The 60,702-nt window shown below is 31.0% G+C and overlaps 7 protein-coding genes across 11 annotated transcripts; 5 read left to right on the forward strand and 2 right to left on the reverse strand.

Annotated features, from left to right (window-relative positions):
* Positions 1 to 9,931: 9,931 nt before the first annotated feature.
* On the forward strand, positions 9,932 to 13,597 carry LOC114191708 (protein phosphatase inhibitor 2-like). 3 transcript variants are annotated; one of them, XM_028081063.2, is made up of 5 exons: positions 9,932 to 9,997; positions 11,543 to 11,617; positions 11,714 to 11,826; positions 12,323 to 12,505; positions 13,067 to 13,597. In XM_028081063.2, exons 2-5 carry the CDS (start codon positions 11,613 to 11,615, stop codon positions 13,240 to 13,242), a joined length of 477 nt encoding a protein of 158 aa, XP_027936864.1. In that variant the 5' UTR covers positions 9,932 to 9,997; positions 11,543 to 11,612; the 3' UTR covers positions 13,243 to 13,597. The 3 variants fall into 3 exon arrangements, with proteins under 3 accessions (XP_027936864.1, XP_027936862.1, XP_027936863.1); XM_028081061.2 differs by having other exon boundaries at positions 9,946 to 10,005; XM_028081062.2 differs by having other exon boundaries at positions 9,997 to 10,228.
* A 141-nt stretch (positions 13,598 to 13,738) lies between these two features.
* LOC114191707 (Sugar isomerase (SIS) family protein) lies at positions 13,739 to 14,544 on the forward strand. The gene has a single exon (XM_028081060.2). It carries the CDS (start codon positions 13,769 to 13,771, stop codon positions 14,387 to 14,389), a length of 621 nt encoding a protein of 206 aa, XP_027936861.1. The 5' UTR covers positions 13,739 to 13,768; the 3' UTR covers positions 14,390 to 14,544.
* Positions 14,545 to 16,727: 2,183 nt separating this feature from the next.
* Positions 16,728 to 18,410, forward strand: LOC114190487 (uncharacterized). The gene is made up of 3 exons (XM_028079393.2): positions 16,728 to 17,099; positions 17,362 to 17,450; positions 18,135 to 18,410. The coding sequence occupies exons 1-3, from the start codon at positions 16,874 to 16,876 to the stop codon at positions 18,219 to 18,221; spliced, it is 402 nt and encodes a 133-aa protein (XP_027935194.1). The 5' UTR covers positions 16,728 to 16,873; the 3' UTR covers positions 18,222 to 18,410.
* A 3,271-nt stretch (positions 18,411 to 21,681) lies between these two features.
* LOC114192399 (transmembrane protein 161AB protein) lies at positions 21,682 to 23,630 on the forward strand. Its single transcript, XM_028082111.2, has one exon. It carries the CDS (start codon positions 21,777 to 21,779, stop codon positions 23,148 to 23,150), a length of 1,374 nt encoding a protein of 457 aa, XP_027937912.1. The 5' UTR covers positions 21,682 to 21,776; the 3' UTR covers positions 23,151 to 23,630.
* A 5,201-nt stretch (positions 23,631 to 28,831) lies between these two features.
* Positions 28,832 to 30,214, forward strand: LOC114189733 (heat stress transcription factor B-2b-like). 2 transcript variants are annotated; one of them, XM_028078399.2, is made up of 2 exons: positions 28,832 to 29,300; positions 29,393 to 30,214. In XM_028078399.2, exons 1-2 carry the CDS (start codon positions 29,167 to 29,169, stop codon positions 30,051 to 30,053), a joined length of 795 nt encoding a protein of 264 aa, XP_027934200.1. In that variant the 5' UTR covers positions 28,832 to 29,166; the 3' UTR covers positions 30,054 to 30,214. The 2 variants fall into 2 exon arrangements, with proteins under 2 accessions (XP_027934200.1, XP_027934199.1); XM_028078398.2 differs by having other exon boundaries at positions 28,840 to 29,300; positions 29,385 to 30,214.
* Positions 30,215 to 36,940: 6,726 nt separating this feature from the next.
* Positions 36,941 to 41,143, reverse strand: EMS1 (Leucine-rich repeat transmembrane protein kinase). Its single transcript, XM_028082535.2, has one exon. The coding sequence runs from the start codon at positions 40,972 to 40,974 to the stop codon at positions 37,099 to 37,101; it is 3,876 nt and encodes a 1,291-aa protein (XP_027938336.1). The 5' UTR covers positions 40,975 to 41,143; the 3' UTR covers positions 36,941 to 37,098.
* Positions 41,144 to 51,568: 10,425 nt separating this feature from the next.
* Positions 51,569 to 57,141, reverse strand: LOC114192250 (E3 ubiquitin-protein ligase XBAT33). Of its 2 annotated transcripts, none has more exons than XM_028081909.2 (11): positions 57,004 to 57,141; positions 56,639 to 56,926; positions 56,447 to 56,506; positions 55,991 to 56,062; positions 55,606 to 55,790; positions 55,044 to 55,204; positions 54,905 to 54,963; positions 54,779 to 54,825; positions 54,549 to 54,692; positions 53,011 to 53,102; positions 51,569 to 52,692 (listed from the first exon to the last, which is right to left on the reverse strand). In XM_028081909.2, exons 2-11 carry the CDS (start codon positions 56,813 to 56,815, stop codon positions 52,151 to 52,153), a joined length of 1,539 nt encoding a protein of 512 aa, XP_027937710.1. In that variant the 5' UTR covers positions 56,816 to 56,926; positions 57,004 to 57,141; the 3' UTR covers positions 51,569 to 52,150. The 2 variants fall into 2 exon arrangements, with proteins under 2 accessions (XP_027937710.1, XP_027937711.1); XM_028081910.2 differs by having other exon boundaries at positions 56,639 to 56,917; positions 57,004 to 57,020.
* Between the last annotated feature and the right edge of the window lie 3,561 nt (positions 57,142 to 60,702).

Raw genomic sequence — 60,702 nt, forward strand, 5'->3', positions numbered from 1 at the left:
TTTGAACTTCTAGATGAGTCATTTCTCATCAATTAAATTTTGTTTATTTTTTTTTCCTCTTTTATATTTGTGTGGGTGGAAGAGGAAGGAATCTCAAACTTCAAAATACATAATGTCAGGTTAACCAAAAAAACTAATAACGATTAACATTCTTTCGATAAAAAGAAACTGCTGATATGAACAAACATCAAACTGATTTTTCACTTCAAATCTTTTCGTGTTCTCTCTCTTTTTAAAATTAAATGTTTTTTAAATTTTTGTGGTTGGTGTGATTTTTTTCACAACATTTAAACATAAAGCGTGGTCCAAAATAAGCGTATTTAGTACGGGTTGCTCTGTACCACGAAGAAATGAAGGATCAGCTTTGATCGAAAGTTTTGATCCCACATCTGTTTTAAGGGATTTAAGGCAAGTAATTGAAAGTGGAATGTTGTTGTTTTTAGAGGTGACGGAATGGATCGGACTAATCCAATTTGGTCCATTTTGCATTGGTATCTTAAAAGGAAAATGATATTTTAACCCACTTTTTTTGACCCACTTTTAACCCATTAGTTCAATCACAATTAGATTATCTTTTTTTATTTTTTTAGTGATGTGATGTGATGATCTAATGATGATTGAAGTAGTAGGTTAAAAGTGGGTTAAAGTATTATTGTCCATCTTAAAAATGATACGGACCTGATTGACCATCCGTAATAAAATTAGGGGTGACAAAACGAGTCAGTCCGGTCCATTTTGGTCTGGTTCGCCTATGGCCTCCCAAAAATGGGTTGGGTTGGGCTGACGCGCCACCAATAAACAAGCTGGATAATGTAACTGTCCCGTCTTAAGGCGGGTTGGCGGGCTGGTTCGTCTCTTTTTTATTATACTTTTTCTAACTTTTTTTTAATTTTTTTATAAATCTATTATATATATATATATATATATATATTTATATAATACAAAAGGATTATTACTTTTTAATTATTTTTAATTTTAAACATAAAAAAAAATGGGTTGACGGGCCAGGGCGGGCTGGCCCGTTTTGACCCGCTAAACCGGCAGGTTAGGCAGCCGAGTTATAGCGGATTGGCAGGCTGAAAATTCCAACCTGGCCCATCCTTTTCTCGGCGGACTGGCGGGCCGGCCCGACAGGCCTGACCTATTTTGACATCTCTAAATAAAACAAGCTAAAATTTGTGAGTTGTCCTCCTTTCATTTTTTTTTCAAATTTTGTAATTATTTTTATTTTTTATAAATATATAAAATTAAAATTATATTTAATTGTATAAATATTTTTAAAATTTTTAATATCTCTAATAAATAAATTAAAATAAAAGAAAAATGAAAATTAAGGACATTAAGTGTGTTTACGTAAATTGTTTTACATTTTAAATTATTTATGCTAAATAAATATTTTTGAACAAATAAGTTATATTTTAACTAAGGGTACAAGTTATATTTAGTTTTATATTAAATAATTTACATCATGATGCAAGTTTATAACTATTTGGTTAGTTTAAAAAAAATATTGAAATAAAGTTAGAAACAAAACAGATAAGAGATAAACTAGTGACCATTGTTTGAACTTGTACTCATTTTGAGGGGAAATTTTTCGTATTGATAGTATATGATATGAATATGGATAATATTCAATTTTTTTATGGAATATGGAAATGGGAATAAATCTATACAATTATAATTATTTTATAAATATTTAATATTAAAAAATCAAGATTACATTTATTGTGATATTGAATATTTCATTTGTTATAATTGTTTTATAAAAATAATTAATTAATATTAAAATCGTAGAAAGTGAATACAAGTAATAGCGATATCTATTCCGTTTCGACTACTTGTCATCCCAATAAAATAAAAAAGATAATTGACTTATAAAAGTATAAAAATAAAGATAAAATGAGTTTTATTTGATGAGGTAAAAAATAAATATTGAGTTATATTTTGATACGGAGCATATTTCAATAAAATTAAAGTTAAATATTCAATATTCAACATATCAGGTAATATTTATAAATGCTAAATTTTATGGACTTCATCACTGTTTTAATTATTTGATATAATTAATAATCATGTGTATTAATTTTAAATGATTTAGATAGTTATTTGTTTCTGCTATTTCTATTTAAAAAGTTATATAAATATATTTTTATTAAATGACCACCTATATTATTTTATATTATAAGTACTTATCCATCGAATATATTTATATTATAGGAATTATTTTCAATGTTGATTGCGTGAATTTGGAAACTCCTCTCTTATTTGTTTAGGTTATGGACATAAATTTCTTGAATAATATAGAATTAGATCTTCAACAGCTCTACACCTACTCTATCCAGTCCACGGATGTTGTCAGTTTCTTTAGTCTATATAAGATCACCTTTTTTCTTTTTTTTAAGGACAAATAAAATTTTATTAACATCATACACGATTAGGCCTCAAAATGTAAAATATTGCAGTTGTTACTAATTCAGACTAGCATGGGCAAAACAATATTGGAAAATAGATGAGTAGTTAAACCTTGTTTTGGCCTCATTAGAATAATAAATAGAGTAAATTTTTTAAATAAATTCAGGTTAAGCATCTTTGTCCTTACATGAATTTTATTAAAAAAACGGAATTCAGTGTAGTTTTAGTGAAACAGAGTAAGTTTTCATTCATTGTATAATTTTTTTCGCTTACTTTAGTAAAGTTATTATCAACAATCTCAGGGAATCAATTGAAAGCAATGATCTTCTCAACTTGTTTTATCATATATTGAGTTTCTATCTTATTTCAAGTAAAATAAGTTAGTAAAAAATACAAATACTACTAAATGGAATTTGTGATGATGATGATGATAATATTGTGATAAAGGGATGAAATACGGAACTCTCTTTGTGGATCAATATTTTTTTTTGGTTTGACTCTATGATATAAATGAGTATGATGTGTCAAATTGGTCATTTTTGTAATGTTCGAGAATATTTTGAACTAAATTAGACATATTTTAATAAAAAAAAGTAAAATGACTTAGACAGACCTAATGGATTAGTCTGATACACATCAAACTTGTCGAGCACGAGTGAGAATTTTCATTCTAAAGAGTTATTGACTTTCTTCTCGTTGGACGGGTCATTCTCTTGATGGGCGACCCAAGTGAATTTGGCTTTTAGAGGTTGGGCCGCTGAGTGTGAAGAAAGAACCATTAAGCAAAAGTATTTTATTTAAAATCCAAACAGAAAAGTGATCTTGGCTGTTGGGTGAAAGTGAGTGTGTTGGGCAAATTTTTGAGAAATTTGCTCCTAGTATTTGCTCGTAGTGACTCATACGGAGTGAGTATTAAATTGAGATGATGTTAGATGTTTTGAGAAGTGATTATATTTTGATAATATCCTGACTCTTCTCATATCAGACTCACGAAGAAAAGATAGATTTTAGTATATATTGTGTGATGTGAAAAATAATCCTATCTCACAAATATTAGAAATTAAACTTGGTCATTCTCGAGGTGGACTTTAGTTTTAATATAAATCTATAATTATAGATCTTGAGAGGCAAGAGTGGGTCATGATATGTGTAAGGTCTCTGAGTTTATTCAATACACGAGTCTTCCGAAAGTTCAGTTAAATGTCTATGATGTGAGTGAGCCGTGTGGGTTGAGTTAAAAGGGTTGACTATGTTGTGTGCTAAAAATTTGATTCTCGGTGAGAATTATTGATTTGAGATTTATGATAATGATATTATGCTTAGTATATTAAATTTTTCACTAGCCCTTTATTTTCAATTATAATGTGGTATTTACCTACTATCATCATATGTTTTGCCAGTTATAATCATGCAAATATTAGAGGTGAACAATAATGAGACAGCAAAGTTTTTTACTTTTTATATATATATATATATATATATATTTTATAAAAACCTTCTAGAAAGGTAACATTTATATCTTTTATTTGAAGAACTATAATTTATAAAATTCTAAAATAATAAAACTACATGTGTGACGACAATTATATAATGTGACATGACAATATAGTAATCATGTCAATCACGCTATATCACTAATTTAATAAAAAAGTTAATAACGGAAATTTAATTTAAAAATTTAAATTTATTAATACTCAACTGTTCATAAAAAATTATTATAATAACTTAATTAAAAAGTTTAAATTTTTAAATTTAACATGAACTTAAAATATAAATAAGTCAAGAATAAATAAATTAAATTCATTGTTCAAAATGGTTTTATTAGTATTCATGGGCAGTATAAGGGAATATAACAACAGGTAAGGTTATGATAAGGCATTCATGGGGTTTTATTGGTATTTACAAATAGAATAAAAACGGTTACAAAGATAATGAAGTCATGATTATACTCAGATAATATAAAGAAGGGGTTCAATTAGGGATATTAAAATGGGCAAGGCCCGCCGGATCGGCCCGCCAGCCCGTAAAAAAAAGCGCGGGCCGGGTTGAAATTTTCAACCTGGCTTGCCTAGCCCGTCAGTTCAGCGGGTCAAAACGGGCCAACCCACCTTGGTCCGTCAACTTGCTTTTTTATTTATTTTTTATTTTGTTATGTTTAAAATTAAAAATAATTAAAAAATAATACTTTTTTATATTGTATAAATAAATTTATATATATAAAATAGATTTATAAACAAAAATTTATAAAAAGTTAAAAAAATTAAAAAAAAAAAAGACAGGCCAGCCTGCGGGCCCGCCAGCCTGCCCTAAGACGAGACGGGTTACAATATCCAGTCCGTTTATTGGTGGCGTGCCAGCCCGACCCAGCCCATTTTTGGCAGGCCATAGACGAGCTGGGCCAAAACAGGTCGGGCTGACCCGTTTTGCCACCCCTAGGTTCAATGTCCAAGATAAGTGATTTATCTTTGGATTCATCTCTTACTCACACCTAAACTAGAAGTAGTACTTACTTGAGCGTTGAATGCCTACAAGTACCGACTCTCAAGAAACGTTGCTAAGTAGGCTAAGTAGCAATTCAAAGGAAGTCATGCAAATAAGAGACAAAGGATTGAAGACTCTTGAGGTAACTCAGTTCCATACAAGAATATTAATCAATTTTAAAACAAAACGATTTTTTTTCGTATTATGATAAATTTTATTGGACAAAATTGATTCTTATATGTTATTCGAACTCATTATTCTCTGGCTTTAGCAGCCCTATTGGAATCTCTTCGTATTTAAAGTCAAGGGGACAAGGTTCTTCTCCATTCCTTATCTCACACGAAACATATAACCTAGGGCAATACAAACAAATTAAGTTTTTATAAATGGAAAATAATAGTCAGGAAAAAGGTAATTTACTAACTTTTATCTAATAGATATTTATTCCAATAACACGGAAACAAAACAAAATAAAATAAAATAAAAATTATCCCTACTTCAATCAAGCGATTCTTGCCTCAAAATACTCTCAGTTTTCACCCAAAAAGAGAACCATTTTCAGCAACACATTTTATATGCTTCTCCTTTACTTCAAAGTACATACCCTTCTCAAGTAAATTACCTTTTAAAGTGTTGTACTGGATCAAGACATCGAACCTAGATTATAGTTTTGGTCAATGTAAAATTGGCAAATAGAATATTATGCAATAATTCGCAAAATTTGTCAAGAATTGTGCTTGTTTTTTCTTAAATTAACAACAATAATGTCAATATCGTGTTTATTTAACAAAGCAGCCTGCATGCCAGGTGATCCTCTTTAGTCGTGTTAGGTTTATTAAAATACAAAAAAATATCATTAAAACGATACTTATATGACGCATCATTGTTCCTTCCTTTCTTATCGTATTGGAATTTGTATACCATCCGCTACAAAATAAAACATCTACATACGACAATCAAATTTTAAACCTCTGCTTACATGAATCTAGTAGCACGACAAGCTAAGGTTTGAAAACATGTTAATGAAATCAGTGACGTCCATTTTCAAAACAATTTTCACACTCAAGAATTCACAACTTGGCAGCCACTCATCGCTTTCTGAAAAGTCAAGTTTTGACATTTGGCATTAGGGAGTCTCAGATTTTAGCTCCTCAAATATTGTCTAAGAATATTTATTATATATTAATTTTGCTTTGTTTTTCTCAATAAACCTTCTAATTTTCATATTGTCTACACGGTTAAGTCATATTCCACTCTTCCAACGTATTCATACAAACTATATTTCTTCTTTCAATTTCCAGCTCCAAATCTTTATCACAGTCATGAGAGTTTCAAAAATCTCAACCCCTTTTCTGATTCTCATTATCTTGCTCCTATCGGTGCAAGATTCATGTTCAATCTCTCGTTTAGACAACCATGTAAATTTGGAAAACAGATCATCAGAAAAGAAGATTTCATCCATGTTTATTCAGAGTTATTCTGCCATTCTTTCTTCTTTGAATTCAAGGAAGAGTAAGTTCAAGCAAATTCATGCAGTTTCTCATAGGCTAGTTCCTAGTGGACCAAACCCTCTTCATAATTGATCATGTATACATGGTTCTAGATGGCATGCATATATAAATAAAACAAGAGTTAGTGTTCATCAAGAGTTTCGTTGCTGCTAGGGCTTTTTTCAGAGTATGTGCAAGTTCTTGAGTGATTATAGTCTTGTAGATAGGTAACTATATAAAATTTGTGTTTTTTATCTGTCTGGTTGAATATGCATGTATTTACTATATCTTGTAATCATATTAAAGTTATGAATTCTTTCTTGGTCTTGTTATACTTAGAGCACAGTGCTTTATGTGATTTTATTTATATATGCTATGTTGGATGCTTCATTTCACATCTTAATTTTAATTCCAAATAGATTTTCTCTTGTGTTTCTCCACTACTTGAGAAGTCCAGAAATTAGTAATTGCTAAACACCTTTTCCTGTTGAAAATGTATTTAGAAATCTAAATGTGAATTAAAAATTTCATATTAAATAAAAATAATAAAATTAAGTAACATATAAGAAAAAATAAGTTTTACTATAAGATTTGAAGTTAAAAATATTTTCATAATCTTTTATATATTTAAATCATGTCCCATTTTTCGTAATTAATTCTCTAATAACTGGTTGTACTTTTTTAATTGTAATGCACATGGTTCTTAGAAAGTATCACCAATACTAACCTTTTATAAGCCATTGGCAGCCACTCCAATAATGACATTCGAAAGTAGTTTCATGTTTATTCATACTCACTGTAGAGCTTTTATATTCTTCAATAAAAAAAATTGCTACAAATAACCTTTTAAGTGATTATAAAATTCAATAAATTTATTATATAAATGCAATAAAATTCTTCGTAACGAATTATACTTTGTATATGTAGATAAAAAATAACTGTAAATAAATTTACTTTTCGTTTCTTTGAGAATGATACAACAGGTAAATTGTATTAGAATGATTCTAAAAACGATTAGTTTTTAAAGTTTCATAAAATTATCAAAAATTTATTGACTAAAGTTAACATGACATTATGAAAATATGTATAAAAAGTGGCAGAGGTATTTTGTTTTCTCGGTGAAAGACAAACTTCAGTTGTGAGTGATTCCGCAAATGAAAAAGCTCAATTGAAAGTGCAACGAGAATTGCTTCCTACACCCTATATTTTCTTCCTTCACTCTATATTATTTAAAAATCCAATTATACCCTGCTGTAATTATAGTTCCGAAATGATATAGGATGCACCAAGAAAACATGGGTGCAGAACGAAATTCCCAAGTGCAACGTCTCAAAGTGATTGTTGGGCAATAGCTAATGGGCTGAAAAAGGCCGGAATAAAGTATCGACGGCCTATTAATTTGATATTACTCTTTGCATCTCCCGTTAATTTTTTGTAGTTGTTTTTTAACAAGGATATACACAGAAACTGATTTTCGTAACTTTAAATTATATGGAAGTTAGTTTTCATAATGTATTAAAGTTAACTACTTTACAGGTTTTCGATAACATAATGTTGCAATATAATATGGAAGCTAGATTTCTAAGTATTTTGACAAAATTTCATTGTGGAAACTAGTTTTTACTTAATTTATTATCGTGTTTAAAATTTATTATGAATTGAATAACTTGTTAATAAAAAATTAAATTAATGTATTTAATTCAATTGAATTTGGCGTTTATTTTTTTATTTATTTTAAACAGCCTTAATAGTTTAATAACATGACAAATAAACTATTGATGCATTTATCCCACTCATTGCTATAATTAATTGTGTATGTAAGTCCAAATAGACTCAAATAGTTAAGGATCAAAATATGAGATATGTTAACATTTTAACCACCCTTAAATAAATAAAAAATAATATTTATGTGATAGATATACGATTATGATAAAAACATAAATAGTTGATAATATTTATATGTTAATATATATATATATATATATATATATATATATATATATATATATATAAAGTTATAAATATATTATTTTTATTCACAAATGTTTACTCAAAAGTTGTTTACTAACTTAAGTAACAAGAATGGTGGACTTTCCGCTCTTTGATTCAAGACTTAATCACAGGTGGACAATCAGATCAGTTCATTTTGAAGACTATTCGGTTAAACACGATTGTAACATAAAATTTTAGTAGTTTAAAATTAATAAAATAGAACACTTTATTATAGTATCCAAAATAGGCAATCTAATGTATAAAGTATATTAATGCATTTTTACAAAAAGGTAAAATTATAAAATATAACATTTATACACTTAAACTAAATCAATAAGCTCTATACAAAAACTAACCCAAATTAAAGCTTTTCGGACCTTTTACTACTCTCCTCATCTTCTAGAGTTGTCTTTAAACCTGTAATTTCATGTGCTCCCATCGAATATGTGATCATCGCAAAACAAAGAGACAAACAAACGATAGACAATACAAAACACACAAAAGGGTAAAGCTATTGTTAAAAGGGAAAACTCTAGAAATAATTAAATAACGTCAAATGCACACAACCACAAGTATAGTATATATAGGGATATATGCACACAAATCAGTTGACACGAAACTTAATTATCCGGATACATGCACTTGACATCAGAGGTGGTGTGCACCCCCAACTCTGCAAAACTTGGCCTTAAGGGATTATCGACCAATCACACATAAGATAAATCTCCTTCGTGCCTAGGACAAAACAAGTCTATTAACTAGGACCCTGCTACGACTTTAATCACACAACCTATTATATTCTACTTGAGTATGAATAATTATTTGAGTAGGATACCTCTAAATTGAATCCATATACCATATAGAAGTTTTCATTGTAATTCTTTCAATACCATTATACCCACGTTATATTCAATTCAATTTATAATAATGAAGCTGTAAAATATGCTTCACATCAATCACAAAAATAGTCAAACAAAAAAAAACATGCAAATCAGGGTAGCGCTCAGTGTCATTTATCTCACAAAAACTAACGTTCAACGTCATTTATCTCACAAAAACTAACGCTCAGCGTCATTTATCTCACAAAAACTAACGTTCAGCCATATCATGTGACCACTCAACACCAGAATATTATCGATTTTATTCAACCGTTTCTTTAAATTTAAACTTTTTCTCATTTGACCTTTTTTAACTTAACTATTTTTTAATTATAAACTACCTAATAAATAAAAAATATTTTATAATAAAACTTCGAAATTTATTTAATATAATTTATAATAATAAATTTTTTTATTATCGTAAAAAAGTGAAAAATGAAGAGACATACTAATATAAAAACTATGATAACTCTCATATATATATATATATATATATATATATATATATATATATATATATATATATCTCAAATGTCAAATTATATTTCTTTTCACTTATAAAAATAACCCACAGTGAATGTTTTTCACATTTTTTTATTATTTTTTCTAAACTGGTTTTTTATTGGGCGGATAAACACAAGAAAAAGGAGTCTATTTTTATTATTTTATTTTGTAAAACAGTCTTATTCTTTAATTAGCGTTTGTAACTTATCCCTGAGGCCAAACACCGCAATCCATTTCAAGGTACACAGGTCTCTCTCTCTCTCTCATGCTTTTTTCACTTCCATCTTAGATTTTCAATTCCGGTAGCGAGAAACACGGAACATTGTTTTTTCTTTGGCTCTCTCAATTTCACTGTCAAATTTATCAAAGGTTTTCTTATCGCCATGGATCTTCATTTTTTCATTTGATCTATGTATACCTCCCTTTCTCCTCAATGAGGACTCAGTCAACTATCAAATGCGCTCATTGCTGGTGAATAAAATACTCTCTACAATGAAATCTTATCTTTTCTGTTTGTTTATGAAGTTCTCTACAATCATGCCTTTGGATTTAGTAAATGGAAATTGCATTGTTTCATGCCTCAACGGCTATAGTTGTTCATTCTTCTCCCAGATTGGACCCTAATTCTAATGTTCGATTTAGTTTTTTTTTTATTTTTTTTTTCATTTCTAATCGTGTAAAGAAGTTGCCCTTTCTTTCTGATAGCCGTCCCTTTGTCTCTTTTCTTTTTCATAACCATGGAATATGATGCCTAATGTCTTCCATTTGTGCTGGTTGAATCTGTTACTTTTGAAAGATTATCGACTTTGTACCACAGATATGAAAAACTTTGTCCGAGATCAAAGTTTTGGATATTCTTTTTGTAGTTGCAATATACCACAAATTGATGGTAATTTAATTTGGAGTTTCAGAATCGTGTGGTGAGTTTTATGTTCATGCAAATGTGTATACCTAATGATGGATGAATGGAGTGAAAACCGATGATGAGATGGAAGGAAATAACATTACCCTCAACTGGTTAACATTGTGTACACATTACGGTTTCAAAGTCTAAAAGGCATCAGTTTGCACTTCCTTCTTAGGAACCAGATTGAGGGAAACAAGAGTGTTAGATTGAGTTTCCATTCAACTTTTTTAACAAGTGAACTCTAAATGTCTCCTTTTCATTAGGAGGGTATTAGGGAATAATAAGTTGGTTTCATCCTATTCCATCCTTTGTCCCAAAGTTTAGGGGCGGAGGGAGGTGATTGAATGGAATTGAAAACTTAAGTTGCTTTCATCCTTTTCAATCAATTCAAACTGATTACATTTTTTAATTAATATGGCTGCAAAGATAACCTTATTTGTTGAAGACATGGTTGCATTATTTACTAATTCTTCCTGTGAAATAATTTGTTAGTTTAATTTCCTTTGTTCTTTTTTCTTATTTATAATGTATTTGATGAACTTTGTCTGGTGTCTCTTCACAGGCATTTTTGCTGGCTTATATTGAAGTGATTGTCCATGTTTGTATATGTGCACCCAACAGAAATTCTATAATTATTAGTTGATATGGTTCTGTTATTTTTTATTGGAATGCTTGGTTTTTGTGTGTTGCATTTGCTTCTTTATCAAATACTCAATTGATGTGTATACTTATAACTGTAATGGCATTATTTTACTTGTTTTGAATGTTGTTTCGTCAAAGATGTGGCTCTCTTTCCTTAATCGTTCCTGATTGTTTCTTTCTTTTTTTTTTTTTGGAAAGCTCAAGGACTTACCACATAAACTTGTTTCTTTGACCAGTTAACCAAGCCACGCCTGAGGATAGTTTTTTCATACCTTTGATGTTCGAAGGGCTCTTCCATCTGCCAAAATGAAGTAATACTAGCAGTCTGGTTTGTTTTTTTGTGCTTATTTGATTTTGGAATAGAAAATTAATATTACGTGTCTTCCCTTTGTTGTCACATTTTGCAGGGGACATGTAAGATGGAATGAGGCTAATATTGGAGAAATTGAAGCAAATAAACCCGTGAGGCAAAAAATTACTGAACCTAAGACTCCGTATCATCCTACGCTTGATGATGAAAGTATGTAAAGAATATTTCATCTTGTAACTTTACTGCACATATCAAAATAAGTATGTATGGAGGGGCTTTCTATAGAAATAGAGTGCTAGCAACACACTCCTACTTACAGTTAAAATTTCTTACAAAGTTCGAAATCATAAATGAAGACCATTAAACAAGAAGTGTGACTCAAAATGTTGTGATTTACAACATTTTTCTACCAGTAACAAAGAATTGTTTCAGAAAATGTGTTGCTAGCATTTCTCATAGAAATAATATTAGCAGGAAATAAGAGATACTTTATTATTTTTAACTGAACTCTATTGCTTTTTGTCTTTCTGGTAAGTGAGTATTAAATTCTTATCTTTAGTTTGTCTTCCACTTGATTTGGTTTTTTAAATGTTAACACTAAGGGTTTAATGCAATTCTGCTATGGAGTTTGCTGAAGATCCTTGTTTGTACTCTATATTTTAAGTCACTTTATGTGGGGCTACCTTTCATATGAATAATCTTTTAGGTTCTCCATCCCCTGTTCGAGGAGTCTTTGACGAATGTATTGAAGATCAAAATCACTCTGCCAATTCTGAAGGAAATGCTTTCAATAATGCGCTCTCTTCTAGCAGAACAGGAACTACACAATCTGATGGCTGGACATCATCCGAGGATGAGGTACAAGAAACTGAAACTGAAGACGAGGAAGGTAATGATAGATAGTCATATGGTGTTTATAACATTGATCATTACTGCAGATCTCGCGCTTTTTCATGAGAAATTTGTGTCAGTGATCAAGTTTAAATACCCATAATTTATATTTTTTGAGAGAAATAAACAACATCCCTCGAACTTTGGTTCTTAACCAAGCTGGTGGTGTTGTATAATTCATGTAGCTGACCGACCTTACCTTGTGAAATAAGCTTTGTGATGACATGGAAAGAAAAGCTGGAGAGAAGTTAACCTTTTTAATTTTGACATGATATTTAATCTGAGATTCCAGTGTTAAAAGGGGTAATTCATTTAAATTTTTGTAACACAGCTACAGGAAAGGCCTGTGCAGTACAATGAGTTTAGTAAATACTAAACAAGTTGATTCTGTATGTGTAAGTCAGGACTTCGAACAGATCATGATATATCTTTGGTCCTCACCGAGAACTCTGGGCAGTTTTTTCATGCTGCACCCTGGGACCAAAAGGCGGGAGAATGTTTTTTTGTATTGGTAGATTAGCTAATCTAATCTGACCTAGTCTATTTTATTGTTAAACAGATAAAGGTTTGAGTTTTAAGGAACACAGAAAGGCCCACTATGATGAATTCCTCAAAGTCAAAGAGCTGCAACAGAATGCTTCTATCCTAGATGATGCAAGTGACGAGGATAACGGCGCTGAGCTTACCAAGGGGGAGGGGAAAAATAACTCAACTTCTTCAACGAATTGTACCTGAAGGAGGCCGACATCGAGGGAGACAATGTATCTTTCACCAATGCCTCCAGCAAATAAAAACCTTTCATTAGCCTTTGTGTATGATGGGGATTAGCTGTATTATTGTGTCTTTTGTGTGTAAAATATCTTTTCTTTTTTCACCCGGTATGTTCATCCGATCTTGCATGCTCCATTTAGGTTTTAGACTCTCTTGTAATATGCCAAATTAGATTCCCTTTTGGCTAGCACTAAACTTCCTGATTATAACACTCCAAATAACATGCGAGGGGTGATTGCATTGATGTAAGCAGCTAAGGTTGCATGCTTAGACGGATCAAATTGTATTGTTTTTATTAACGAATTTTAACTCTGCAATACCTCAGATGACTTTTTTTTTTAACTCAAAAAGGATAATGGTAGAATAAAGCATTTTCAATTTATTTCTGGCCCTCGGATTTGGATAGAGTGTGTGGATGATTATTCACACACTCAAACAAAATCACACCCATATAAAAAGGGCATAAGTCCAATGAGAGTGAAGAAGAGTGATGGCTTCTAATTCTGGTTCTATCTCCCAAGAGGCTTCAATGGCCACAGAAATCTGCACCCAAATAGCCTCCGTATTCTCAAAGCCCACGCATCCACACCCGCCCCCACTGGACCTTTTGGTCACGGAGCTCGCCTCCGTTGCCTCTCAAAATGGTCGCGTTTTCCTTTACGGGGTGGGCCGCGAGGGCCTCATGCTCAAGGCTCTCTGCATGCGCCTCTTCCACCTGGGCCTCTCGGCCCACTTCATCTTCGACATGACCACTCCCCCCATCGCCGCTGCCGACCTCCTCATCGCCTCCGCCGGGCCCGGAGGTTTCTCCACCGTCGACGCCCTCTGCGCGGTGGCGCGCTCCCACGGCGGAAGGGTGCTGCTCCTTACGGCCCAACCGGAGACCGGGTCGTGCGTGAAACACGCTGACGTTGTGGCTTACGTGGCAGCGCAGACCATGGCCGATGATGCGGACGTTGCAGTGGATACGAAATCTCGACCGTTGCTTCCAATGGGAAGTGTGTACGAAGGGGCGCTGTTTGTTCTGTTTGAAATGGTTGTTTACAAGTTGGGTGAGGCCTTGGGTGAGAGCCCTGAAGCCGTTCGATCACGCCACACTAATCTTGAATGACAGTTATATCAGCCGCTCGATCATGCCATGTGTGTTGCAATACGAAAAACTGTACGGAGATATTACTGTTTAAACACTGGACGATTCATCAAGGATAAATTGTGTTTATTTTAATTAATTATCTCATAGTGTGATTGTGTTTTGTTTGATTACAAGTCAGATACACGTCATATTGATGAATTCTTCAAGAAATAAACTATGAAAAATAAAGTGTTACTTTCTTAATGATTAAATCACCTATGCCTAAAAAGTCAGCCTTGTTTATTTTAGACATTTATTTCAATTATTTAACCTTGTACTGGGTTGAAAAACTTTTAAAAAACAATGATCTATTATTCCAAATTTATTTAAAATGAATAATTGATAATTAATTCTCATGAATTGTTTTACCAAATCACTAACTGTCGCGTGGTAAACAATATAAATTTTGTTGGGGGTGTTTAAAGTAGTGAAATATTGTTTTTGTGGCCTAATCATTGTCCTTTTATTAATCTTTTATCAATGAAAACTGGTTTGATTAACGAGGTTAGTCTGTCACAAAATAATAAATAATGATTACCCAGTCAAAAGATAAGAGCAGAGGACAATTTCATAAAAGTATAAGAAATTAAAATCTAACTCATCAAGAAATTTACACATGACTATTATGATCGATTCGTATTAACACGATGAATAGTGTGACTACCACGCTATTAATCTTAATTCATAGTGATAATAATTAAACATATTAAGAAAATATTATAATGTTAAATATTTAATTTAATAATAAAAATTTATTAGGGATAAAAAATATATTTTATTATTATATAATTAACGTAATTCATTTTTAAATAACTAATTATAAAAAGAAATTAGTAAGCATCTCAATCTAATAATTAATTTAAATAATAACTGCTATTTTGGAAATATTTTATATGATATTAACTAAACTGTTTAAAGAAATTGAAAATGTTTTATTTGGATAACAAATTTAAAAAAAATGCATAAGAAAACAAAAAAAGAAGTTGATTTCATATAAAAACACATGAAACCATGTTTTGTCTTATATTTTCTTTGCGTACAGAAGATTAATACAGGAAACCTGTAATTCAGTCACTTGTTTAGAGAAACTCTATTTGTGGTAGTTATGTATACGTACGGTCAAGGAAAAAGTAAAAAAGAAATAAAAGAGAAAAGAGAGGGAAAGCTAAGACTCTTTGAATTGAGAAAACGTGGATAAAAAAAATGAAATTTTATATTAAAATTGAAATTAATTTAATTTTTAAATAAGTTCATGTATCAAAAATTAATTTAATGATATATGAATATTTTTAGAAAATAATTCATTAAATAATATTTCGAAGATAATATAATGTAAAATAATTTTGTAATTAAAATAACAAATGTCATAAAACTTTATTTAAAGAAATTTCATATTTATAAGTATTTTAATTATTATATATCTATAACTATATATAAAGGGGATTCCCTCTTTTGTGTCCACATTTCATAATTCCAACTTTACCCTTTATAATTTAATTATTTATTAAATTTTTAAAAATTAACGGTTACTTTTACAAGTTTTTATAAAATTATTTACTTATCTCCTTTTTCTTTTTTTCTCTTACTATTCATCAACAGTTATTTTTCTCTTATTTTCTCCGTACATTTTATTTTATTTTTTATAAATATACTTTTATTTTGTTATTTTGTTTATTAAATTAATAACATTACAATATCATCAATTATTAATATAATTCAAAAAATGCGTACACACAGGCGCGATAGCGCCTGTGTTTACACTAGTATTTACATAATCATATTGATTATATGGAATCGTGTAATTGATTGTAACCTACCTTTTAAATATTTGTATGACAGTAAAGAAATTATCAACATAATTTTCTCATTATTTTATGTTCAAGGTATGAAATTCTTCATTTTTCTTTACCTTTAGATCCGCAAATAAAAAAATTCTATAAATTCAAATACACTATTAAAGATAGTTTTAGGCATTGCTAACCAGTTTAGCGACAACAAAAAATTGCTAAGAGGTATACCAGTTTATTAATATTAGTGTAAAACTAAGATGCTTATTATACATAAATACGTAGGGTGTTTAAATTTATAAATTTTTTGCTTTATCGATGAAAATGAGTTTAATTGGGAGTGGACTGGATAGAATTTTATTTAAAAATAGATCTGAATAAAATATAAAATTGATATATAATTGAATTTCTTCCATATTTTAGTGTTTAACTTTTGTAGAAGGGCATTGATGGGTAGAGTATTAGTTAGTAGTTTAAGAAAGTATGATAATGAAGATATTTTTTGGTAGTTAAATAAAGAAAAGAGGTGGCCAGCTATCAATATTCCCCATCCCATTCCTCTCTTCCTCTTTCTTTCTTTCTTTCTCTTCTCTTCACCCAACCCAACCCTCTCTTATTTTTCTCTTATTTTCTCTTCTGTTCAGTCTTCATCCACCACCCAGGGAAACGCAAGAGAATGGAATCGACGCAGACCCAAACGACGTCGGTTTGGACGGACGAGAAGCACCTTCACTTCCTGAACAGCATGGAAGCCTCCTTCGTCCGCACAATGCTCCACCACTACGCCGTCCTTTCCTCCCACCCTCCTCTCCGCCTCGACCGCTACCTCCCCGACACCTCCGAATCCACCTTGGATTCCAAGCCCAATCGCAGGCCCAAGAAACATGCTTCTGCACCCCCAGGTTTCCCCCATGCACTTCATTTCCTTTTGCTCTTTAACCCAACAAACAACACGTAACTCAATAAATTCAAATAAAGAGAAGGAAGATGGTGATATGGAATATACCCTAGATATTTGTACACAAAGTAGAATTTCATTTTTCTTTATTCCTCTCCCCTTTCTTGCGTGCCTTTCTTTCTTTCCCTTTTTATATTCCTCATCAACCCTATCTGGGTTTAATTAATAAATAAATAAATTATTGTCGATGATCTTTCTTGTGACAGATTCAATGGGTCCTACTCCCAGGGGCAGAAGATCCAAGAGGAGATCGTCCCATTCCCACTCTCACCTACACACTTCATTGGTGAAGCAGGTGAGTTTGTGAATAACCAACCCCTTGCATGTCTTTCTTCCCCTTTTCCTCCATTCTTATGATGTGGGGGCCTTAACTCACCTTTTCATTCTTCTCACCCTTCGTTCGTCGCTTCTTGTTGTTTTCATTTATACTATATTTGACCCCCACTAAACAAATTCAAGGAAAATTTTTATATTAAAAATTTGGATAAAATTATTTTAATCTTAAATATAATTTCAAAATATAACATTTAACCGATTCTTTTCTTTTCCATGTGTTTTCCATGTGAAGGGGGTCGTTTTGTCTTTTCAATTCCTTGCGTGTTTGGGAAAGAATATTTATTCCATGAATAAAAAACGTTTCTTTTTGCCCTATTTGACATGCTTTTCTGTATTTTGGTACGCCCAAAATTAATACAAACCCTGCAGTACTGAAATCGTGTCCTTCCATAATAACCAGACAGCTCATTTCTTCATTTTAACCAGACAGCTTTAAATTTAAAGTAGGAGCTCAAAGTGTACTGCTACATCATTTCATATCATTTTTTTTTACATTATAGATTAATGTCAACAAATTGCGTTGACATGTATTTTTTTGTGATATTCTTATTCAATGACTCCAAATTATAAAGGTGCATAAATTTGGTAATAAACCTACAGTGTTGTTTACGAGAAGGAGTGATTTTGTTTATGTCCCCCACAGGCCGTAGAAGAACTAGAAACTGGAAGAGAAAGTGGTGGTCCCGTCGTTGCAGGAGGGGACGATGAAAAACCAAGAAATAATGTTTAGGCTTGGTAATCTTCCAGAATACAAAGATTCTTGGATGTTTTTTTTTTCTTTATATTATAATTTTTTTCACTCACTCTGCTTTCTAATTTTTGTCTTGTTTTAACTTGTATTTTTGTTTCTACGGTTATCTTAAAAAGATATTATTGTGATAAGAAGATATTAAAAACATAAAAGTCCCTTATGCATCAACCTAGCTAGCTAAGTTATTTGGTTCATTATTTTATTTGACGTGAAAGAGTAACAGTGGCGCGTAGGTTTTGTGATGAGAGATTAAATAGAAGATAATTTGTGGAAGTTGATATCATAGAATGGTGACATAGATATTATAGAAGAATAGAATAAGATTATATAAAGTAAGATCTGCGATATTTTGATGGTTGCGGATGATGATATGACGTTGGTACCCAAAACAGAGGTAGGTTATAGGAGGAATAGGATTAAATAGAAAGAGAGGGTTTGAAAAATTGGCGTACGATAGGGGTGGTTGGTGGGGTAATCCTTTCAAATCCAAGTTTGGCAGAACACAGTGTGTACTGTTTTTCTTTATTTGGATATTCAATCACTCCACCCACACCAACCTCTTTCATCATTGCTTCTTCTAACTCACTTTTTTTCTACTTTAGGTGGATTTTTATTTTAGGATAAACCTAGTGTATTTGGATTTCAAAATTTATGTATATGCATGTATATTAAAAAAATAAATTATTGTTACTTATAAATGTTTAAATTTAACTAATATTTCCAAAAGTTTAGTGCTAGAAGTTCATCTTAAAAAAATAATTATTTGATGAAATCTAAAATATTTTATTTAAATCAAAACATTTAAAAAATAATTATAAATTTAAATATCAAACATATCAATTGTTTTAGAATTGGTAAATTTTCTGCTCCAAACATAAAATAAACTTATATCCTACGAAGAAGAGATTAGTTCCATCCATTTAGCCTCTCTCTGGTTGTTGCAAAATTCACAGATATTAAGTCGGTATAACACGGTAAAAAAAATTTCTTTTAATTGCATTACAATTATTAAGCACTTTTCACCCTTCAAAAATTTGTCTAATTTGAATTGATTAGAAAAGGCTTAAAATCACGTAGCAAAATCAACAACATAAATATTCGTCATTAATACTGTTTGAAAACATAAAACAACATCGATATAACGTTAATAGTGTTTGATTTCAGTTTATTTTTCCAAAAATTTACTGTTCAACCATGAATCTGGCTTATTTATAATATACAGCGTATATAAAGAATAATAAACAAAAAAATTAAATATTTTAATTTAAATTTTAAGACAAACTTTTTATGTAATTATCTTTGATATAGTCAAATCTACTTTAAATCAGTCTGTATGCGAATTACGTGGAATTTCTGAATTACAAAGTCGAAATTGAAAGTCAATGCGGGCTGAAAAAAAAGTCAAAGACGCAACAAGATTCAAAGGTGGACTCCTCTGAATTTTTATAATTTCAAAAAGTTAATTTATATCCGTATATAAAATATGTTAATATTTAGAAAATTTATGAATTGAGTTATGAAATTTGTAAAAAGATTATTTATAATATATATATATATATATATATATATATATATATATATATATATATATCCATTTAATTTTTCTAATAAAATATTTTACTCTTTTTTTTTCTTCTAAATAGCACCTCTTTCAATTTAAGAAGTATAAATAATTATATTTAAAACTTCATTAATTTGTTTTAGTATTATGTAATTTTATTATGAATGATTTGGAAATTAATACTGTTTATTAACCTATTCCATCTTGGTAAGTTTAATGTCATTGCATATTTTTGTTTTTAAATATTGAATTTCATCATGTATTTGTCAAAATTTCATATGTTTAATAACCACAGGTATTATTTTATATCCACTGTGAAACAGTTATTAGCGTTAGATCCAAAATTAACAAAATACTATCAGAAAATCTGTGCAAAATATACAAATTTTATTCCCTATGTTATAATAATAACAATAATTTAGAAATAAAAAATTAGGAAGAAAATAAAAAATTTAGTGATGAATAATAAATGTAAACACTTTTAGTGAAACATTTATTGATAACTCTTTTCCCTGTAAACAGAGTTTTGGTGGTAAAGAGCCGTGCCCATTGATGCTATACTTTTTTGTATCATGATTCTGAATTTGTCAATATGGACTTCAGAACTCATCAGGAGGCCTCTTTATCTTTGTGGCCCAAATGTAACCACTAGATGATAGTAAAATTTGCTTTCGGTCTAAGATAGAGAACAACAATAAATAAATAAATAATTATATTAAAAGTTTGAAAAACCTACCATTTCGTCTCCAAATTATCCATAGATTATGGTTTCATATAGAAAAGGAAAAAGAATCTCCACGGTTATGTATAAGACTTCTGTCAAAACAAATATGGCACAAGTTTAGACTTAACACCAAGAGTCAAACAAAGAATAACTATGGTAATGACTAAGGACTTGTGTGTGCATAGCATTATTTATCATTCTATTTTTCACCAACTATATTTTATTTTTCTATGCAATTCTAATCAATAATTTATTTATGATATATTACCACTATTATTAATAATAAAAATATTAAACTATTCAATTGGTTAGTTATTCCTATAATAATAATAATAATAACATATATAATAATAAAAAGTTTGTAATTGGACTGGATCATTATTTTTTTACACTTTCATATTGGCTGTTGACACCTTTATAAATAGAATTTTTTAATTTTTTTTTATTTTATATTTCATGATTAATTCATGTGGATTAAACTGATATAATAATTTTATTTTATAAACAAATTAAATAATATATGGCATTGTCACGTTAATATTCTAAAAAATAAAAGAAGTAAATGATATAAAAGTTTCGACTAACAATTTTACTTTACGTAAGAAAAACTTATCTTCTTTTTATAATAGAAATGCGGATCGATGCAAAAGTGGATGTGTTTTTGTTATAATTATTACTTTTTATTTATAATTTAGTTTATTTTCTTTTTTTAAAGAACATAGAAATGTTCAAAGTGCCCTTTTATTTCATTAATTTAACTTGTCTTAAACTATAAAAGAAAAACACTTGACACTTGCATATAAGTTTCAAATGTAGGTAAATTTTAACCAATGTTATTCTATTTAACGAAACATTTCTTAAACGACAGTAGCTGAATTGATATTTTATTTTCAATAACTCTTTTCTATCTTGACATTACGTTTAAGAAAATATAAAGGTTTCATAATTATTGTATAATAAGAAAAAAATAAATATTAAAATAAGTGTTATTTTAATTTTTCAATATATTTTTAACTTTGTTAATTAATTATTTATTTATTAATAACATAAAAGTGGTTAATAAGAAAATTATAAAATACTTCATTTATTTAGTTTAGTTTTTAATTATAAAAAAACACAAAAAGATAGAAACATTAAGGAAAGTATCTTAACTATGGCAGTGAAGTCCTTAATGTTTGATTCAATGAGTTTGTAGGAAGACACAGCATTTGAGAGTTGGAGAAGAAGAAAGAGGAAGCAAAGAACAAGGATGGTGGAGTTGGTGTTGTTCAAGAACCCATTGCTCCACGCATCACTCTCCCTGATCCTCGTCTTCACCTTCGCCTTCTTCAAAATCCCCCTCCTTTTCCTTCACGCTCTCCAGACCTACATCCACCCCGATTCCCAACCCCAATCCAATGGCCTCAGAGCCGCCATCCGTCGCCCCGGCGTCGACGGCTACCAGCCCCTCTCCTCCAAAACCGCCGCCGAACTCAAGAAGAGGAACAAGTCCAACAAGGACAAGCCCGATTTTGACGAAAACAATGCCCAGATCTTCAGACTCACGCTCGACCATGCCCACCTACAGTCCCGACTCTTCGTCGATCAGTACTGCGTCGCTTTCACTCTCTCCTTCGCTGCCCTTTTCTCCCTCTTGCTCCACAACTTTCTCCAATCGCCCCCGCATAATGGGTTCTTCGCCAACGGCGTTTTCGTTCCAATTCTGTTATCAATTTTGAGTCTTTACATGTGGGGGACGCTGCTCGTTAAGGTCACGTTCGAGAGATCCGCGTCCAGGAGGTCCGAGAAGCAATTGAGCTTTTTTTTTGGGGTTTTGGGGCTTTTCTTGGGGCTTTTGTTTGTTCCTGATGGCGTGTCTTCGGTTTTGGAGTTCCATTTTGAGTCTCCTATCGATGGGTTTTGGAGGGTTTTCGTTGCTGCATTGATGGGTTTCCTTGCGGGGTGTTTGTTCATTCCTGCTTCTAGAAGTGCTCGTTGTTTTTGGCTTGGGACTGATCAGATACGTTGCAATTTGTCGATGATAACTTGTGGGTGGTTTACTCGTGCGATCCTTTATGCAAATCAGGTGTTAGTTATATTTGTAGCTCTGTTGTGGATAACCCCCTTGGCTGAGATTTTTGTGAATAGTGGAGATGCTGCGGCAAAGAGTGGATTTGGTAATGCGGAGAAATTGGTGGGGAGTATGGGGTTCTTGGCTTCTGATTTTGGTAGGTTTAGGAAGTGGTGCTTGTTGGGGTCTAGTTTGTTGCAGATTGTGGCTTTGAGGCCTAACCTGCAGATGTATCTGAATGAAGCTTTGTTGTCTTGGTACCAAAGGCTTCATGCTAGCAAGGTTCCTGACTTGGATTATAGTAGGGCAAAGATGTTTCTGCATAATCACTATTTGTGCCTTGTGGTTTTGCAGTTCCTTGCCCCTCCTGTGCTGGTGCTTATCTTTCTTGGCTTGTCACAGATTGATGGTGGTTCCTTTGCAAATCTTACGATGATGAGTGATTTACTGCCCAGGTTTGTTTTCATCAGGGAAGTGACTTTGTTTTTGGCTTGGTGGGTAAGCTTCCTCTGGGCACTGTTCTCCTCGGCGATCCTTATGCTACATCGCCACTGTGTTTTATATGTTTCTTGATTGAGCTTTAGTTTTCCTGAGTGCGATTTATTGGGCCTTTCGGTGAGCCTTTTATCAATACTTTCATTTTGAGAAGAGTGCTGGACTTGTAACTGAAGTTTTGCAGGTTAGTTGACACGGTATCATTCTTTAGCAGATATGAGGTTTCAAGTTGTTTGTTGTATGTTGTTACTGTTGAAGTTATTGGACATTAGAATCATACACAATAAACTGACTATAGAAAGGCCAAAGTTTATATCAAAGTATACATTCCCTTCAAATATCATGCACACTTACATGTGTCGTAGTTTGTGATTTAGAGGTGTATGTGTATACAGGCTGAAACACTTGACATGATTTTATTTCGATAAGTACGAAAGTTTAGCACTGGATTAGCCATCCGTGTATTTTTCCTAGAAGTAAATGTTATCGTGCTTGTTCATCATCCGTGTATAAACACTTATTTCAGTTGTTTATTATGCTAATCATATCATTTTTATATATGCACCCTTTCTTTCTTTCTTTCCCTCTATAATAATAGTGTATGAACGTGAAACAAACTACAAACATTGTTTGCTATAACAATTTCATACACTCAGTCTTTCAAGATCTGTACCTACTGCAGTTCTGTGCTCTTACTGTGTGGTGTAATTGTGGTGCATTTATGCATAATTACATGTAAAGTGTATATGACACTGTATTTAGTTTTGGTCCTTATGTGATGTGTTAAATAAATGAAGAAATAAATCACCTTTATGCCTTGATTAAAACTTATCACCCACCATTCTCTGCTATTAGAATGTCCATTTGTAAACAGAGACTATAAATTTAAACATTTTGAGGTCTTTTCAATATGCTATCTGTTCATAAATGATTTTTTCTTTGAGTAGAAACACAACTTGGCTTGACATTGCTATTTTGACATACTTTTTGGGGAGTGTATATGTGCACACCATAAATTATTCTGTGTCTCGTGTATTGGATACAACGAAATTGCCTAATTATTTAAAATATGGTTGAGGTTGTCTCCACCTGTTATAGTATTGGTGTATCTACAAAATGGGGTGAGAAATGCAGCAATTTTCGGTGGGAACTTGAGAAATAAGAATCACTAATCTTTACTATCCATGAAGTGTTTGGCCAAAAAATTAGCTGACCATGTTTCAGATGTTTTAACTAGGTATAAAGAACTGTTAGATATATTTCTGTTTTCAAGAACAGGAAACACCTTTATGTTGAGAATGAAACTTTTGTAATGTGATTGTTTTCTTAAAAGAGTGGTGTCAAAATACTCTTTTTTTATCTGTTATTGTCCACTGATGTATATTTATTTTCCTTTATTAGATTTGTCTGTTTTAACTTTTAATTATATTAGCCTGTGCATCTGTACCATTTTTCGTAATGACGGATTTGGTACCTGCACATGCCTATAGAAGTATGAAATCTTATATTAGTTTAATATCAAACTCAGACTTTTACTGATTAGAAGGTAAATATTCCAATAAACTTAGAATTTCTTGATCGATGATTAACCATTGCATTATGCGCGTGAGAGCTTGCTTACAGTGCACAGAAAGAAGTTTTAAAGTTGTTTGGATTAACATTTGGAGATTTGATATTGCTCTTGTAAATTTGATCCTGGTTAAAAGTTCCTTTGAGGTTTGAGGTGTAGTTTTGTGGTCAATTTGTGTTGCAATTTGTATGAAATTCTAGGAATGTGAAAAATGTTGTTCAGTTGTTACTTGTTACTTTTAATAAAATATGAAGTCAGTAGAAAATTTGATTTTAATGAAAAAAAAAAAATACAACTCTTGTACATGGTCACGCAATGGTTTCTGAACTTATCTTTTGAGATAGAAAAATGTTTTATTTTTTAAACTTTTTTATGGTTTTCGTACAGGGTTAATTTATATTTACATGCGAAATTGGAATTCCTTTTTCTGTTTCAAAATTCATATAAAATTCGTCCATATATCTTAGTAATGCATAAAATATGTCTTCATAACTAAGAAAAAAAATATATAAAACTAAATAACAAAAGAATAATATATTTCTTTCAATCATACTTGATTGTCATGTATTTGACGTGTCAGTCCAGTTAACAACCAGTTAACAAGACGTTAATCATATTAACTAAAAGATAATGTTGTTTTGTTTTGAAAGACAGTTTTCATGTATTACTAAAATATAAGTTAAATAGTTGTTTAAACTAATTAATCGATTATTATATTATGTAAGTGTTAAATGATATTAAAATATTAATATATTTTAAAATTAATATAAGTTGGTTGAATCAAGTACTCTGTGAAATATTATGAATTTTTTAAATGTAAAAGAAAAAATATTATAAATTAATATCTTATTATATATAATTAATGTATTGCAACAAATCATGTGATAAATTTACTAATTTTTTATTAATGTAAATTAAATTAAAATAATATATATCAAAGTAAAGTCATGTCATTAAATTATTTAGATAATTTATGATAAAATTAAAGAACATATGAATTTACCACAAAGTCATGTCATTAAATTAATTAGATAATTTATGATAAAATTAAAGAACATAAGAATTTACCACGTTAATTTTATCCAATAATCCTACAATTTTTACGGTGAAGAAATAAGTCTACAGTTTTTTATTTTCTGATATAATGAGTTTTAAAAATGGATAAAACATAAGTTTTCGACTAGGTAACCTTCTCACATGGTATATCTCAATCTATTATGTTAGATTAAATGTTTTCTAAAGCAAGAATTATCCCCCAAAAAATAATCAGTTATGCTTTTATGTGGAAAGTTTGAGAATATTTTATACAATGGGCACTCACTATAGAATAGCCTTGACAAATTATTCTTTTGATGATTTCAATTAAAAACACCTGTTTAGTCAACTTAAATATAAGTAAATTATAACTACTATTACTTTATTTAATTTTATCATTTGAAAAATAATTTAAACTTAGACCTAAATGCAATCCCAAAAAATATAAAACGAAAATGATTTGAAAAGTTTTTTTTTATATATAGAATTAAACGTATATAATTGATTTAACTAATATTCTTAAACCGTAAAAATTAGTGTTGTTTATATTTAAGTAAAGGTAACAATAACCATAAAAAAAAAATAATAAGAGACAATTCAATTTTGATAAGAAAAAGTTGTAAAATACTTCTAAGACGATAATATTCCTTTATCTAATAAGTCACTATTGTTGAATTACATTGATAATACAATACCACTTCTAATAATTTAACATAACATGCCATCACATATCTTATATGTTTATCCTCCTATTGTTTTAAAGAACATGTTATTTATAATGATTTAATTTATGAATAAATATGTTTTTGCTCTTAATTTCTTTTTTAAAATTATGATTTATTTTTCAAACTAAAAGTATATTTCTTTCATTCCTGTATTTTATAAAAGTGATGTGAAACATCATTTTCAGCACGAGTAGAGAGTTTAATGGATAACAAAGAGAAATCTAACAGCTTTTTTTGAATAATTTGAAAACAAAAACACATATTTAACACTTTAAAAAAATGTATTTTATGAACAATTTTTTAAAACAAGAAAAAATAAAACGACTTTTTAGAATTCAAATTTCCTTTCCTATATTATTGTTAAACAAAATAATATCAGACATTTCATTTGAATTAATTTACATATAAGTTAATTTTAATTTATGAAAAAATCATTTAACTTTTTCTTTTATCATTAAATTTAAAAAAAAAAATTCAAAACATATTGAAAATACACATACCCGCATTCTTGTAAACAAACTAGTAAGTGATGAGACCTTATTGGTTTTGTAATATTTATCAACAAAAGTTTAAAAATGTGATTGGCTGAGGAAATAATTATTCTGTACTAAATGAGTTTGCCTATTAAGCTTATTTTAATATTGATATTTTCTTTCATTTTAAGTAAATTTTTTTTTATAGGGATTTTTGCAAGTTGGGTTGATTAGAATTAGGGGCAAACTTACTATTCAACCCATTAAGAAAATATTGGGTTGGATTGAGTTTTATATTTTTTAATCTTAAATCAAATGTAACCAATCCATTATTAAGCAGGTTGAGTTTAGTGGGTCAATTGAGTTAAAATTTTGAAAAAAAATTATGTTTTTTGTTAAAAGTTTTAATTTTTAAGTATGAGCTTGATTAAAAAAAATAGTACAAGCTTTAAAAAATTAATTCAAGAACTTAAGTAAGTGAATAAGTCGAGCTACAATAATTTGTCTACACTAACTAAAGATATGAAAAGAAAAGAAAAGAAAATATGATTTATTTAATAACATTATTATTAATAATAAAATCATATGTGAAACTTCAAAGTTTCATATTAGTTCAGTAAAGATTGAAGTAGATTTCAAAAAGTTATATATGGTTATTCTATGAAACTCTTTTATAATGTGACGACTACTAGCGCCGTTACACAATGCAGATGAGATAAGCGTGGTTCATATATACATAATTAACAATGCTATTAATAGAAACAAAATTATACACTTTCATACACTAAACTTAGTATTAGAGACTATAAAAAGAATCTAAATAAGTTTAGGGAAAAAGATAGTAAAGTTATTTTGCTTCCCAATTTGCATGAGACAAGAGTTGGCAGTGTGAGTTGGTTGTCATCTTATACTTACGTAGCATGTCAAACTCTCTTCATCTCATCCAAAAAAGCACATACTTACGTTCAATCATAAATCTCTTACGTCATAAACGCAACAACTATCCAAGAGATATTCAAATTACATAAATATTTTTCTCCTCCATATACCGATACTTGTGCTCTCATTCTAACGTAATGAAACCATGAATTTGGTATAGCATTTTACTGTCTATGTTTATCTTTCTTGATTTATTGTTTTGGGTAGAAACTGAAGGTTTATGTTTAATTTAAGAAGACTAAACAATCTGTAAATAAGTTTGAGACTATTAGGTGGTTTAAATTGCATAAACATTATGCCTAACATGATACCTACTTTAAAACTACACTCTAACGATAACTTTTATTCATTGATAGTGTTGCGTACAAAAGTGAAACATTTGTAAGAGTTTCAAGTTAAGTGGGATTGGAAACCGATGACAATTTAAGTTTAAAATTTGTTTCGATTTTTTACTCATTATGTGAGCATCAATTAACCGATAATATTAACCATTATATATTATTAATATGATATAAATTTATAGCTTTATTTATCGAGTTTCACATTTGCCATCTTATATATAGGAAATGTTATTTGAAACTTTGATATTAAAAATAGAATACATAAATACATCATTGAACCAAACTTTTGCATCTCTTTCGGATTGAGTTGTTGGCTTTAACAATGAACTCATGCCTATTTGGTCGCGTGGTGATAAGATGAAACTTCCTCCTTATGAAGCTTCTAGCACATTTGTTGGGATGGTTAGGATCACATTTCAATAACCCCTCGCCCCAAATAAAAAAGGAACTCTATTCAATGCTATGTATTTTGTGATTAAAACAAATAAATAAATATTAAAATGAACTATATATGTAAACTTTGTCGGGGAATCTTTTCATACCATACGCATTAGAGATGAGATATTTTTCATTTTCATGCTTTCCAAATATAGATGAAGACAAATTTTAATCATTTCTAACATTATGTTTTGCTTTAAATATTAAAAAAGAAAAAGAAATGAATGTAGAAGTTTCTTGATCCACTAACGTAAGTTACCAACCCTCCCCCACATGGGAAGGAAGTTTCGCGAGAAAAAAAGAGGTAACGTAGAAGAGCTTCTTCTTTCTTTCAATTCCTTTTCTACCTCTCTCTTTCTCCGCTCATTCTCATTCCCATTCCCTTCTCTTATATTTCCACATTCTACGTGAACCTTCTAGAACCATCACCACAAAAACCCGTCCTTCGCCATTTTCATTCCATGGCTCCGCCGCTGGAACACAACAGCGACTCCACCAGCGCCGAGTCTCAGAGATCCATTCCCACGCCGTTTCTCACCAAAACCTACCAGCTCGTCGACGATCACACCATCGATGATGTCATTTCCTGGAACGATTCTGGATCATCCTTCATCGTTTGGAACACCACCGTTTTTGCCAGGGATTTGCTTCCTAAATATTTCAAGCACAACAACTTCTCCAGCTTCGTTCGCCAGCTCAACACCTATGTAATTATTTTTCTCTATCAATTTCTTTTTCTTTCTTTTCCCTTTCCTACTTTTGTATTTTTGTTAATCTTGCTTGATTTTTAGGGATTCAGAAAAGTTGTACCTGATCGGTGGGAATTCTCCAACGAGTGTTTCCGAAGAGGCCAGAAGCAACTTCTCTGCGAAATTCAGCGGCGGAAGATCCTCTCCTCGTCGCCGCCAGCTGGAGCAACTGCTAGCGTGGCGTTTCCGTCGCCACTGCCGCTTTCCGCAATTCCGATATCGAAGCCGATCGTGTCGCCGTCAAACTCAACGGAGGAGCAGGTGATCTCGTCGAACTCTTCGCCGTCGAGAGTTCCGGCAGAGCTGTTGGACGAGAACGAGCGGCTGAGAAAGGAGAACATTCTTTTGATGAAGGAATTGGAAGAGATGAGATCGCTCTGCAACAACATACTCAATCTCATGTCGAATTACGCAACCTCTAGAGCGGACGGTGGTGCCGAGGCGGTAAAGACGCTTGGTTTGATGCCGTTGAAGCGGTGCTCTGCTGAGGACGCGGCGGAGGAGATGAATCCGAAGCTGTTTGGGGTGGCGATTGGTACGAAGCGAGCAAGAGAGGAAGGACGTGGAGCGGAGTATGATACGGTTTTGAGTCTTCATCCGTTCCACGCTGACGTGAAATCTGAACCGTTAGATTTCGAAAGACATAGAGAAAACAGAAGTACTTCGTGGCTAAATCACTGTCGTACAGCAAACGAGAGAATGTGTAATTGACACACGATGTTGTAAGCTAGGTAACATTTTAGGTTAAGTTAGGAGCGTCGTAGAGAATCAGAGTCACTTAAGAACGGAGACGCACGTGTCAAATGTACGTGGTTAACCGATGGACTTTTCTCGCAGAAGTTTCTCAGAAGAAATCGATACTTTGTTGTCAATTTCCATCTCTTTCTTTTTATTATATTCTTCGGACTTGGAGTGTGGATTTGACTGCAAGGGAAATATACTAATTAATGATAATAGATTATCTTTAATATTTTGTTTTTAGCTATATAAAAGATATATAATGGTTTATGCAATATGAGGGACCAGGTATTTATATTTCTTTGTAATATCATGTAAGTTATTAACTTTAAAATGTATTGGAATAATCAATTTCCAATGTGACGGTCGAGTACAGTTTGGGACTTCATTTTCTCATTAATCAATTCCATAACATTTTTTAACTATATCCGTAGTTTGTTTTTGGATAATACTTTTAATTTTAATTAAAAATAAGTTATTTTTTGTTAGAGTTCCTTATTTCGATTTTTATTGCCGAATTTATTTTCCAGTCATTTAAACCGAAAATTATCGTTAACAAAATCAAATTATCATTAACCGGCAAACAACCTGTTTTTGTTGAAATAAGAAAAATAAACAAAGAATAAATGAAATATTTGGTTTTACAGTTTTAACATTAACCGGGAAATAACAATCTTTTAGAAATAATTTATTTAATAAATTTAAAATTTATATAAATAATTATTTTTTCCATAAAAAAAATGCTTAGTAAATGAAATGGTTAAAAAGTATGCATGAAGATATTTTAATATGGTTTTTTCTTTACTCTAAATTTGTAAGCCAAATTAATAAAGAGAAAAGAAAGAAAAAAGTAACTTAACTGGAAGGACATCGATGACTAGCAGCAGCTGAAACGTCTAAAATCATGATTTGAAGAGAGACCAAACAAGAAGATTCTACTCAAACAAAGTGTGGAGTTTTCCCAACAGAAAAAAAAAAAAAAAAAATTGTACAATTGATTTTTCTGATTTCCAATTCATAAAAGCATGGTAGAAGTAGGTGAACTTTCTTGTTTGAATGAAGCTTTAATTGAAGACTACTATCATACTATAAACCCCACATGTTGGATTGAAATTTCTATCGGGTGGAAGACTTTTTTTTTTTTTTTTTTTTTTAAATATAAAGCGTACCTTTTACGTCGAGTAGAAGACCTTTTTCATTCAAGTTCAGAGATTTCTCTCTACCACCAACGTAATCTTGTTTCAAATTATTTTACAATTTAAATATTTTATGTAAATATCATTATATAAATTTATTAAATTTTAAATTTTTGTATTTGATAAAGTATTTCAATTATTATAATCAAAAAAATTATTAATATTAATAAATTGTTTTATTTAATCTTAATTAATATTATTTTTTTCTTGTTAAAACCTCTTAAGATTTTTTCACCACGCATCAACAAGGTTTTTTGAATGACGCTTTTTTTGTTGACAATGTTAAACACGCTTATTACTTGTTGGTTGTTAAACACATACTATTACTTATGTTGACATTGATCAAATTATTTCTACAACGAAATTGGGTGAGAGTTATTTTGTTGTCTCTTTAATTAATATCGGCTGAAAAATTCCTCCTGTTGACAACGGTAAATAAATTTTAATTAATATGAATAAAATAACTATTAATTTTATATAAAAAAAGTTTAATGAACATTTGCTAAAAATAGTTATTGTGTAAAGATTAAAATTAAAGATGAATAACCTTGAGATGTCCTACCAAAAGATAAGACAACCGGTTAGCCGATTGAGGTTAATTTTCAAAAATAGTATATATATATATATATATATATATATATATATATATATATATATATATATATATATATATATATATATATATATATATATATTAAAATAAATATTTTTAAGTTTTTAATTAATTATTTAATGTCTCATAAATTAATTAATTAATTAATTATCATTTTTGTATATTAAATTATTCCATTACCATTATTAATTATAATTTAATGGGCAAATGTTTATAATTTAAGTTCTAACTTACATCATTAGAATGATGCAATACATAAACTATTTTATGCCTCAATTTTGACTAAAAAAATGGACCGGTGGATTAGATGTGGATCAAACCGGCCCATATGTCAACACTCACCTTGCCGCTCCTACATTAAGAAAAAGAATATAAATATTTTTCAAATTTTTATTTAAATAAAATATGAAAATCTTTAAGTTTAAGTATTTATATTACTTAGAAAAATAATAGAATTTTATTTTCATTTAAATTTATTTTATCTAAATAATATATTTTTGTCATAAAACATTTCAAATCTTTTATAAAAAGGAATTATTCTATAAAAAAAATCATTTAAACGTACCTTAACAACAATCAATTTCAAAGTTTTTCTCTCGTTAGGATTATTTTAATATAATAATTTAATTACGGTCATCTTCATCGCAAGAGTCATTATAGGATATTAATTTTTTTTAGCAGTTCTCACTATGTCACGTTATTTTTAAGATTTCATGTTTAAATATAAGATTTTTTTGTAACATCCCACTTCAATATTATTTTCCTATAAACTTATCGAGAAGAGTTGCCTCTAAGATAAAAAAATAATTTTTGATTTTTGTAACCTAATTTCTTAAATGTTTTGTTATAGCAACAGTATAATAGATGAGTTTTATAAGATTCAGCTCTTAAATTTATGATCATAGATATAACTCCCATATCAGAGACATCCTAATAATTTATTCAAAACATATCTATATTTTCTCCATTCATTTATTTTCTATCCCTTTTTATATTATTATAATATGTGATAAAAAAAAAAAAAAGACTTTCACAGGTAATGAAAAATATCATTTGTAATTCCAATTTAATTCTTAAGTTTATAAAAGTGGTATTCATACGCTCTTCACTAATTATAATCAAACTGTGTGACATATTTAATAATTAGTTAGAGTGCATCTGTATTAGAAATTGCTTAGCTTCTAATAGTTTATTTTCAATAAAAATATTATTTCATATACGGTTTACTATAAATAACATTTTATATTGTGCTGTGGTTTAAAATGCCTTGTTGTCACATTGCAAGAGAATGAGAAATCAGGAACATCACACTCCGATGTTGATTAAGGGGGCATTTCTTCCTCACTTCGAAGATTTTTTCAACAATTCTAAATTTTTCAAAATTTTTAAAATAAACTTTTGATTTTTTTTCCTACTCACCGATTTGTACATTTAAAAAATATTTAAAAAAGATAATATTTAAAAAATTACTGAATTTCAAAATTCATCTAAAAAATATATATATACACCGGATTTCCAAATCCGTAATAGCTAAACCAAATTACTTAATTCGATACTTGTGTGTAGAATGCTGGTAAAAAATTTAAAGGTCAATTCAATTGTTTTAAGTTAAAGGTTAATTCAGGTATTTTCAAAAAGTTTGGAGTTTTTGTAGAAAAGTTGGAGGTGCGGGAAAGAAACACCCTAATGGGGATTGGACCGTGCTTGATACATAATGTTTGTCAATACATTTTTGGATTGGTTTAATTACCTTTCAGGCCCAATTCATTTCCCTTTTTAACTAAATTCAAACTTATTCTGCCACGTTATGAGATTAGTTTTTTTTCATTACAACTAGAGATGGCAAATAAACCCGTGCCCGTGGGTATCACCCGAACCCGTCCGCGTTTTGACGGGGAATCCCCGCTTTGACTAGGTATGGGTAATACCCGAAATTTTCAACTGGGGATGGAGATGGGGATGGGGATATATATATATCCGCCCAAATACCCGTCCCCGCTTAAATTACTAAACTATTTATAATTTATTAAATAATCTAAAAAATATATATAAATAAATAATATATTTACACATAAAATATAATATAATATAATATAATATAATATAATATAATATAGTATATATACATATAAATAAAATATACTTTTATATATATATATATATATATATATATATATATATATATTTACACATATACATATAATATAATATAATATAATATAATATAATATAATATAATATACATATAATATATATACATAATAATATAATATAATATATATAATATATACGTATAAAACAAATTAATCATTTAACTAGTGAGATCTTTTATAAAGAAATTTATAACATTACAAATTTATAAAAATTTAAAAGAAATATATATATATATATATATATATATATATATATATATATATATATATATATATATATATAAATTCGAGAAAGTGTAGCATATTGGACAGCAACTCCTAAAAGAATGGAAAAATTTGAGGAAAGAGCTAGACAATTGCGAATTTCTTTCACTAAAAAGTTAAGTTTGGATTGCCCAACTAGATGGAATTCTACTTACAAGATGCTTGATATTGCCATATGTTATAAGGATGTGTTTTTTAGGTTAAAGCAACGTGAAGCTCGATACACTTCTTTGCCAACTGATATGCAGTGGGAATTTGCAAAGGATGTTTGTCGAAGGCTAAAATTATTTAATGACATCACAGAAATCATTTCTGGCTCCAAATACCCAACTGCCAACATCTTTTTCCCAAAGATTTGTGAGATCAAGATTGCAATAAATGATTGGGTTAAATCTCCTGAGATAACCATTCAAAATATGGCAATACAAATGTTAAAGAAATTTGAAAGTTACTGGAGTGTTATTCATGATATATTGGCAATTGCTTCAGTTTTAGATCCAAGGTACAAGATGGACATGTTAGAATATTATTTTTATAAATTGTATGGTAATGATTTTGATCTGAAACTTAGTAGGATTCGTCAAATGTGCTATGATTTGGTTTTGGAATATCAATCAAAAAAGAATGAAACTTCTTCTTATAGAGCTACATCATTGGAGTTGGGAAAGGATGTTGATAATGATGCGAATGAATTTTTAGAGTTTATGGCAAAAAAGAAAAAATCTAGAACTACAGTTATGAAAACAGAGTTGGATTATTACTTGGAAGAAGATAATTTGCCGGTTACACAAGAATTTGATATCCTATCATGGTGGAAAACAAATGGGTTAAAGTTTCCAACCCTTCAAGCAATTGCAAGGGATGTTTTAGCTATTCCAATAACAACTGTAGCTTCTGAATCTGCTTTTAGTACTGGTGGTCAGATATTAACTTCTCACCGTAGTCGACTTCATCATATTACTATAGAGGCTTTGATGTGTACAAGAAGTTGGATATGGAACTCAAACCATCTAGGTAAGTTACTCAAATTTATTAATATTTTTTGTTAGTATTTTTTGTGAATTCTCATCTAATATTCTACATTTGGTGTTTGTAGGTGTTAAAAAATTAAAAGGAAAAGATGTTCTCATGAGTGAAAATGAATCTGATGAAGAAGGTACATTATATTCTAGTAATTAAAATTTTCAATTTCAATTATTATATCATATCTAATTTTTCATTTTTTTTTATGTGTAGGTGGATCGAATGCAAACGAAACCACTGATCATTTGTAAAATTAATAAATATTTTGGTTATTATAAAATTTTAGTAATGTGTAATTTTTTAGCTTTTATATAATTATTTGAATTTTATTTAGTTGTTATTTGATACTTTAATTTGAGATTTATACTATTATAATATTTTTCTTAATATTTGACATCATGAAAATCAAAAAGAGTATGTTATTTTAATATTGAATATTTTGATAGTATCATGATTCCGTTGGTGTGATTTTTAAATTTTTTTTATAAAAAATATTTAATTGATATATAGAACAATAAAAAAATGGGTATGGGTATAGGTATAAGAAAATACCCGTTACCCGGTGGGGATGAGGATGGGTCAAAAGTTGTATACCCGTTGGATTTGGGGATGGGGATGGGGATGAATTTTTATTATGGGGATGGGAATGGGATCATGATACCCGTACCCGCCCCGCCCCGTTGCCATCCCTATTTACAACTAATCCCTGTTGCCATATCAATACATTTTGTGATACTCGGAAAAAAAGTATCGGTATAAATATAAGTAAAATTGAAAAAAGAATATTAAAATCATAGTTATTTAATAAAAAATAGAAGTATAAACACAAGTATTAGATTTTTAATTTTTGAAAATTCTAAAAAAATTAAACTATCATTTAAAGAGTACTTTTGTAAATATATTTTAATACATAATGTTGATTAAAAAAATCAAATGATTACATTCAATTGGATAATTAAATAAAGAATAAAAGTGGATTTTAGGTGATAAAAAAAAAAATCGAAATACACATCCTTCTTCAAATAGTGATTTACATCGAATATCTATGATGTTCTCAAGAGTTCTCAAGAGTTCTCCATTGACACACTCAAGAATTTCACCTACATTTTGTTGTGTATTTAAATATTTATGGCTGATCCTTAAAGTGTGTTACATTTTATAAAGAGGAATGGTCACAAGGAAAAGTGAACAAATTGTTCTTTTCCACATGTTAAAGCTCACATGGAATTCGAGTTTCAAGTTATATCCATTTTTGCACTTTTTTTTTGGTGTGAATTATACTTTATTACATTAATTTTAACCTTTCTAACAATTTTTATTTAATTAATTATTGTAAATATATATATATATATATATATATATATATATATATATATTCCAATTTAGTGATTTAGTTGTATGTATTTATATTAATTATATAAAATTCAAATCTTAAACGTATGATAGAATAATTACTCCAATTAATAGTTTGAGGTGTAATTGCTGCTTTTAACTTTGTTTTATTTATGGATATGAATATGATAAAAAAAATACAAAAATGCATGATCAGGCAATGTCAGAGTCACATTACAAGCATATTTGAACTATGGAAGAGTTCAATCAATCAACATCTGTGTGAACCTGTGAAGCCATGAAATCATATGGATAAGAAAGAGCTTTTATACATATATAGATTGATAAACCATGATCTACATACACAACATTAGATTACTGATCTAAAAGCTTCTGTTAGACAAGTTCAGTTAATTGTTGCTGTAAATACTAGTGAACTACTCTCCCTTCATCCCCTTCAAGAATTTGTGCACCTGAAGCATGGTAGGCCTGTTTGCAGGATTGTCAGATATGCAAACACAAGCGATTTGCAGCATTTGAAGCATCATCTGCTTTGAGTCAGCATCAAGAACTGATGGATCAAGAACATCAGCAGCATGTCCCTTCTTGATCTTCTGACTAACCCATCCAACCAAGTTACCACCTTCAATCTCTTTAAAATCTGGTCCCGTTGGCTCTTTACCAGTCACAAGTTCAAGCAAAATCACCCCAAAACTGTAAACATCTCCTCTTGTTGTGGATCTCCCACTCTGTCCATACTCTGGTGGAATGTAACCAAATGTTCCAGCAATATCCGTGGTGATATGAGTCTCACAAGCACTGATCAGTCTTGCCAGTCCAAAGTCTGCAACCTTTGGCTCAAAATCTTCATTCAGCAAGATGTTGCTAGCCTTAACATCCCTGTGAATGATGTGAGGTATAAAACCATGATGAAGGAAAGCCAATCCTCGAGCTGCATCAGTTGCAATTTTGTAACGTTTGTTCCAGTCCAGGATTTCAAGCGCCCCGGTCTTATTTCTCAACCAAAGATCTAAGCTCCCATTTACCATATATTCATAAACAAGCAGTTTCTCCTCGCCGATTGAACAATATCCAAGCAATTCAACGAGATTTTGATGCTTCACCTTGCCCAAGGTTTCCATTTCAGCCATGAACTCTCGATGACCTTGCGTTTTAGCCTCACTAAGCTTCTTCACAGCAACTGTTTTTCCATTAGGTAAAGTGGCCTTGTACACAGTTCCAAAACCTCCATCTCCGATTATATTTGCCTTGCTGAAGTTGTCAGTTGCTTCAAGGATGTCCACCAAAGTTAACTTCAGAAGAGGCTGCTCAAACATTGCAACATTGATACTCAATGGCTCCTTTGATCTGCTACTGCTCAAGAAATAAAGATTGTGATCAACATAACTGTTTAGTTTGCGCTCCTGAAGCTCCTCAGGATTAGTTTGCCTCCTGGTAATCCATTTATGCAGAACAAAAGCAATTGTGAGAGTTAGCAGTAAAATTGTAACCGCAATTGCAGCAAGCCGCCATGCATTATACAATACTGATCTTCCAATGGTTTTATCCTGACAATTTATACCCAACATCTGGCCACAAAGGTTTCTGTTCCCTGCAAGTCTAACTCTGGGTAGGTTCTGGCAAATACCATTACTTGGTATTGGACCTTCCAACCTGTTTCGTGACACATCTAGGTAAACCAGATTATCTAGGCCGCATAACTTGTCTGGAATCCTTCCAGATAGTTTATTACCTGAAACATCAAAATATTCCAGTTGCATAAGATCCCCAAGGTCTAAAGGAATGTCTCCAGTCAACATGTTTCCATGAAGATCCAAATTTGTCAGGTAAGAAAGATTTCCCAAAGACCGCGGAAAGTTCCCATTGAAGCAATTGTCACTTAAATTCACTGTCTCAATCCTCCATGTCATGGAGTTTGAGAAGAGTTCCCCTAGTTGGCCTGAAAGCCTGTTATTTTGCACGTAAATCCCAACAAGGCTCTGCACTCCTGAAAGAGAAGAAGGAAACTCGCCGCTAAGCTCATTATAGCTCAAGTCCAAGTGAGTCAACCCTTTCATGTTCTCAAAACTCACCGGAATTGGACCAGACAACTTATTTCCTGTCAAGTTCAGCTTCACCAAATTAGTCAACTTTCCAAAGCTTTGAGGGATGGTACCTGACAGCTGATTATGTCCCAAATACAAACCCTGGAGCTTGAGCACACCTCCTAGCTCCAGTGGAATGGAACCCGACAATAAGTTGTCAGACAGATCCAAAGTTGTAAGATTCGTCAAGAGTGAGAGTGATTTAGGAATGCTACCAGAGAGCATGTTGTTGCTAACTAGGAGATTCACAACCACTGCGCAACTCCCAATTTCATCGGGTATGGGGCCAGACAATCTATTGTGAGAGAGATCAAACACGCCAAGGTGCTGAACAAAGCTCAGATCAGGGATGCTGCGCTGTCTAAAATATGAAGATTTTTTGGCAGGAATGGATCCAGATAGATTATTGTGAGAAAGAACCAGACACTGCAATTGGCTCAGTTCAACCAGTTTCTCAGGAATAGATCCGTTCAGCTGATTATTTCCAAGGTCCAGTGTAGTGAGGGAAGTGCAACCACCAAGCTCAGTTGGGATACTCCCTCCAAGCATATTCCCGTTCAAGTTAAGAACTGAAAGAGTTGAGAGTCTCCCAATTTCCTTAGGAATAGTACCTGTCAGACGATTATTGCTAAGAACAAGCCTCTCCAGCATAACTGCATTCCCAATCTCCACAGGAAGAGAACCCTCCAAATGGTTATTAGCAGCGGAGAACTCCATCAGAGCCAATGAGTTCCACAGCCCAGAAGGTATTTTCCCACTAAAATTGTTGGAATCAAGGTCCAGCACCATCAAGGGTAACTCAGAAAGATACTCGGGTATAGAACCAACAATCCTATTATTCATCAAAACCAACTGCGTAAGGTTCTTACACTTGACGAAAACTTTCTCCAGTGTACCAGAGAGAAAATTGTCATCAAGATCAACTTCCAAAAGTGAGGCAGCATTACAAAGCTCCTCTGGAATAGGACCTGTCAACAAATTGCTGCTTAAACTGAGGTGCTCCATCACAGAACAATTCCCAAGTTCAGGAGGAATAACCCCAGAAAAACGGTTAGCAGAGAGCAAAAGAGAATCGATATTGCTCCACTTCCCCAGCCAAGAAGGCAGAGGCCCATGAAGCTGATTTTTCTCAGCAGAAAAGGTTAACATGGGAAGCTCAGAAAGCTCCTCAGGCAGAGACCCAGAGAGTGAATTGAAAGAAAGCATCACGGACCTCAAATTCTTACACTTCCCAAGCTCGGCTGGCACCGACCCATTAAGCTGGGCGAACACAAGGTCCAAAATTTTCAAGCTCTCCAGCTCCCCAATGAACCGGGGAATCGAACACCTCAAGGGGTTGTAAGAAAGGTCAAGCTTGGTCAACGCTTTCAGCTTCGCCATTTCCTCAGGCAAAGGACCTTCGATGGAACAGGAAGGAGAGTAGAAAATTTCAAGTTTTGAAAGCAACCCAATCTCCCTCGGCAAAGTCCCAGACAACTTGTTAATCCCCACGTAAAGAGCACTGATGTTCCGCCAGTTCCCGATTTCCGGCGGGATTACGCCGGAAAACGAGTTGTTCGAGATATCAACGGAAATCAAAGACCTCGCTCCGGTAAAGAGACTCACCGGAAGAGAACCCGATAAAAAGTTGTTGCTGAGGTCGAGAAACTCAAGCCGGGTCAAATTCCCGACGCTCTCCGGCACTTCTCCAACGAGCGAGTTCCCGGAGAGGTCGAGAGTGCATAGCTTGGTCAAGAGCCCCACCTCCGGCGGGATATTCCCGGCGAGCGAGTTGGAGCCGAGTCGGAGAGTTTCCAGCTGAAGCAACCCGCCGAGCTCGCTGGGGATCTCCCCGGTGAGCTGGTTGTCACGTAGGTTGAGGAGAGAGAGTGAAGAGAGAGAAAAGAGCGACGAAGAGAGTTTTCCTCTGAGGTTGCGGTTGGGAAGAGAGAGCGAGGTGACTCGACCAAGTTGGCACTTGACGCCGACCCAGTCGCAGTGCGGGGTGGCGGGGTTCCATGAGGGGAGAACGTGAGGGTTTTGGAGACCCTCTTTGAAGGAAAGGAGGTAAAGCTTGTCGTTGTTTTGGTCTGCGGTGACATGCAAAAAACACAGCAAGAAGAGCAGGACGAGGTAGGAGTGTACGAGGTTGAAGGGAAGAGCCATGAAGAGAGTGGCAGAGGGAAGAATGAGAGAAGGGTTTGGTTTGTTTAGAGGAATATGAAGCATGCAAACAGCGTTGGAGAAGGTGGAAGATAATGGGTAGTAGTAGAAGCAGCACGAAAACCTGGCATTGCCATGAAATGAAGGAGTTGGTTTGAGTGAGAGAAGAGCTACAGTGGCAATGCCAAAAGAGGTTATTTGTCAGAGTGCACCACGCATAGCACGTGACTTCTACCTTCCCTAACCCCAAATATTACTTTGCCTTCAAACCTAAACTCCCAACCCAACCCCTTCATCTTCTACTCCCACACATATTGGAGAAAATTTAATTTTTATTTATAATCTTATACATATTTAGTCTTAATTATTTACTATTGAAGTAAACTGTAAGATTAAATATATTTTAAAGTATACTCTTACACATTGTTTTAATTGAGAAAGAGCAAATGATATGGAAAGAAAACCACAAAAATAATGAAAGTGGGTTCAGAGATAGGAAGAGATAAGTTTTATAAGTATTTTTAATAATAAAATATTGTAAACATGGTATATAGTAATTGATTAAGAAACACTAGACATGCATTATTCAAATATAAGACAGTTATTACCAAAGAAAAACTAATGACTTTTAATGCATTAAATAAACTTCTATAGAAAGATTATTCTTTTATGATTTTATTAATTCTTGAAATAAATGAAAATTTATCAACGACGGTTTAATGCATGTTTATCTATAAATTTTAAAATGTATGACAATTGTCACCTATTGGCAAAGCTAAAATATGCATATGATTTATTAATGTGTTTAAAGTGTAAATTATATATTCTATCAATAAATATTTAATTCATGCTTATTTTAAATATTTTTTGGCAGTTTATTATTTATTTTATATTTATAAAATTAATATTTACAGTTTTCCATAAAAAAAGAAACAGACATTTTAATACAAATTTTGTACCCCAACTTAATTTTTTTAACCATGAAATTGGTGATCCAACTGAATTTAAATATTTGTTTTAAACAAGTCCAACAACAGTAAGAAATTTAAATTTAAAAAAATGAAAACTATTTGGATCAACCACTTGACTGTTACTTTAGTACTGCTTTCCATTTATTAATGGAAGTTCAAAATGAATCTTTCACGGAAGAACCATTCACAATCTTTGTTTTTTAATCTTAAACAGTGAAAATATCAAAGTGAATCGGCATATTTGTTTTTAATCTGGTTTAGTATTATTCTTAAGACTTAATCATTGTTCCTCAAAACTCCTCAAACAGTTAACAACTGCACCTTACTTTCTAAGATTATAGTAATTTTGGACATACCTAAGCTATTGGCTAAGGTCTTCAGAAAACAAGGATTGTGTCCATATTTTTTTCATTGAATTAGGGATGTTTGTCTCCTCTTTATCTCTTGGGTTTCTTATGCTATTCACTTTTGTTTCCACAATAACTAAATTTATAAGAGATTTAAAATAGTTATAGGATTGGGCAAGTTTGTGGGATTTGCACATTACACGGTTATAGTTACATTCCTAATATAAAGTCCAAAAAGATTCCAACTTTTCTTTAGATTAAACTATAACACACTTTCTTTTATCTTCGTTGCTTTGGAATCAAAGGTTTATGCAATGTGCACTCTTTTTGTTTGTTTCCTTTCCACAGGTACATGTCATGTCAGCAAGTTTCCTTTAATATTTATTTTTTTCTCTTTGCTCTCTTTTTCTTATTATTCTTTTTTCTATAAAGTAGTATAACTACATATTAATGCTTCAAAGTTATTCTTTTATATGTATCTAGTATTATGTTTCTTTAAAGAAATTATAAAATAATTTTTGAAGAATAATTAAAATGCGTGCACATTGGGATTTGGGCATGAGTGTGAAAGTGAGGTTATTTTGGTCATTACGAAGCGACGGAAAAATGTGTTGTGGGGTAAGTGATTTGAAGGGACATTGGTGAGTGAGTGATGAAATCAGAGCAATGGTGGCTTCAAACCAAACACTGTCTCTCTCACTCTCACATGTCTCTTCCGCGGAAGCATATCCACTTTTCCAATATTTTCAAACCCTGCAACTTCTATTTCCACCTTTCTGCCATTCCATTTTTGCCCTTTTTTTAAAAAGACAAAACTTTCTGTTTCTCCTATTTTTTTTTTTTTTTATTTCAAATCAATTTAAGATTTTTATTTTCAATACACTGGATATGAAGTCGCATTGTATTTTGTTGAATCAATTGCCGTGGATCAATTGTTGATGGTAGAAATTAGGTAAATTAATTTCTCTCCATAATATTATTAAATACAAATAATTATATTTTAATTAGAAATATTATATTCAACCATTACTTTAAGATTAACAAATAGTTTGAATTTAAAGTAACCTTTTTATGATTACATCAATATTCCTTGAAGTTAACATATTTATATTATTTTACTCGTTAAAATAGTTATGTTTTAAAGTTTCAAATAAAAAATACGATATTATGTAAATTAAATATGTAGACCAATCGACATAAAGTTATTTTAACTTAATTTAATTAATCTATAATATTTATGTGTTGTTCATGAGATCCTGTTTAAATTGAAAATGGGTTTTAAGGAATGTTTGATTATCATATGTAAATATAAAAACTATTTTACTGTGTCATTTAGAATTCTCTATGTAGGGGTTGGTTTAGATTATTTATTATAATCATTATTTGTGAGGATTAATTTGAGGTGATACATGACAATTGTGCCTGTTTAGTTTACATGATTTGTGATGATTTCTAACAGAAGTTTGAAAAAAAAAATGAGGAAAAAATGATAAATGTGTGGTAATTGTTTACATTCAACATTTAATTATTTTTAAAAATAACCTTATTTATTTATTTTTATAACTATTATTGACAATAAATAAAAAATATTTTTAAAGGTAACTTATTTTCATTCTCTCAAATAATGTTTTTGAACAAAAATATTTAAATTTTTAAAAGTGCAATTTTGACATTATATTATAAAACAATTTATCAGCTTTCATCAGTTCAGAAAAATCAATCATATCTACTAGTAAATTTTCTACAAAAATATGCTATCTTTTTATTAAACTGAATCACATTCCATTCCATTCCATTCATTTTCTCTCCAAATCAATATTTGACTTTACACACTCTAATCCAAATAAAGTAAAAACAAAGTTTCTAAATTGTCTATATCCTAGTAGCCTTTTACCTAGAGTAGTTCGTCTTTGGTCACGTGAAAAAGAAGTGTATATATGAAATTTAGTACAAATATTTCGTTTAAACTTCAGATCTCGTCTAATTTTGAAGCGTAGAAGAAAATAATAAATTTATTGGTTATATAATATCATAGGAGAGAGACAAATATGTATGATAAGTGTTTATAAAGGCAATAGCTATAGTATTGTCCCATTAATCAAGGGACTATGAACGAAAATTCATGGCACCAAAATTCAATTATTTTCAACGTTCTTGACATGGAGAAAATCTTATTTAACAGAAAAATTTTATATTTTAAAAACAATCTACGTTTAATAAAACTAAACAAGAATTGTGAGCGTTCTGGTTCTTTCAAATTTTTAAATGTTAAAACCGGTTAGGATCCATTGTTTGTCATCAGGTAAAAAACTATAAGTATTTTTGTGATAATTGATGCCACATGCTATATTTGCTATATTTGACTCTGATACTAATTATTAAAATTAATTATTTATTATTAGACAAAAAATTATAATCATCAGTGAAAGACACAAAACACAACTCCTTTTACATAAAAATATAACTGTCTGAACATCAAAGATTTGATCTATTTGGTCTTTATCATAAAATAATTAATGCCCCCCATGGAACAAAACAAACACAGGTAAGGAAACTTTTGATTGAGGCAGAGGAGATATAAGCACAAAAGAGAAAACAAAAGAAGGTGAAGTAGAATGAAACGAGGATGTATGAATTGAGGCAAAGGCTGCCACAAAGGTGAGTTGAATTTATTTAAAATGTTTGAGCTTTTGCAGTAATTGAGTGTATTAGTAATGGTACATCAGTAGTAACGTCGAGTGTTGAGAATATCTGAGATGCAGGGGATACAGAAAAAAGGTGGTTATGGTTCAACACCAAATCTACACTTTACTCATTGTTTCACCGTACCATATCAAGAATATCATGTGCATGCCTCAGTGGTCCCTCTAACCAAAAAGTTTTCTCTGCTGCATAAAGCAATCTTGCTCCAACACTTTTCCCCGCTTCACTCTTTGCTTGTGACCCATTTCAATCCTCAATACTTTCTATATTCACCATTCATTTCAACATTTTAGATAATTAACAAACCTTATTTTCAATTAAGGTTTCATTAGGAGATATTTAAAAAAATTCACAGTTCCTATGTTGGGAGCAGAGGAACTTCAGTTAGAGGTGGTCCTCATGGTGGCAACTGAGAGCAGGCAGAAACATTTACAATAGCTATCACTTTCAATCCAAAACAGTTTCTTGTACTAATCAACTTCCAACATTCCTATCACCCATGCAAAAATCTTCCCTACCTGCCTTCATTCATCCATCGCCATCTCCGATTCATTTTTTTTTTTTCACTTAAACTTATACAACAAATACTAATGTACAGTAACATCATTTCATGGTTGTGAATGTCAGTGCATTGAATTGGTTCTGCGATTTACTCGCATCACACATTCATCACACTTGTTTGATTGTAATTTCATAGGTTTGCATTCTAAAGAATTTTGCGCTTTCTTTTTGTTAAATTTTGCGGTAATAAGCCAACTATCAATTTTACTGTTTTCAACACATCATTTTCTGGAGTTATATTTTTGTCACCTTCAATTCACTGCTGCATGTCACTCATATTTTCAATTCTTGACTTGCCCATTCCAATCACGCCATTTTTGTTAAATATAAAAAAAAACTAAAATGTGCTTATTATATTAATAATAAATATAACTACTGCCGCCAAGTTAAGAATTCAAACATGGGAACATTTCCTCCTAACACCCATATAAAATGTGCTAAACTTTCATACTTCCGTGGATAGGAAATTACAAATACATTTCCTAATATTTTCTCAAATCATATTTTGATTTAAAACAAGTACCTTATTTGATTTTCATGACTTATACAATTTATTTCCACTTTTGAAATCATTGTGTTGGAGCTGTTGATATTTGGTACAAATCTGTTAAAGGAAGTTGCAGCGGATAATATGAGAATCTGAAATCTGAACAATTTTTGTCCAGCTCAGCTGATGGTACGAAATTAAGATGTTTTTTATGGTTACGTTATAATAATGATGTCAGGCAGTGTAACGATGAGAGTAGGTCAAATTACCATCGAGACCCTGTACTCAAAATTAAGTCTTTTGTTAATGTAATGTTCCGTAATCCACATAAAGTCAAGCAATACAAAAGTAAATTAAATAATAAATCAAAAATAAATTAAATTTGGAAGTATCCTTAAAACTTAAAAGTTGAGCACTGTTTATCACTGCCTCTCCTTTTATAAATTTAACTCATTACAAAACTTAAATAAAAAAAATAAAAAAGTATAATATTTTTATCAATTAAAAAACCCTCATCTAAAAATTTTTGCTTTTAACCCCGAACCGAATCATACAATTAAACAATTAAGAAAGAAAGAAGAAGCCGCGAATAGAAATCGTAATAAGTTCATTAATATTTTACCATTTTCCAGCAATTGGGATTTGATTTCAGATTTAAACAACTATACATCGAAATTATTAAGGCACTTTACCCAAAAAAAAAATATACTTTTACACATAATTGGTACTATCTTTCGTTATTTTTTACTTTAATTTTTTCTTGTTTATATTTTTTAAAATTATTGATGTCAAGTAATTTTTTCCATTATAAAGTAATAAATTTGTGTGTTTTCTTCGGTTAAACTTAACTGGATTTTTCCTTTTCTTTTTCTAACTTATCCTCCTGTTTTGTCATGCGAAGCATTGTTTTCACTATGATCTAGCTATAGGTTAAACCTTAGACACTTTTTCATAATTTGGCTGCATATTTTATAAGTTGAAGAGACAGAGCATAGGTATATACACATGTGTTTGAAAGCAACTGGTCCATGAAATACCCCACACCAACTCATAATGTATATAAGATGATGATAGAAGAACAGCACTCAACATGAGCGAACAATGGTTGGAAGTTTCAGGAGCACTTTCCGTGACTGTTGTTTAGATTAGAATTTGGAATAGCCATGCTGAAAAGTGAATTCAAATTAATGGGTAATTTTGTAGGGAAAGGAAAGAATGAGTGATGAAAAGTGGGAGCATGCAGGGGGCCCCAAAAGCCAAAAGACACAAGCTCCAACCACTTACAACTCACATTTTCACTGCTATGTGACTATGTCCTGCACACACACACACACACAGTGAATTGTATTTGCGTTCGTCAGCTAAAGCACCAAAGAAACCAAAATAAAGGCAGTGTCGAAAATGGGGTAGAGTGAGTTTGGTGTTGCGTTATAATTACGATCCCATGGTATTCATGGAAGCGTGTACGCTAAAAGTGTCTGAAAACTTGGAAAAAATTTCCTCAGTTTGGTCACTGCTGATTTTTGAACTGCATAAAAAAAATGTCCCAAAACTGGAAAATTGAGAAAGATTGTGATATGACATTGCGTGAGCAAAGGCAATTAAGCGAGGCCAAATTAAGTGTGTGATTTTGACTGCTTCTCTATCAGCTTTAATGCGAACAGAGTAGTGAGAAAGAAAGCGAGATTCTTGATGGGTTTTGAATATCACAATCACTTTTGTTTTTTGTTTTTGTTTGAAGTGAAAGGGTTTTGGGGGTCTTCCATTGATAATAATGTGTGGCATAGTTAGGTAGTGAGCAGTGAAGTTGGAAGGATGAGAAATTGGTTGAAGCAGTGTACTGAAAAAGGTTGGATGAAAGTACGCGGTTGTAAATATCATCATGCACTAGTGCCATTGCGCAGTAATGTGTTGGGGCCCTTCGCACTTCAACTCGAATCTTTATCATTTTTCTACTCAAAACTATCTCTTCTAATCCCAAATCAATTCCAACCATTTTCTGGAATCCCAAATCAATTCACACTGCCATTTTTCTGACACTTTATGCCTACATTCGGATATCATCAATCGCGACCTAACATTGCCCTTCACCGTTCAAATATGTTACAACAATTAAAATATCACGTCTTCACAATGATGTTAAAAATTCAAGTATAAAGATGTATAAATTTATCATCTTAAAGTGTGTTGAGTTAAGAAGATATTAATGTTTTATATAGTTGAGCTCGTATCTCATTAATATTATATATTATATTTTTCTGGTAAATCTTTTTTGTGTAAACCTAACAAATAAATGTTTGTAATTATATAATAAACTTTGAGTTTATTATTTTATTTTATGTTAGTTGAGAAATTATTTTCTTGGGTAAAAGGTTTGTCAAATATAATAGAATCTGAAATTATATTTCTAGCATTACCATTAATATCTTTTTCACAATCCTGGTTAAAAAGCCTTCATTCTCGCACCTGATATTTGCCTGCTTTCTACATCACTGTTTCAATGAAGTACGGTTGTCTTTATCTTTCAAAATAAATTCTCATTTTTTTATAAATAATTTATCGATTTTGTTTGCTTTTGGTTGGAATCTTGATCTGAGTACACAATGTCTTGAAAATGTAGAGTATGTATCTAATTTATATAAATCTACTTATCACAAAATTATGAAAGGTTAGAAACAATGCAGAAAATGGTATTAACCGATGGGTTTTTTTTGTGTTCATAATGGAAAACTGTATAAATTTGACATGAGTTTAGCCATATTTACACCATTTTTAACCAAAAACATCGAAATATTAGATTTTAAATTTTATGTTTATATCATGTTCAATTTTATTATTTTTATCTGATGTAGAATTAAGAATCAAACTTAAATTATTGTCACAATATTAAGTAATTCACAAGTTATTTTACAATATATTGAATTAACACTATAAGAAACCTTATACAGTATATTGAATTATGTTACTAATATGTTTTTGTGTGTAAAATAAAAAATAAATAAATGCAATAAAATAAATTAAGAAAGGGAGGTGTTTAATAAGAAAAACGAGTAAAAGTACAAAATAATCTATTATTTTTAAAATTATTTATTTCGTCTTCTATTATTGGTTTTATAAATAAAAAATAATAGGAAATTGGAGAACAACACTTTTAGAGCCACCCTAAGTAGAAGCTACGCCGCACTGCTGTCGGAAATTCGATGGCACCGCACTTATTAATTCGTTTTTGTCATCAAGTTGTTGTAAATTGTAACTGCAGCACCGCTATTACTATATGCACCGCTCCTACCATTTCATTATTTTCCCTATCTTTTTCATTAATCATCAACAACCTACACCATACACCATACAATGCAATCATCATTTCATCATTTTTACTCACCACTCATTATTATTCTTCCTTTTACTCACCACTAAATCAACCTTCTTACATCATTTTTTTGTTGCTTTCAAACTGGTATCATTTACTACCAAATAATACTATATTGCACTTTTTAAATTAAGGGAGATAGCTAGATTAATTAATATTATAGAATTAAATTTTATTTTTAAAAATTTGTATAATCGATTAATAAATCAATGAATATATATTTCATTAATACACTTCACAATGAATCATGGTAATAAAAATATTAAAACATTAGAGTTTAATACTGATTTGTTTTTTTTTTTTTTGGATTGCTGCCGAATTTGAATGATATCCATAAAACATATAAAACAGTTACTTCTTTCTACATCGTCTATACTTAAGAAAAAAACAAATTGGTGTGATCAAGTATTTTTCCTTGATGAGAGTTTGCTTATTATGGTAGCTAAAAGTATTGTTAATTATTTAAATTTTCTGATCAAATATAAATAAGAATGTTTCTAAAATAATTAGTCTTTTCTTAGTTTTCTAAATAAAGAATGTAATAAGCGACAAATAACATGACAAAAACAAGACAAACTGAAACAAAATAAAACACAACCATCATGGTAATTTTAGCAGACATATGACATGTAAAACAACAAAAATAAAAATGAATAGTACGATGGTACATTTTCCATCAATGAAAAAAAATACAATTTTTTTAGTTTAAGAAAATATTTTTAGCTTTTCATTTTCTTGAATATCAACTACGAGAGTGCTATTTTCTATTCTTAACTCTCTCTTTTTTTTATAAAAAAAGTAAAATGAAATCAACTGTTTACTCATTTTCCATGTAGACTGTTGAAAATGAGAAATAAAAAAAAAAGAAAAAAAGGAAATATGTTGTGGTCAAAAAGAAAGAAAGGAAAACATCGAAACCACCTTAACTTTGTTTTGTTGTTAATTGTAGAAATGAATTTTAAATAAGAAGTGTTTGACTTTTGTGTTGGGCCTATGATATAGAGAAGAGGAAGAGTGATGTGAAAAAGCAAAAAGGAGTGAAGGAGGGAACATTTTGACCAACAACAAATTCTTCAAACATTGAAACATGTGATGTGAGTGAAGTGTTAATAATTGCCTAACAATTACTAGACTCAATTATTTAATAGAGAAGCATGGTTACTTAACAATCATCTTCAAACCTTATAATATCTACTGCAACTCTAGGCTTTAGGAACAACAAAATGAGGTCCCATTATTATCATCATATGGATAAAGACATTTTAATTTTTTTTTTCTCTTCTTTTCAAATTTTACTGGTTTTATTTTTACTTTTTTTTTATTGTATTCTAAGTTACGTTAATTATGATATTTTAAAGTATATTAAAAACAGTGTAACTTGAAAGTATGACTGAGAAACAGTCAAAATTAAAAAGAGAATTAAACTTCAATATTTATACAGAAATTCAAAATAATTATGAGAAGGTGAGTGGACTGGTAGGGAGGCTTTTGGAAAGAGTAATATTATTAGCACATTCTCTTATACATTTCAATTTTTTACTAACGATTATTAAAAATTATAACTTCTTTAAAATGTTATTTTTCTTCAATGATTAGCTCTCATAACTTTGCATGTTTTTAATAGTTTTTTTTAATTAATAATAAAATAATTATTAGTTTCAATAAAAACCAGATGAAGGAATGAAAAAGGGAAAGCAAATTTCATACCAAAAAAGAATGCAAAAGGCCCAGATTTTGATTTTTTATTTGGGCCTGACAATTTTCAAAAGTTTCAAAATGGTCGTTCCACATGGGTCATAATATCTTGCAGTTACAGAATACGAATAATCCATTACCATGTTTTTTTTTTTATTTTACACAGCAGTGGAGATAATATTTATTTTGTTTTCCCACGACATTGTTTACTAGGCTTTTATTACTTGTTTCAAGTTTTTTTTAATGGGAAGAGGAAAATAAACATTTCTATGTTCCTTATGTATTATGAATTAATCTCTTTATATTTTACATTGTTTATATTGTCGTGAGAAAGAAGTAAATATCTGATATTCTCATGGAAAAGAAAGTCGTTGCCTATTAAATAGTATCTATTTCCATCATATCTTTCTCATTTTGTTTTTATTGAAATAATATTATTTTAAGGGTTTATATTTATTATTATTGACAATTAGAAAATAATAAAAGCAAAATGTGCAAAGTAAAATAAGGAAAATGCATTTGGAGGAACCTGCAACACAATTAGTCTACCATTGCATCACTATCAATAATCACTATTTCAGCAGCGCCATATTAATGCTTAGACAAACCCTCAAACTCCACAGAAACAGGTTTTCATAACTGCATCAGCAGGTTTCAGTCCCCAACTTCGGTCTCTGTAAAACTATAAAATTCATCACAAACATAATATACAGATGCTCCAAACGTGATACATGCTATAAAAAGCATACGGTATTCCTTTCCCCCTGAATAGAAACTTTTTCTTTTTCGGTAAAGTGAAATCCAATTACAATAAATCACAATAACAATCTTAAGAAACCCAAACTAATTACACACACACTCTGAATATCAGAAAAGAACATATCCAGAGGGTGGCTGTGTTGCTGAAACACCAGAATTGTATCTATCACCTATAGCATAGAGCCTATGCCGCCAAGCAGATCTGCAGGGCAGTTTTTTCTCCTATAGATATCCCGAGTTCCACCTCTGGAGGCTGATTAATGAGGCAATTGTGGATTGAAGTGTTGATCTAAGTTTACCATACCATGCATCCACAACAGAAGAGTGGGTCATGTAAGCACCACACGCGTCAAGCATTTATCTCTGAATTGCATTGGTGCTCCCTGCTGCAACTTCTTCTACCCCAAAACATGCTAGAGCAAGTTGTTTTATCCAATCTTGGCCCTTCAATTTTATCCTGATCCATTGTTGATGCTTGAGAGTGATTAGGTGATTCATCTCGTGTTTCTACTTCTCGGGGTTCAAATGATGGACATGGACCATCGTTGCAGGTACATAAGGGAATTGCCATAGATGGGAATGGACTACAAGTGACGGGGCAGAGTATTTCTGATGGAACAGAAGCTACACGATTTCTTCCAATGTCAGGTGTACGAGAGATGGATGGCTGATCTAGGTCACGTGGATGTAGCATGCAAGGGGTACACAGGCCCAAGGACATGTGTAACTTATTTTCTTTTGCTTGGGAACCTGGTAACTTGACAAAAGAGACAACTCCATGTCTACAGAGAGGGCAAGGGATAGAGCCCGGAGGGCCAACCATTTCAGAAGAAACATTGTTTGTTGAGCAAAGATAAAGCGCACATCTTACACAAAGCTCATGCCCACATCCTGCAAGTATGATCTAATGGTATCACTTAAGCTGTTGTTCAAAAGTGAATACATTTTTCAAACTCTAATACCAGAATCTTGAAAATTTGTCAAGGAAAAAGGAAGAAAATATGGTGTCAGAGGATGAGAAGCTGCTACACACACAGGTGTGGTAGCTTATTATACTCTGAATGATATTTCTGACTGTAATTTTTGGATTCTGGAAAGTAGTCCTTACTTCCTAGCATAATCAATGTCTGAGGAAGTAGGATGCAGTTCATTATATATTTACAAACAGAAGGCAAGCAACATATATTCAAAAGATAAAGAATGCAGTACCTTCAGCAGCCACTGAACAAGGTCTCTCCAGACATACAGCACAAATGTCAATCTCATCAGAGGAGGTTGTAGATGATTGTAACCCATACTCTCTGCAGTTATTTCAAATCAATCTTAGCCATTTTTCATCATAGGAACGAGTCTTCCCCTATTGTTAGTATTTATGAACAAAAATATCCTTGAGCTAACATATAAATTAACAAATTTGTCATGCTAGGTTAGACAACGCAACTAGATTTAGTTGCAGTAGATTTCATAAATAAATTTTTGCAGTAAAGACAAAATGCAAGATACAATTTACTTTCAAAATATTGGGTCGTGTCCATAGACATTTCAAAGTTTCATTCAACCTACATATTTTTTATATTATCAATCAATAGAAGGTGCATCACATGGCAACTATAGCAGTCTACGCAGTTCTGATGTAATACTCAACTTCTCAAGATTACGCTCATTTGCATTGCTTACTGTTCAAAATTCACAGGAATGAACTATATTATTTTTCCTAGACTATTTAACCCAATTCCACTATATAGCCATTCCAACATTCTTTTATTTCCAAATACTTCCCATCGAAACCTTCAATTTCCATTTCAATAGAATTCCCCCTATGCTAACCACAGATAAATCTATAAAGTTATTTTCTCCGTGCAATTTTTAGAATCTAAATCCTTTCCCATCAGCATTAATTACACCTGACTTCCTTCGTTTATCACTTTTAATGATAATTCAAGAATCTAAAGTTTCTGGGGTATTTACAGAATTGAACATTGACTGTCATAACTTTTGTATTCTTTGTCTAATCACCGACTCACATCTCCCTAATCACTAATCACCGCCTCATCCTCACACTACCTGCACTGCTCTATTACTTTTCCACCGCCTGCACCGAATGCCACTCACGGATTAACTCCGGAACTCATCAGGTACAAGCCTTTTTCACTCCACACACAATCACTATTGAACTATTAAACTGAATAATTTCTACCCCTTTATTATTATCAAAAGTTGGGGTTTTTATAACCCAGTTTACAACATATTAGTTACAACTCACTAACTGAATGAAAAAGAGTTAGAAAACCCTAATCTAACAAAAGGTTATAACATTGACATTGGAGAGAGAAACCAATCAAAGAGCAAATATAGATGTCCACTCATAATTCCAAATAGTCGTGGAAATTGAAAAGGCATGGTTTCTCTTTTTTTTAATCTTACAAAGTGAACCAAAGTTTAATGAAGGTTGTCTGGTAATATATAATTCATTTTTTAATTATGTGTAAATTAAGGTTCCATACTGATGGGTCCACAAGTTCTCCTTTCCTTATCTGAATGAGGGTTGATCAAAGTTACACAAGCCTACTTGCATGCCTTACCTAAATTACTTTACTTTTATTTTCAATGGGATTATTGTTCCAAATAATCTGCAAAAAATATACACAGAAATCTTTCACTAGTTGTATGTTATTTTCATTACCTATATAGATTTCCACATGAAAAGTACTTGGTTGGAGAAACAGAAACAGAGGATTGCAAAATACCTAGCTATGTTGAGCACACTCATGAGAGGCAAGGACAAGTAATTTGAATGAGAGAATGTAGGTACTGTGGTATCAGAACTGGGTGCCAGTAATTGTTCAAGCCAGTGACGCCCCCACATCCTAGCAATATCAAGAGGAAGCCACCTAGGGGTAAAAGGTTAAAATTTGTATCAATATGATATATCAAGCAAGTCAAAGTTTCCACTAAATAAACATTCATAATATCTTACCCATTGCAATTTAAAGCCATCCGACTTGCACCTCGTGCAACAAGGATCTGAAAAGAATAACATGAGTTCCAGTTTCAAAGGAAAAGGCACTAGGCATACTAAAATCAAAGCTAAATCAAATCTTGCCTGACAGCATTTTAAATTGCCTCCACAAGCAGCATAATGCAAAGGAGTACTTCCAGCCCCTAGATCAAATCACATTAGTAATGTTGAAAGGGGGGAAACAACCTTAAGAGATATTTAGCACACTAAATAAAAGACACACCGATTAAATCCATAGATGTTCCGTAATGAAATGTCACAGCAGACACAGTGGCGTTAAGATCAAGCAGAAGCTGTACACAATCAAAGTACCCATTTAACGCAGCCATGTGAAGGGCAGTGATACCACCATCAGCAGTCTTATTTACAAACTTGGACAGGGCACTGCACTGGAATAAAGTAAATAAATTGCAAAAATATAGCAAACCTAAAAGAAAACTCTCGTAAAGTGAGGCCTTCAATCACTCATAACAGCAAGCACTAAAAAATATCTCATTGTCATCATCCCCCCAATAAAATCATGTATAGTTTTTGCAACTAAGTTTTTTGTCTAAGATATGTTTATTCATGTGGAACTAATCATGTACTTGCATATGAAAGACACTTGAGAAAAATCAAACTAAAAAATTGCATATACAAAGAAAATTTAAATAAAATCATATTACATACTGTCAAAGCATACCAATCATTAAACCCTATTAGTCAAATGGAAATTATAACATACAAAATTCACTACAATGACATCCTGTTTTGGGAAATAAATAATAATGAAAAGGAAACGGTACCTATGTTCATGTTTTCCTTTAACATTTGATCCACCATCCTTGTCAATATTTGTGCAAGCATGTATAGCTTGATAAGGTGCACTTGGTACGAAGTCAGCCACAACAAGTCTAATACATCTTACATGCCCATGCACAGCTGCAAAGTGAAGAGCTGTTCTCCCACTAAGGTAATCAGCCCTCATAACCTGTTATTTAAAAGAGAACAACCCAGTGATTTTGAAATCAACATTTACCATGTAAAAAGAGGTAAATACTCTCAAACAAAGCAATGAAGTCCCACTTAGCAGGTAGTTTCTTAAAAACAAAAACTATGCCTAGTAAATACAAACATATGGTGAAAGCTAGAAAAGTTCAGAGGGGAAAAATAAAATAAAATCGGACTCACATTGCATCTGAAGAGTAGAAGTGTCTGTACAACTTCCCAGTGCCCATATCTACAAGCTTGCATCAAGGCCGTCTTCAAATCAAGAACCAAGGTAAACCATAGTATCAAATTAGTAAAGATACACGTATACACACATATAGGGGGAGGGTGAACACATCCAAAGAAATTTTGGTAAAGAGCTTAATGTTATCATTCTTCTATTGCATTGACACCAGATCCATCGATCTAATTGCTAATTACAATGAACAGTCTACCTATGCTTCCTTACAGACAGCAACTCGCCTCACTGAACAGAATCCTACCCGAAATGAAAAAATGGAATACTCCAATATCGAAAAATTCAACACTAAACTAAGTATAACCATCTCACCAATCTGTCCCCACATGATGCATTTTTATTTATTGTTTGTTTGCAAATAAAACCCAGCAGTATTCATAAAATTAAGAAAATCTCACCTGGCCACAATAATTTCTGGAATTCACATCAGCTCCATTCTCCAGCAGCAATGCCACAATCTAACGGAACCCCAACAGAGAGTAATAAACAGATAAATAAAGAGAAAACAAAATTCAATAAATAAATAAATAAATAAAATTAAAAGGGTTACGTTAGATTGGATATGTTTGTGGATAGTGAAACTAAGATACCTCGTTATGGCCTTTGGCTGCTGCAAAATGGAGAGGGGAATTGAGGCCACCGAATGTTGAATACTTGGCGAGACAGGGGTTGCAGTTCAAAAGCATCTTCGCCTCCACCAAGTCGCCGTCCCTCGCCGCCGACACCAGCCTCTCGCCGGAGGCCGAACACCCGAACGAATTTCCCATCTCTCAATCAACACGCAACGTTTCACTATGCTGACGTGTAAGGTTCAACCAACATGTGTTGTGTTGTGGTCGCTGTTGTCTTTGTGCTTCTTGTTCTTGCTTCTGTTTTGTCTAAAAACACAAATCAGCAAAAAATAAATAAATTAACCTATATACTTCGCAATCAATACGCTTCCACTAAACTTTACCTTCTCTTCATCTCTGCTTTTCTTTTACATTGTTGGATCCACAACCACCTTTTTGTTTTCCATTTTTTTCTATAACCAAATTAATATAAATGGACAGTTCCTGATTAAGAAATTTTAAATTTATCACCAAATGGTTAATCAGTTTTATTCAGAGTAAACAAATTTACTAATATTGGTTCTCCGCACACAACAAAAAACAATAAAATCAGTTTTTTAAAATTATAATTGTTAGAGAGTTCTAGTTTCTGGGGTCTTAAAGTGGGTAGCACATCACACTCATAAATCATAATGTATGACCCTTTTTCTGTGCTCAATCAAATTTTTTTTCTTTATTCTTATTGCTCTCATTTTCCAAAGAATTATCTTCCCAGCTTAAATGTGTGGGTCATTTAAAGGTATAAGGATTTATGTCATTTGAATGTTGTGAAATTAGTATCTGTCACCTTCCTTCACAAGCTTAATTATTAGTATGTTGTTGTGCTAAGAACTACTTATGTCAAGCAATTTTAAAGTTGTGTAATTCAGAATTTTTTCTTTTGTTAGAAAGGTTTTCAAATGCTTAATCACATTTGAATGTTCTGTCCGATTTCTAAATATTTGAACCTAACCCAGATATTTATTATTCAACTATGCCACTTTCTTTTTCTTTTTGTTTTTTAAGAATTGAGCTAGCATTAGGCAAAAAGTGAGCAGAGAATACACGCAGGCTTTGCCAAAAAGATTTCTTGTCTTGTATGTATTCTATTTATATTTGATTCATTCCCTGTTAAAACTTTACACGCTTTAATAATTTTAAATAACAATAGACGGTATATGACACTTGGAGCAAGTCCCCATCTTCTAATAATATCCATACATTTCCTTTTGAAAACAGATTTCTAAAATATATAATTCAACTGTTAAATTTAAATTTATCGCAGTATATCAAATTTACAGGATCTCACCTAATTTAGAAACAATTTTTATTTCATAGTATCATTTTTTTATGGTATGGAAATCTTTTTCTTTTCTAAAATTAAATAAGTGATATATTATTGGATTTTGTATGTATATTTTGTAACGTGACATTAAGAGGTACATTATCACTGATAATCATAATATATATATATATATATATATATATATATATATATATATATATATATATATATATTACATTTTTAAGTTTTTTTCAATAAATTTATCTCTTTATAATTATAATACATTCACATATAAAAAAATATTAAATAAAGTATAAGATATTTTCTTACATCATCAAAGAATAATATATATATATATATATATATATATATATATATATATATATTTATGAAAAATTGCTGAGTTTTATTGCTATCTTATTACATAAGTATTTATTTATTTTATATAACCAAACATAATAAAATTGCAACTAACTCCTGGTTTAGTAGTCATTGTACTTTTATATAGAATAACTACAAAATTATATCATGTCAAAGTTTAAGTTTGTAATCAAACATCATATTCTAACACATTCATATTCTAACACATTCATAATGTATTGTTCAGTTTTTCATATCCATTTGTTGTTACACTTTTATTTTGCATCTGATGTTACTGGTATCTCCAAATTATCTCTAAATATTAAGAGTTGCATAAGATAAAATTATTCTCTGATTTCCTACACAGATAAAACAAGCATCAGACTAAAATCTTGACATAATTAAGTTATCTTAAGAAGGGATAAAACACCTAACTCATATTTTTTACTTTCTTATCAATATTTTTATCCTTATCGAATTTTTATGTGATTCTAGTTATACAAGACATGTTTCTTTTTTTTTAGCTTATCTTTGCAAATTATTTTTTCTGCATTATCATTACATTTTAAAAACAACAAAACACAAACACATAAAGCAAATGAGTTATTATTTTCAATAAATATATATATATATATATATATATATATATATATATATATATATAATTTATTTATATTTATTGAAGCCATGTTAACGCACCTACTTTAATGCAGGTTTATCTAAAAGAATTATACTATGGTCGCATATTATTTTGCACTCGACCAAATTGTACTTGAAGAGAGTGAAAAACAAAACTACAATTGTATTGAACAGAGAGTAGTTTTTTCATACTTCTCATTTTTTTTTTCTTTTCATCATTCTTTTTATTATAAAAATTATTAACATTACTTTAGATTAAAATGAAATTGTTAATTAATGTATTTAAGATACTAGTTAAAGAACTATTAATGAATGACTGTTATTTGAAAAGTGTAAAAAAACCCTGTTGATATAAAACTTATTATTTAACCAATCTTCTGAAGATAGTTGTCTAGATGTTTTTATTAGAATTTATACAAAATAATGTATATTTTGACAATCTCTTTTTAAAATACAACCACTTGATGGTTCCTTTCATGAAACATATATATATATATATATATATATATATATATATATATATATTTGTTCATATTTATTAGCATTATCACTATTATCATTTTTTATACTATTAATAGAAAGAATTTGATTTATAATTATCTTTTTTTATACAAATTCCTACACCTTTATTATTTATTATTGACTATTCCTTTAAACTCAACCAATCACTCACAAAAAGAAAATATTTATAATAAAATTATAGGAATTAATAAAAATATTTTTTCTAATTACTTTTTGTGAACATATTTGAAAATTTTCAATAATACTTTTTATTATCATAAAAAAGTAAAACACATTTGCATTTATAACTATTTTTTATATACAAGCTCTTAAGCGCGTGGAGATATCTTGCAAGTGTATATGATAAAAGAAGATGAGATCTGGTACTCCAAGGACCACACAAGAAAACATGGTCTTTGGATCCCACCGAACACGCCGGTGACATGTGGGACTAAGTTGACCGAGAAAAGAGAAAGTTGAGGTGTTCAGAATTCCTTATCTGCTTTGCTTTTTAACGCACATATTAATTTAAGTGGAGCCTGTTAAAAATAATCCACCACAAAATAACAATAAGTAATTTTCACCATTTTAAATGCTAACATGGTGATAAAATAGTTTGAAATATGTCTAATAAAATGTAAACACAAGACTTTCAATACTATGTCAAAACAAATGTGAACATTTTTAATTCAATTTGATTTTAAGTTCAAACTTAAACATTTTTAATTCAGCTCTATTATTTTTGTTCCACAATAGGTATTGCTCAATTTGATAGCACTGTCACGTTCTATAATATTTTTCCCACAGAAGAACTTCTCTTCAAAGGCGTGAGTCATACCTAAAAAACCTAATCACGATATGGCCTAAATATTTAGTCATGCCTAATCATGTTAATTAATATATAATTAATTAAGCATTAAAGAAATTGAAGATATTTTAGAAATGACTGATTTTGGTGTTGTTGTTAGGTTTGGTGACCTCACCAATTTTCCAAAAGAAGATTCTTGAAAGAAAATATATGGCGTGTTGTTAAGAAAAAACATTCATTGTTTCCCATCAATGAACAAACATGTCACTCCAAACTCGTACCAATCAGATATGTGATCTCTTTTTATTTAACTATAATAGAAAAAAGAAACAGTAATAATCAAACAAACAAAACGCGTGTCCACATGTTCCAATGGTATTAGAGGATTTAATCGGTTAAATAACGACACTTGTTGGATTAGTAAAAAAGACTAATCCTCCTTAATGGCACTTCCTTACGTCTTACAAATTA

Source organism: Vigna unguiculata, chromosome 7 (genome assembly GCF_037176805.1).
Source record: "Vigna unguiculata cultivar grain cowpea cultivar isolate G323 ecotype 2 chromosome 7, ASM3717680v1, whole genome shotgun sequence".
Classification (NCBI taxonomy): Eukaryota; Viridiplantae; Streptophyta; class Magnoliopsida; order Fabales; family Fabaceae; genus Vigna; species Vigna unguiculata.

Excerpts from the sequence above, each read along its gene's own strand:
- LOC114191708 (XM_028081063.2), top strand. Across the intron at positions 11,827-12,322 it reads TCCTACGCTTGATGATGAAA|GTTCTCCATCCCCTGTTCGA; the intron begins GTATGTAAAGAA and ends ATAATCTTTTAG. Across the intron at positions 12,506-13,066 it reads TGAAACTGAAGACGAGGAAG|ATAAAGGTTTGAGTTTTAAG; the intron begins GTAATGATAGAT and ends ATTGTTAAACAG.
- LOC114191707 (XM_028081060.2), top strand. The coding sequence starts at position 13,769 with ATGGCTTCTAATTCTGGTTCTATCTCCCAAGAGGCTTCAATGGCCACA.
- LOC114192399 (XM_028082111.2), top strand. The coding sequence starts at position 21,777 with ATGGTGGAGTTGGTGTTGTTCAAGAACCCATTGCTCCACGCATCACTC.
- LOC114190487 (XM_028079393.2), top strand. The coding sequence starts at position 16,874 with ATGGAATCGACGCAGACCCAAACGACGTCGGTTTGGACGGACGAGAAG. Across the intron at positions 17,100-17,361 it reads ACATGCTTCTGCACCCCCAG|ATTCAATGGGTCCTACTCCC; the intron begins GTTTCCCCCATG and ends TTCTTGTGACAG. Across the intron at positions 17,451-18,134 it reads ACACTTCATTGGTGAAGCAG|GCCGTAGAAGAACTAGAAAC; the intron begins GTGAGTTTGTGA and ends TGTCCCCCACAG.
- LOC114189733 (XM_028078398.2), top strand. The coding sequence starts at position 29,055 with ATGGCTCCGCCGCTGGAACACAACAGCGACTCCACCAGCGCCGAGTCT. Across the intron at positions 29,301-29,384 it reads TTCGCCAGCTCAACACCTAT|GGATTCAGAAAAGTTGTACC; the intron begins GTAATTATTTTT and ends CTTGATTTTTAG.
- LOC114192250 (XM_028081909.2), bottom strand. The coding sequence starts at position 56,815 with ATGGGAAATTCGTTCGGGTGTTCGGCCTCCGGCGAGAGGCTGGTGTCG. Across the intron at positions 55,791-55,990 it reads TTCTACTCTTCAGATGCAAT|GTTATGAGGGCTGATTACCT; the intron begins GTGAGTCCGATT and ends TTTAAATAACAG. Across the intron at positions 54,964-55,043 it reads AACATCTATGGATTTAATCG|GGGCTGGAAGTACTCCTTTG; the intron begins GTGTGTCTTTTA and ends GATTTGATCTAG.
- EMS1 (XM_028082535.2), bottom strand. The coding sequence starts at position 40,974 with ATGCTTCATATTCCTCTAAACAAACCAAACCCTTCTCTCATTCTTCCC.